We start from the raw sequence: 65,357 nt of genomic DNA, 5'->3' as shown, positions 1-65,357 counted from the left end.
TCCAGTTTACCGTGGGAGTCCAGTTCACCGTGGGAGTCCAGTTTACCGTGGGAGTCCAGTTTACCGTGGGAGGCCAGTTCACCGTGGGAGTTCAGTTTACCGTGGGAGTCCAGTTTACCGTGGGAGTTCAGTTTACCGTGGGAGTTCAGTTTACCGTGGGAGTCCAGTTTACCATAGGCAGGGTTCGGCAACCTGCTGCTCCGAATGCGCATGTAGCTCATTAAGGACTGCTTTGTCACTTAATTTAATAAGGACCGTCTCCTTTTCACGTTGCATTGTGGCTTTTGAAATATTGAGTTTTTTTTTTTACCGAATTGGGAAAAAAATGTCTCGTTGTTTTGATTGCCGATCCCTGAACTGGTGGATATTTGCAGCACAACGGGCAACTTGGAATGTGCATGTCGGCGGTGCCGGGCTCCCACCCGGGACCAGTTGCCCTGGGAAGCTGCGTGGGCTGCGATCGCCCGTCTCTACTGGGGAAAGTGCTGGTGATGAAGCCACTGCCAGCGTGTTCCAGTTTCTCGATGCGAATCTATGGGTCTCTGTGTGAATGTATGGGTTTCTATGTGAAGTCTGTGGATTGTTGTGTAAGTCTATGGGGCCTCTGGGTGACAAACCAGTGCCAGCACATTACATTTCATCAATGATTCCCACCCTGCACGCGTTATCCCTTGACACTGGAACACCTGATTAGCACGGTTGGCTACGTACGGTGCGAAAGAAGTCCAACATACATAGAAAATAACACGGAGGCGGATCGTGTTACCTCCTCAACATGGAGCCGCAGACCGCTCGTGGGTCTGCCAAACAACTCCTGCTGGGCTGCCTGATCATGTGGGATGGAGCTCCGTGCGTGTCCTCTGCAGGGCGGTTCAGCGCAGCTCATTGACGCGCAGCCTGGTGCGTACCCCTCTTACCGTAGCTCGGTGTGAAGTCCCCGTGGTCCGTAATGACAAGCGGCGCTCTATTTACTATTTACTCATGGAAGCCTCACTGGAGCCCGACGACTGACTTCATAAAGATTCTGAATTGCCAAATACATTAGTGAGCGGCTTGTGGGAGCAGGAGCACCCGGAGAAAACCCAGGACGCATAGGAGGCTCAGGAGTTTGGGGTGGGTGGTGAGGGGTATAGCACTCGTACTCCGCACAGATGAATACACGAATGCATTACTACACTGCCGTATCGTGAACGGCTCACATCTGGTAGATTACGACAACGCATGCCGTATCCAAACAGCCTCCCGTACCAGTCGCCCATTCACCGGATTCAACCCTGGCTCAGCTTCCGAGTTCCGACCTAGGGGAGGCCCAGAACGGTGATGATGTTCGCGGTTATATTCGGTTGAGCCACACGCACTCCGGTGGCTTCTCACTGAATCCACGCTCACGCGTTACCCCCCCCCCCCCCCACCGAGGGAGTGGAGGCGCTGGTGCGAGTGGCCGTGCCTGCGCAACGCGAGCCGAACGAACAAAACGCGCCGTGACAGAGCAGGCATTGTGCGTCGGGCTCGGCGTTGCGCAGACGCAGAGGAGCGGCCCGGCGACTCGTCGTGGATGCAGCACGCGGAGGAGGCTTTCCCGATTGTGCTCGAACATGGCTCTCCGATGTGGTTTCCGATCGTGGCCGCGCGTGTTCGTTCGGCGCGTTGTCCGACGTTTCGCTCCGCGTGCTGGGAGCTTCCTTCGAGGAACTTGGTTTGAGCCGATCACGTCGGGCGTCACGCAGAGCGCATGGTAGAGCCGCGCAACACTCGGCAACCAGACGACCAGAACACCACGTCCCCGGCGTGAGCAGGACCGCGCCACAACGAATGCGTCTTTACCCCTGTCCTGATGCACTGTGACAGGTATTTTTATTTTCTAAGACGGCATCGACCTAAAAGAGGCCCAGTCAAGGTCCATATATCACGAGTGCCCGGTTCTGATGCACACGGGGCCCAGACGGACGGAAGAATACAAAGACAAAGCACAGATCGCCCGAATAGCCGAAGCAGACTTTTGGGGCAAGTGCTGTTATGAGCACCTATGAAGGCTCGCACGGCACACTCGGGGTTGGGTAACCAGCACCACGCCCGGCCGCCTTTGTCTCCCTAGTGACGACGTTTACACACTGCACCGGGTACTCATTTGAGGCTAAGAACATATACACAGCCACAGGAAGTCACAACAACAAAGATCCCCCAGGTAGCCTTGAACAGACTGTTAGGGCAAGTGCTGTTTAGCGAGCACCTATGGAGGATGGGACGGCACACGAGGGGTGGGTGGCTAACACCACGCCCGACCACCTTTGTATCCCTAGTAGCGATGTTTACACCGCACCAGGTACTTATTTAAGGCCGAGTCGACCTAGGGGAGGCCCAGAACCGGTTCAGATAATTGTTACCGGTATTGGTAGCCGTGAGCGGGAATGGAACTCGGTTCGCTAGGATCGTAACGCAAGGCTCTAACCACTACACGACCGCTCCCCCCCCCCACACACACACACATAGTGACATACAAACACACACAGGTACAGCCGGACATGGACACACAGACACCCAGCTGCGGCCGTGCCGCTGGCGAGGTTGGGGACAGCCCCGCGCTCATCCATCGCTCCCTTCCAGTCGCGAGCATCGCCGACAGGACCGCGCAAGAAGGCAGCCTGAGCGGACGTGAATGCTTCGCACGCGGCTCGGAACGGTCGCTTGGCGACGCCTCTTCGCATCCGGGCGCCTCCGTCGCTTCCCGTGCCCGTGGGACATCGAGTTGCTCCCAAGGGGTGGTGGTGGGGACCTGCAGACAGAGAACACAACACAGCAATCACCATCACCCCACCATCACCATACCCCACCATAACCCCACCATCACCAGACCCCACCATCACCAGACCCAGCCATCACCCACACGCAGGTTGCCGGCCGCCTTTACCTGCACCCAACCAACCTGCGCGCTGCTCCCGCGAGTCGCGGTGTTGTAAGTCGATTCTTATGGCTGTCGTTTGTAAATCTAGGACGAACAAAGGTAACCAGAAATGGAACAAGACTGCGAGACACACACACGCAGAGATATGACGGGCGGATGGTTCCCGTCAATCGCCCTTCGATTCCCACTGCCACTACATCTCTCTTCCCTCGCTCTGCTCCGAAGGGCCATTGGGCCAGACGTCAGCGTACGACCGCATCGACGTTTGTCACTTCTGCATAAGCACCATCCATTCTTAACCCGCTGCTAGATTTAACGCACTGCAATGGCTGACGCCAACAACCTGTTGTTGTTGTTGTGTAGCAGCGATCTATTTGCTACACCTTATCTGGGGAATTCCACCCTTCCCTTTTGGCGATGGCTGAGAGCGCGGCGATGTAAGCCGAGGCGGGGGCAGCCGGCCTCGTCGCTGCGGCGTGCAGTGGGACTGGTGGGGCCGCGGGGTCTTCTCGGCTGGCCTGGGTGTCGCGCTCCGCCCGCTCGCTCGTTCGCTTCTTTCAAAAGGGAACAATAAGCACCGGGCCCCTTTAATAATTCACACCGTGGACCATCTCGCAGTGTCTCCTGCAGCGGCGCCGGAGCCCTTTGAGAAACCGAAGCCCGGCTAACGTTACACCACCTGGCGCTCGACTTACGCTCGAGATGTGGTACGGGAGCTGACTTCACCATCGCGCTATTTCAGGCGTTGCTGTGAGAGCGAAAATAATAAGCGAGCTGAAATTCCAAAATATTAGTCAAAATTTGTAACATTCTGTTAAAAAGTAACTCGAATCGGGCCAACTGGTTTCCCACCGCGACCATCCCCGGCCGCTTTACTCAATGGGGCTCGACCGATGCGAGCGTCAGGCGGAGATCGCGAGAAGGCAGCAGCCCCGCGCTCTTGTGAAGAGCCCCGTGACGGACGCCACAGGGGACGCTCGCCGCTCCCTGTCGCGCACCGCGGCTCCCCGCGCCCAGCGCTCGCTTTTACCCCCAGCAGTGCGCGCTCATTCGCTGCGGGGGGAGCGGCAGGGGTGGGGTGGGGTGGGAAGGGAGGTGGAACCAGGTGTGGGTCTGGGGAAGCATGGGTGGGGTTGGGGATTCGGCCGAGGGGATGAGTGCGCGCGACTCGAGCCCGGCCCCTCCTCGCGGAACACCTGTTCCCCGGTGCGCGTGGCCGCGCGCATCCAAATATTTACTCACATTGATCCTCCGTGTCCTGCTCCCGCGGGCGCTCCACGCGCGTTAAGTCGTTCGCTAAGGGCCCATTAGTGCCGGCCCCCGCTTGCCGTGCAGCGAGGGGCAGCCCCACCGGAATCGACCGGCGCGGTGCCGCTGCAGCGTATCAGTGGCCGCCCCACCTGCATCGGCCTCGCGATGTCACGACCGCGCCGTGCCAGCGCCGTGCCACGGGCACAGTGTTGGTCACCAGTTCCACGCCCGCACCACCATCTCACAGCAGGTGGCAATATCAATGTGGCCGGTGGCTTTAACTGTCGGATGCAGCCTTGAAACTATCCTCCGCTCTCTCAGTGGTCGGATGTGGAAGCCCCCCTAACAAGCAATGGTGTTTGTGTGTGTATATGTTCTCACAGAACATTGAGTTATTGATTGTTGTATTTATGGAATACGACGATGGTACCACGTGCATAAGGTAACGCGAGAGCTTGTGTAACACGTATACCAAAGCTATAAACTAAACTATTTAGTATGTTACCAGGTAAGGCTCACTAAACAATGTAGCTCTTTTTCAGAAGCGCCCTGGCCACAAATGACAGCTCAACGAAATGGCGTATCATCATCACGTGTAAATATATAGCAGCCAAATACAGTACAGTGCTCTAAACGCACGTTTCTAAATGTGGAGGGAAAAAACAGAGGACCAGGAAAAAAATCCACGCGACCACGGGGAGAGAGGGGGACATGCAACCTCCAAATATACAGCAGCAGGCGTCGCCAGGGTCGGGATCGAACCCACGACCTCCTGTACACCAGGCGAGGTAGTGAACATCTCCCCCAACGCGGCGCCCATATACGTTCCCTGGTCCCTTGGGTGGGCTCAGTGCTGCATCTTAGAGATGAAACTCGGAACTGCGGCGTTGTGGGTGGTGCTAAAGCGCGTGGAGGTGGTGGGGTGGGTGCTCGTGGGAGGCGATGGGAATTGAAAGCAACGGCTGACTGTGTGTGGTGGGGTGGAGGGTGTGGGGGGTGCTTGCGGTCTCGTGTCAGCAGGGGGCGTCTTGCGTTTGTCAAATTCAAACAGCAACACGCGGGTATGTCCGTGCGGCACATTTCGTACATGCGGTTAGGTACATATATGCCGGGTTTCCAGAAGTAGGGGGCCGTCCAAAAATGACGTCACGCACCTGGGAGGGGGGGGTCATACATTTGTGACGATGTGTGACAAAGGGGGGAAGGGTTGAGAAATGTGACGTCACATCAAAATGCGTAACTTTAAATTCATATAGACAACACGTTCCAATTAATTAAATAGACTTTTTTTTATAAATGTTTTCTCCTACAACATCAGAGTGCAGCGGTACATTAAATACGCACTACAATGACAATAGTTTAAAGAGATTTGAAGCATGTTTTATTTTTGGGAGGGGGGGGGGCAGAGCTTTGAACGTCATATTTGAGGGGGGGGTCTGACTTTTTGTGACGCCGTGTGACGAGGGGGGGGGGGGGGTCAAAAATCATTATAAAATCGCGTGACGTCATTTATTGACGGCCCCTAGGTCTGGAGGAATAATTCTGCTCATTCACGTGTACGCGAATCATCGGAGTCATTTAAGAGTCTCGGGCACCGAAGCTGAGGATCGCGGGCAGGACAATGAACCCGAGTTCACTAAAGCCAGGCGTGAGCTCGTTGTTAAGTGTCTCTCTTGTCGGGGAGGTCTCAGGGGGCACGCCATGCGACCAACATTCAAAACCCGTGCAGAAGAAGACAGGCGCGTCGTCAAAAATCTACGCAACAAGTACATCAACAACAACATGCTGTTACCCAACAACATTTTTGTTTGCATGTCTGTAAAAACGGCCCGTGGCTATTAAAACAACAATAATTACATTTCATCGAGCGTCGTCCTTCATGCACAATTTCATTTCGCAACGCTGTACGAGAGAGAAAAGTAATAACATAAATAAAACAAATAAGGAATTGTTGCGTCTCGCAGGACACACAGCGCACGTAGATAATGCAAAGGCCGAAATGAGAACAATGTTTGTCAATGAGGCGTATACGCGCGCGCGTAAGTTGGACCTTCGTCGCGCCGTAGGTGGCCAACCGTGCTCATCGGAGGCGCGCAATAGTGGAAGGAACTTCATTTGGCGAAGATGGAGTGGGAGTGCGAATGTCACTGAAGACAAAGCGCAATTGATGGTGGGAGTGGGCGGATGGGTGAGTGGAGGGGTCACAACTGCAGCATTCATCGCAAAGAACAAAAGACCACATTCGGCCAACGTCTCATCTGACCGCACCGAGCCAAGGGCACCATCGCCGCCTGGGCGATTGTCTCTTTGGCGGGGTTGGGGGACCCCCACCCCCCGCCCCCCTCCCCTCTGCACGATTCGAATCGGACGCCACGGAGCCAGCGCAGCAGGTGACTCTGGCTGTGAGAGTTTCGAGTTGCAGTGCGGAAGAAATGTTTATTGTGGCATCTCCTAATAAGAGAGGCAAGTGGATAGGAGGCGACTTCCTGCAGGGCGTGTACTGCAGAGCGCTGGGGTTGTTTTGTTGTTCAAGGCAGATGAGTGCAAACAAGAATGTTTCTTGTTCATGAACACCCCACTGAGTCTCAAGACCTATTCATCAAGAGTAGCCTGCGTCCGGCATGGTTGGACAATCCCAATTGTAAGCGAGAAGGGACACGCAGAGAGAGAGAGGGAGAAAGAGAGACGGCGGTGCCCGTGAATGTCACGTCAGTGGGAGTGCCACGGGGGACAAGGTTACACGGTTTTCTGTTAAGTCGAACGTGCAGTGCTTAACAGTTTGCTACGCTGCTCTAGGCGTCCACGTGGCTATGATATGAAGACCGTCGTGTTGCCGCGGTATCGCTGCCACACCGTGGGCGCATCACGTGGCCTGGGACATCGCCACGCGCATTACGGGCTTCCGAGATGATGCAGTGATGGGAGACGCGTCTACGTTGAACTTCTTTCGCACAGTGCGTAGCCAATCGTGCTCGTGGGAGGTGCGTGGGGAAAGGCCAACACACTCAACACAAAAAGCGCTTCTAGAGAAATGAGATGGTCTCCGAATGGATGACTCCAGCCCTATTGGACACACGGACCACGACATTCTCCCGTGTAACCGTGTAGATTCCGGTGGTCAACAGCTGTTTGGGGGTTATCAAGGCGCACGAAGTTGGTGGCGTGCTCAGGATCACGCCTCATCGCTTCGGTAACCACAGCAGCGACGTGTACGCACCGCTGCAGGCACTCATTTATGGCCGAGTCGACCTAGGAGAGGGTCAGCACATGTTCAAACAGAATGTGTCACTGATGTTATCCGTGGCCAGGATTCAAGAATCAGATGAAGAATCCGTCATGCAATTCTCGGACCATTGTACCACTGCTTCCAAAACCCACACAGACCTCCGATTATTCTGCAAGGGCAAGTGATAATTTGTGGCTAATTAATGACTCGTTTATGCATGACTGGTCAATGCCGCTCAATGCACTCCTCCCTGAGTTTCAGGGCTCTTCTCAAGATCACTCTGCATTTTGATGTTTGGCAAATCACATTTTCTCAGAGTGTTTCTCACGTGGGAGAAAACCTGGGACTTCGCGGAACAAAAAAAAACCCCATATCACTTCGCTGTATCGCCCTGCCATGTCCTGACCACTTGGCAGCCTCGGGTATACGGGAAGACTGCTTCCAGAACACGAACTCTCAAGTCCAGCCCCGTTCGAGAACCGTGCTTGCACGGTTCGCAGTGGCTGTGGAAACGTGACATGGGTGCGACCATCGAGACTGCCGCGTAAGACTGGGCATGAGGCGTGTGGCTGGTCTCGTCCTGTCCCTCGCACCCATTCACGCACAGACAAATACAAAGATTCCCCATACAGCCTTTGACAGACTGTTAGGGAAAGTGCTGTTAGCGAACACCTAAGAAGGTCGGAACGGCACACGAGTGCCCGACAACACGCCCGGCCACCTTTGTCTCCCCGGTGACAATGTTTACACACCGCACCGGGTACTCATTTGAGGCGGAGTAGACCTTAGAGAGACCCAGAACCAGTTCAAGTAATCGTCGCTGGTGTTGGCGGGAATCGATCTCGGGTGGTTCGGGTTCGTAGCGCAAGCCCGTTGAACCGCTCCACGACCGCCCCCCCCCCACATTCACCACACGCAGGGCCACATCGCCGCCTGCCGTCAGGATAACGAAGCTGCACTGGGCTCAAGGCGAAGCCTTTCCGGGGGGTACCCAGGGGAGGTGTGGACGTGGCTCATTCCGAGTGGGGAGAGTCCGTGCAGCGTCTTGGGTGCCTCATGCGCACGCGGTGCGCGTCTCGCGATGTCTAAATACACCGAGACGGCCCTGCTGTGATGTTTTTATTAATTCCACTGTAGCCCTGCGAAAATGTGTCGTTCAAGTGTACCCCGTGAATTTGGGGTTCAGACGTGAGCACAGCGGATTTGTGTTCACGCGAGCCCCGTGGGCTCCGTGTCCACGTGTGAGTCACGTGGCATTATTTTTTTTGTTCTTGTGAGCGCTGCAGATCGGCATCCGCGAGCCGTGTCCAGGGAGTGATCACCTAAGGTTACTACGCCACTGCCAGCAGTGACCAGAATCTCAATGAGTCACGACGGAGTGGTCGGAAGAGGAATGAGGATGCTCACGTGGATCCTAGTGGCCCCCAGTGCCCAAGTGAGTCGGCAGAAGGAGGAATCTCGCGCCGACGGTGGCTGCCTGTGAAGTGTGATGAGCACTAGCCGGTTGCATGTTTATTTAAATGAACAAAACAACTATGGAGGCATTTTCAGTTTCAGCCGCGGCGGAGCTGTTCCTACACGCGAGTGTGGCTCAGCTTTGACGGAGTGGCTCAGGAGGGGGTCCCCGCGCCCTCGCGCCCCCGTCTCGCCTCCTGCCCCATCCCCTTCCCCCATCCCCTTCCCCCCATCCCCTTCCCCCCATCCCCTTCCCCCCATCCCCTTCCCCCACAAGTCGGGGTATGCTTCGAGCCCTCCACCCGTCGCGTTTTCATCTCGGTCACGTCCCGGCACTCGCCGATACCCAGCTCTGCGCGAGTGTTGGCGCTCGCGTGCCGCTGTGCGGGTTTGGCCGCTGCATTCACTCCTCCCCCAGCCCATCCATCGCCTCCTCGCCAGAGGCCCCGGGAGTGGTGGGGGGAAGTTTGTTTTATATATATATAAATCTGAATAAATTATGGAATAATTAATGAAAGACGGCGTTTCCGCGGATGAGTGAGCGTCTTCCATCGCGTCCACTTAGTGCCATCATTGCGCGCCGGGCGCGATCGGCCCGGTGGTCGCGCGTGTCTCCGTGACCGTGGCATGTTTGCGCATTCTCGCGCGACACGGCGTAGCGCGGCTGACGGGACGTCGATGCTGAGAAACGACGACTCCGAGGCAGCACAGAGAGCGCGTGCTGATGTATTTCGAATCTTGATCGATCGTCCTCATCAACTCTTATCATAATCATCTTGATTATCGCCGTCTCGTGCGTAAGCCTGCATGCATGTGTGTTCAACTTCTTTCGCGCCATACGTGGCGTAGGTCGCCAACCGTGCTAATCGGAGGTGCGTGTTCCATCTGTCGCCGCACCTCCGCGCACGAAGTTCCACGCATCATCACAATAATCATCATCATCATCACCACCACCACCACGTGTCGCACATTCAGACGCGCCTCCAATTCGGTTTCCGCGAATTTAGAAAGAAACGCATCTGCCGCACGTGCGCTTTGCCGAATGTACGGCTTAAGTGCCTTGGCAAAGGAAGCTTGTATCATTCTTACCACTACCGCGACAAACACACACACACGGGGAGAATGAGGTTCATTCAAAATGCATTTATTGAAAATTAAGATGTGTTTTCTGCATCTGTAGTAATGACGAAGGCGGCTTCATTGATTTATTGGCATCGCCGTTAAAAAGAAGAGGCTGTCCCCACGTGACCGACTGTACCTACGAAATTGCCTCCCCCCCGCCGCCCGGGGGGGCGTGGAGCGCCTCACCCCCTCCCCGCCACCCCCCGGAGCTCACCTGACGGTCACCCCCCGCCCCCATCCGCGCCCACGGCTGCCGGCACGGAGCCGCTACACGGGCATCTCAGAGCAGGGCCGAAGTCGCCGTCGTTGCGAAGAGCCTTCCGCGGTGAGCGTGGAACGCGCGAGCGCAGCGGTGTTCTTTCGCGAGCGCGTTCGTGCCAGCAGCGGCGAGGCGCGTGTTGCGAGGGTGGTAGGAGGGGAGGGACTGGAAGGGGAGGGAGGTGGTGGGGAAAGGTCGCGGCGTCGACAAGAGGAGGGCGGGCATCTGGGGTCTGCATGAAGCCCGGGCGAAGCGGGGAGCGAACCATTGCACATTCCCTCCCGACTCGCGCGCATTGCGTCTCGATTACGCAAGGTGCGAGCAGCCCGACCGGCGGACGGTGTAGTCGGGTGTGCGGCATCCCCCGTGCGTGCGCTTTTGTACGCGCGCGTGTGTGTGTGTGAGTGCGTGTGGGTGTGTGTGTACGTGTGTGTGTGTGTGAGCGGGTGTGTGTGCGTTTGTGCGTGTGTGTGTGTGTGTGAGTGCGTGTGTGCGTGCGTGTGTGAGCGTGTGTGCGTGTATGCGAGTGTGTGTGTGTGCGAGTGTGTGTGCGTGCGTGTGAGTGCGTGTGTGAACGTGTGTGAGTGCGTGTGTGTGTGTGTGCGTGTGTGTGTGTGCGAGTGCGTGTATGCGTGTGTCAACGTGCGCGCCTCGCCGTGCCGCTCAGGCAGGAAGAAGGAGCGCAGAGGCGGGGCGGCCCGTGGGAGGCGACTCTCCTCCTCCTCCTCCTCCACCCTCCTGCAGCCGGCGGGCCGGCCACTCGCCTGGTATGTCCAGGATGTACGTTCGGCGCAGAGTCCTCGAAGCTGACAGAAACGGCGGCGATCCTAGGGTCGCCGGCAAAAGGAGCTAGGCGAGGCCGTCCGCCGCCGTCACCGCATTCTCATCGGGAGCGCGCGGCGCTCGCACGGCGCTCGCCCCCGCACAGAGCGCGCCGGGCTATGGGTGCGCACGGCGCGACCGGGACGCCTCGCCCCCCGTGGCCGCTGCTCGTGTGGCTGCTGTGGCTGGCTGCGGGGCCGCCGGGAGCCCGAGGGGAAACCGCGGAACGCACCGAGCTGGCGGTCATGGGCCTCATGCCCCTGGGCGTGACGGCGGAGACGGGCGACGACATCGGGCAGGTGGTGCTGCCCGCCGTCACGCTCGCCGTGCGCCACGTGAACCAGGACGCGTTCCTGCTGCCCGGCTACCGCCTCGGCCTCAAGTGGTACGATACAGAGGTATTCTCTTCGGTCCATTGCCGGTACTTTTTTTATTCTCGCACTACTTGGTCCTCGCGTACTCGCCCCGTGCTCGCAGATCACGGCGATAGTCGTCGATTGTCTCGGGCATGGTTTCACGTCGCCGTGCTCTGTGCGCTCTCTGAGTGTGCGTGCGTGCGTCGATCCTCATATGCGGCATATTTTACGTATGTGCGCGCGATTTATGTACGCTTCGTACCCTGAGTAGGGTCGCCCCCGCAACATCAACGCAGCGCACGATATGCGCACCTTGCGTCGGAGTTGGACAATGCTCGACATTGAATCAGAGCGCATTTAAACCCGGAGGGTCCGAGCCCGCGGACGAGTCACTGAATAATAAAGGAAGACGCGGGCGGTGGATGGAGGAGGGGGGGGGGGGGCGCTGCAGGTGAGTAGTGGGCATGGGACGAACCCTGCTGGGAGCCGCTGCCTCCTCGAACTCGTGAGAACGGGGACCGAGGCCCCCGCTTGCCCGAGCCGCCTCCCCTCGTTTCGTACCGCTCCGCGCGCCCTCCCAGCAACTCCCCCGACGTGTCCGTCCCATCCACGTGTCGCGCGCATCGACAACTTCTTTCAGAACAATCCCCTCCTCGATCATAGGGGCCCGTCTCCACGGGGAAGGGGATCCACACGGGTTTGGGGGATCCGCATCTCGAAACGCTCTACAAAATAGTGGCGGCCGTCCATCACGGGAGGGTGTGTGTGTGTGTGATACATTACATAAGACGAATAGATAGCGAGTGTTGCAAAGAGACATAGACTGTCGTAGGCGAAGAGAAAGGCAGCGAGTCTTAGTCTCGGGACAGGGTCCGTGATGCGCGCGCGTCTGACACCGAACGCGTGAGCACGACGAGAGGCTGCGGACCAAGGGACCCCCCCCCCACCCGAGCGATAGCGGCGCCAAGGAGCCTCAGGGCTGTGGAGCCGCAGGGCTCCTTAGCGCCGGTGACTGGTGGAGGGGGCGATCGTGAGTAGGCAATGACGATTGGCTGACTGATTGATTGATTGACTGACTGATTGATTGACTGATTGATTACTTCTCTCCTGCCTCCGCGCTCGCCTCTTGGCCTCGCCTCGCCGTAGCTATTAAGGGATTTGGCTGGGATCGATTAATTTGTTCCAGCTGGTGAAATAATAATAATAATAATTGTTGTATGTACGTCGCTTTTGCCGTGGGGCGGGGATTCGGGCACAGGGCAAAAGGTGGAGTGGGATGGAGCCGACTCGAGAAGGTGCGTGCGGTCCGAGGTGGCCTGCTTATCAGCGCGCGCCGGTCTCTTCTCCACCACCACCCCCCCGGGCAGTCCAATTAACTTTAGTTAATGCGAGGCTGTGGGGGGAGGGGTGATGAGGGAGGGGTGGTGGTGGGGTGGTAGTGGGGGGGTGACGCGGAACGCCGAGTCGTGCGCGCCCCTCTCTCAGGACGAGGCTTCAAAGCCGCTCGTGCTCAGCCTCCATCTGTGCTTTGTCAATTTTTGTTTTGGGGTTCGCCTTTCATCTGGTGCTATATTATGACTGTTATCATCCTCGCCATAGTTAATATGCATTTCATTTGTCCGTGCGTGACACTCGTGTCGGGGCCCAGTGTAGCCGCCTCGATGCTCAGGCGAGAGCTCGGGGAGCGATGGCGCAGTGAATGGAGCACCTCCTGCACTGTGCATCCGGCGACCTAAGTTCGATTCGGGTCCTGAGCATCCCCACCCCCTCCGCTGCCCCGCCGCTCCCCGTTCACCCGGACTCACCAGCGTGGTGAAGTATGGTCAAGAAATCTCCATGGCCGATATTCCACAAGGCGGCCTTCATCCATCAGTGAATTGATAAATCACTCAATTGTCATTATCATTAATTACCATTATAATGAATTATCATTATCATTTAACATTATAATAACCTAGTGATACCAGAAGTGTGTTTGTCAAGGAGACCTGGTTAACAATAAATCCAGGGTGATGATGCCTGCATAAGGGATCACTGGTCCACGCTATTCCGGGGCCAGGCGCCTCTAAGGGGCCATGTCCCTGACACTCGCGGGTGTCGGCAGTGGGTTGTGGGAGGCTCGAGGGGTCACAGCGAGAAAACGACTAAAACGGGCGCCTCGGGGGAGAGCCGCCGGGGAAGCGGTGACACTCGATGACTCCAAATCACAGCTGCAGCATGACGAGGTGTCATTCATTCGTGGTACAACGCGCCAGGCGACGCGACACCTGGCGACACCGCCTGTGAGCTGACACGCGGGGACCTGGGGAATGAGGAACCGTGGCAGCGCACAGAGCACCCAATACCCCCCTCCCACCCCCCGCGTCTCCCCGACTCCAACAGGGGGCGTGTGGCGGTATCCACTGCCCGAGTCTTTCACCTGAGCGCGCTCCCCCTCCCGCTCAACCACTAGCACCAACCACAACAACTACAACAACAAGGCACCAAGAATACACACATCCTGTCCCCTATTCCCCAGCCCGGACGCAAGCAGGCTATGACCTGCCCCATCTGCCAACGGCGCCTCTGCCGGGACGGCGAGACCGAGCACCAGGGGACATCACGCGGCCCGTATGATTCACCTTTGCCAAAGCAACATCGTATTCCAATTACCACTGCACTTGCACCTGCGTAGTAGCAATGGTTCACGTGGATGCATCTGCTGGAGATTAGCGGGGCCACGTTACAATATTGCAAGCATTCATGTGAAGTTCCTTCCCAGCTGGCTGCACATCAAGGATCACTCTGACCCTTGACCTTGGGTCTCTGAAGCTTGACTGATTTTAATTATTTGGAGATGCCCGTGTTATTGGAGGTCCTGCGAAAGTAACGATTCCATGTTTCATGATAGCATCCAATAAGCAGTCATGAAAAATTACACAATCGTGCCATGGCCTCGCTCGCGTGTTCTCGCTCTGACCTCATCTCCCCTCACCCTTCTCTGAGCGTGCTATGCCCGTGGAGCCATTAGTTAGTCTGCAGATGTTCAGGGCGCCACGGTGGCGAGATGTTGGATACCTCGCCTGGTGTACAGACACACTCCGGTCATCCTCGCAGCAGCTTTAAGCTAACCAACGGTCACTGCATCGCACGCTTTCAGATGCACTTCTGCGGCCGTCTGGAACGCTCTTCCTTCCGATATTATGAAGCCACTTAAGCGATACACTTTTAAATCTAGATTGAGAAACTAATGTCTTTACAACTGCTTTTTGTGTTTAGTTGGTCCTACCCCCGCAACTGATTAGCACGGTAGGCGACGTATGGTGTGAAAGAAGTAAAACACGCAGTACATACATACATACAGATCGCGGATTCGATCCCGACCCTGACGCCTGTATATTTGGAGTTTGCACCTTCCTATTCCCGGGGTCGCATGGATTTTTCTCCAGATCCTCCGGTTTTTCCCTCCACGTTTATAAACACGCGTTTAGAGAATGTGGCTGCTTTTCATTTCTACATGATAAGCCACATCGTTGACCTGTCATTTGTGGCCAGATCGCTTCTGAAAAGAGCTATATAGCTCAGTGGGCCTTACCTGGTAAAATAAAAAAAAATGTAAGTGTATTTTAGTTTATTAGTGGTTGCTGATCCACAACCACCGCCACCACCAACACGGAGAAGAGCAATGGCTTTACTGTCAGCCTGTCACCACCCCCACTGCTTAAATCCTGACTTAAGACCTCCTCCTCCTCACTTGCATTTGATTGATTTTTGTTTTCGTCCCCTCTGCCTGCCTCCTCGTTCTATATTTTATTTGCACATCGTGCGCGTAACGTGCTCGCTCGCACGCTTCCCCTCGTGCCTATCGCCGCGCCGTCAAACGCACACTCCTCCTCCGCTTCTTCTTCTGCTGCCACAGTTTGCGTGCGTCTCGAAGCACTTCTTGTTCGAAGATATTTAAAGCCGCAAGGGGTACAACGACTAATACAGCAAGCGTATCAATAATGCAGTCGGTTATTCGAGCTATTGGTGAAACTCTGCGCTTTGGGGCTGGGGGGATGGGGGCTTCATGAGGCGATGGAATTGACTGGCGATATTTGCAAGAATCCAGGAACGTGAAGAAGGCGGGTCGCGGCCAACCAAGGATGCGCTGGGCGTGTGCGTGCCCATGAGACACGAGTTTCGCGGCAGGAATCGAGAGGAGGAGCGATTCTAACCCACGCTCTTAGCGCCAACCCAAGGCCAGTCATAACCCTGACCCTGACCGTGACCCCTTTCGTGGGTGTGAGAATGGGTTTCAGACGAAGATTGCAGCACGGGTTTGAGACACGCGCGGCGCTTTAGGGAATCGGCGCTTTCCATTGGTTGTTAATCTCCCGCCATTGGTTGCCATTCTCTAAATGTGCCCCGTGCACGCATTCACGCATGATGCGTCCATAAGTTGATGGGCTCGTTTCTGCCACACGCAGCCGCGCCGGGGCGGTTGTGAACGCGCGCGGCAGAACTGAGCGCGATTCGGGTTAAACTGCGTCTGCGGTCAGAGAGTGCTGGATCCTGCCTTCAAGCAGGCGCTCTCCTCAATAGGCCAGATGGTGCCGAGCTTAATTGATGGAGGCCTCGCTGCCCGGAGTCAATTACATCCCAGCAATTACCTGCTGTCCCTATTGGGCTTCCTGGGAAATTAAACGTGTACGCGGCATGCGGAGAGCGGCGACACACCGCACGTTGCGTATGTAAAGCGAGCCGAGCTCCGTCACGTGTCACAAAATTGGACAATCATCGCTTCTTATTCTTTTGTACGGATGATGGAGATGCAGAGCAGCGACTTACAATGTCACATTCAGGTGGTCAAGCCCAGGTAACCGCGTCACGAGTAGTCGAGTCGTGTATCGTCGCCGTGATGCCTCCTTCGTATCTGTGGACCGGGCATTGCGTCATTGTACGTTGTACGGTCTGTTCTGGGTGACCACAGTCGCCACTGGAGAGTTTTTGAGTGTAGACTCGTGCATCAGGTGTCCGCATCTGCCACGGCTTGTGCAGTGGATGCGGGTTCGAGTGTTGTCCCATCAGCTGCGTGGGCAGATCGAACCCAGGGCTCGCCGACCCGAGACAAGGGGCTTGCGTGCAGAGCGCGCCACGGCTACGGCCGGAGGAGCGCCTTCCTCTCCACGTGTCCTGCCCCTCATCCCGTGCGACGTTCAATCCCCGCGCTCTGCGTGGATCATTAGCGGCGGCGGCGGCCTCGTGTCCGGCATCCGAGAGGCGTTGGGGCGGTTGTTATAAACCGGGCACGGGGCGCCCCACAGCGCTCGTGGTGTTGTCGGAGGCTCGAACTTTGTTGCTGTCGTCTCAGCGCAGCCCCTGGGAGTCTGGAGCTAGGCGCGCCTTCTGAAAGTGGCTTTGTTTTTCTACAGCCAACTCCCTCGCACTCCTTCCACCCGCCCTCCGCCCCCCGCCATTTCCCGCTGCATTCACTTTCAAAGGATCGCGGCGTGACCTCTGACTTTAGTTCTTTGGGAGACCTTTCGGGAGGGCACCTTTTTGTGAGTGTCCCCGCGGCAGGCGGTGGAAATGAGGCTGTTGAGTAATTAGTAATTAGCGCCGAACGGGAGCGGAGCTCCTCGCGGAGGCTGCGATTGTGCGGGTGCCGTTTCGCGTGAACTCGCTCAGAAAGCGGCGGGCGGGGGAGCAGCGATGGCGCGTTGGGGCATCGTTAATAATGCGCGATGCAGAGGTCTGGGGTGGGAATGCCTATAAAAACCAGTGGCTAGACTGACCTCAAAAGCAATCTCCCTGCATTAATCATCTCAAAAACACTCTCGCCGCAGTCGTACGACTGCGCTTAAAATATTCACGTGCCATGCGAAACAAAGGCTTATTTTCTCCAGCTGGGGAGATGGGCACCCACGATCTGCGCTTCTTTATTCATGCCAGGGAGCTTGCTTTAGAGTGCGCGTACAACTGAGCGCGGGTTTTGACAGTCCGGATTTGCCGTGCTCGCGTCTGCGAGGAGAGCGGCGTGCGGATGTCACAATACGCATGCTTTGTGTTGGATCGGGGCATCTTTCGAGAGTGCAAGATGAGCTCGTGCGAGACGACCGAGGACTCTCTCGGAGGGTGGCACCGAGCTGGGGATACCAGATTGTCCGCAACGGCCGTCGGCTCAGTCGTCAAATGAAGTGTCCACTAAACATGCATTTGGCACGGTGTTCAATGTGAAGTGTGACATCGTGAGTCGGAGGAGTTGGACAAACAGCATCGCGTGATTGCTCTGTGAACGTTAGTGACGGCGGTTTCGGTTGGCACCGAAAATAACATTTCGCCGTTTTTGTGTAACCTTTGCAAAATAAATAAACTATGCCTCTACATCGTAGTGGCTTTTCGTTCTTGTTCATAGAGCCAAATTCTCGCTAAAGCGAAACGGCGCAGCGTGGAGCACTCTGTAACGCTGCAACGCAAGCGACGTGAGGACTGGCTTGGGTGGGCAGCGCGCCGCACCCTGCGACTCGCTGGCTCGGTTTCTGAGCTCGAGGCTCCTCTCTCTGCCAGGGATGCGACCAGAGCAGTGCCAGTGGCGCGTCGATCCCGCCTGAGTGTGGCGTCGGTGAGAACAGGAAGCGCCCTCCTCTCACTTACCTCCCGTGCCCGCATCATCATCATCATCATCATCCCATGGCCGCTCTCCAACCCCAGTCCCAACAAAACCACCCTTCCTCTCTCCTCTCAGCTGGGTAGTCCTCTCAGCTGTCGCTTGCCCCGGCAGGCGCGGGGGAGGGTCAGCTTGGCAGCGTGGCATTGGCACTTCCCAGAATCCATAATTTATTTACCTCCCTCCTAAAAATAACATTTACATAGACGCCTTGTTGCAAGTGTCTCCATTGTGTACGCTGTGACTCCAGACTCGGTTTCAGTTCAACGAAACAAAAAAAAACAAAGCGACAAACAAAACCAGAGTGCTCAGCTCAGCACTTGTCTTGGGGAAACTGAAACGTGCTGACCCGCGCTGCGCCCAGCTGAATATCAAGTCGCTGAAGCGTGAATCAAAACAAACGTGTTCTATTTTGCCCTCTGGAGCAATGTCGGAGTGACTGCCCTACGAGGTGTTTGACCCCCCCCTCCACCTACCCCACTGCTACTCGGCAGGTTGTTTGGTCTCGGAGGCGCACTGCGCTTTTGTTTTTTAGTTTCGTGTTTTATATTTCATGTCGGGATTTCCCAACACATTTTCAAGCTCCCCCGGAATTTCAGGAATTTGTTGTGGACTTGCGCCTCCTGTATGGCTTACGGATCCCACAGTTAGGCAACCTTAATCGCCCCCAACCGAGCGGTAATGGCCAGGGCCAGGGTGCTTAACATTTTATTGCATCTTTATCTGTCTCACACCGTGTCTTCTGCCTTTCTGGCATCTTTCCACGACGTGTTCTCTGGTAGTCAGCGGGGGCTCTGCGGATGGAGACCGGCAATCTCCATTGTAATTCTGCGGCACGCCCGTTGGAGCAGCCCCTGGATCCGCCGTTAAGAGCCGTGCTGGCACATTAACATGCCTCCTATTGCCACGGCCGTGTGCTGACGTGTACAGTGTGCACCTCACGCTTCCCCACATTACTGCCAAACGCAAAACAATTGAGGCCGCTTCGTGTCTCAAGGCCGAACCCCACGCCGGACTCTGTCGCCAAGCTGTAGGGACTGACAATAATGACAAACCCCCTTTGTGGAACGTGCGACTTGAAAGCGTGTCGTGCAGTCAACTCTTACGGCGCAGTTTGTGGCTTTCGGCTTTGTCGCAGACGGTCACTTCGTACCACCATTGTCCCCTGTGTTTCTGCACCCCCCCACACCCTGCCCCCACCCCTGCCCAAAGTGTGACAATGCCAAGGGGCTCAAGGCATTTTTTGATGCCATCAAGAAGGGGCCCACGCACCTCATGATTTTCGGGGGCGTCTGTCCCTCCGTGACCTCTACGATCGCCGAGGCCCTGCAGGGATGGAACCTGGTGCAGGTAAGAGTGAGCTCCATCCCCACCGCTCCGCACGTGGGCCCCTCTGATGGCGGGCAGCCCTCGGCACACGGTGTCGTGCGGTCACGTGTGCCCCTCCGGCGGCAGCGTCTTGAGCAGACGGAGGCGCCACGAGCAATGTCCTTGCGCTGTATTTGGTTGGTTTGATGCGTCCACGCTGTTCGGACGTGAGGGACGTGATGGAATCTTTTTGCTTTGCTTCAAATGGGATATTAAATGTCTGGCTGGGTTTGTTGTTGGTGCTCTTTATCTAGGACCGCCGTTTGATATTGGTGCACTGATCTGTAATCGAACGCGTGGATCCGGGCTAGATTTAGGAACGAGGTTGCAATTAGTTTTACATTTAAAACTTTCGGTTTATTCTGTTAATTGCACAAAAGTTTTGTTTTGCAAGACATTAAGTGAAATGCAAATCGAGTGTTCTAATTAAAACAAAACAACCTGGTCCTGAGTGTGAACAATACACGTAATTTGAAACGGTTTCATTTTTTAGATAGGTTTTTTATGCAGATATTTCACCAATAGGCGTGCATGCGTGTGCACGTCCTCAAGTAATGGCTGGGCTCAAACGAGCATCTACATGCAGCAGAACATGTTCCCTGGGCTGGCTCGGGGCACCTCCGTCTGTCTTGGCATGTCCCTGACGCGTGGGCGGCTCCTGCCGCCGGCGTATTGATTGGTTAAGCGTTGCCGCTGATAATTTGTTATTTTTTAAATTCGACTGTTGTGCCGCCTTGGACGATCGTGTCCCACTCGTCGGGCCAATCTCGCTTCTGTGCCCGGTGCCACCCCCGAACGGCTGCAGCAAATTGATCGCCGCTAAATTCGAATACCGGCCGCCTTTGCAGAGAAGTGTGGCGTTCTCCGAGCTCAGGAATCGTGAGCTCGGAGCTGGGCACACAACGTGACACTACGGAACCACGCTTAATCAGCGTGAATTGCCTCTGATGCTAACAGACGCGGCGCCTCGTAATTAATGGGCTTAATGAGTGAATGTGCTGGTCTTAGCTTATTCAGTCGCAGGGAGAGAGAGAGAGCCCCGTGATTGTGAGGGTGTGGATTATTTATTTCAATTGTGCTTGTCTTGATATCTCATGAGGGGCAGTGAATTAATGTTGAATGCAGCCCAGTGGGGGTTGATTTGAACACACAGGCTCACAGGAAGGGTTTGCTGCTTGCACCGATAGCGCGTGTGGCGGTGGCAGAGCTTGCGCTCGAACTTTCGGCTCCCCCTTTTGTGCATCGCTTCTCGAACCCAGCAGATGATCAATGGCCACGCTGTGTAATTTTCCACGCAGGTTAATTAAAACGTTAATGTGTGATGCTGCTTCGGCTTTGCAAATTGTTTAAAATGTTGTTGAAATTATATTAAAAAATGCCATGAAGAATGTAGGGCCTCACGTCAATCCCCTGTTAGATGAAGGTATTCTCACCACATGTTTTAATCGTGATGGTTTTTTCACCATACTTCACCATCCTGGTCAATGCATATCGGTAAAAGGGAGAGGGGGTGGGGAATTATATCTTTTCTGATATTGATTGTTTGCGTGCCGAGTGGTTGTCTTTACCATTGGGCTATCATAGATGGATTTCAAACAATCCAAAATCCTGCATGTCCACTTTCACACAACCCTCACTCACTTCCTCGCTTTCTCCACCACCCCAACCGCCCCTACCCTCTGTCACCCCACCCCCATCACCCTCACGATGCTGCCACAGCTCTCGTTCGCGGCCACGACGCCCGTGCTGGCGGACAAAAAGAAGTACCCGTACTTCTTCAGGACGGTGCCCTCGGATAACGCCGTCAACCCGGCCATCGTTCGCTTCCTTCACCTCATCAAGTGGACGCGTGTAGGGACCCTGGCACAGGACGTGCAGCGCTTCTCTGAGGTTTGCGGAATCAGCAGGGGACAGCACCAGGGATACCAGTAGTGACAACCATAGACATCACCGGGAACAGCACCAGGAGTAGCACCACGGACAGCACCTGGGGTAGCACCACGGACAGCAGTAAGGGCAATAGGAGGGGCAGTCTCCGGGGCAGCGGTGGTAGGGGGCAGGGTGTGATGTTCTCGGTATACTACATGCCGTGTGATGTTGAGGTGGGGCACAGGTGCAGGAGCTCAAGAGGGAGAGGTGGGTCATGAGTGACGCACACATTGAAGGAAGGCGACAGATGTTCCGGACATTATAGAAGGAAACACGATGATGATGCAGCACATGTGGCACCAAAGTAAAGATCTATAGCCATCTTCATTGCCGCATATGACGGGACAGATGTGTTCCAGTGAAAGATTTCTTGGCAATTGCCCCCAAGGGTGCTGTTAATTGGCTTGCATCGCTTTCCCTTCGGTTGTCTGAGAATCTTTAATTTGCGAACCCGATAGCAACATGGCAATTTGTTTAAGATAGTGGTGCAATGGCCACCACACGTGTATTTTTGGAGAGGGAAATAAAAATATCCCTGGGAAAATTGCCCAAGTGCAGAAAAACATAATAATTACGGTGAATGGAGGCAGTGAAATGCGAAGGCTTTGACGTGGAGAAGGCTGAGTTCACTGCCCACACAGGTCCACAATGACCTGACCAAGGAGCTGGAGAAGATGGACATCGAGGTGGCCGACACGCAGAGCTTTTCCAACGACCCCTGTGCCAACGTACGCAAGCTCAAGGTACTACGGCATGCTCACAGGTGCCTCTCACTTGTCTGCACACAGCACCAATTGCTGACTCGTCCATACAAGGACGGTCGTGGCTGTTTGCTTTCCTTGAGCTGCACGAATGTTGTCGGTTGGTCAAAATAATGGCGAAGCGGTTTCAGGAGTGGAGGCTTTGGAGAGTGGAGGGGTTGACAAGTGGAATCCGATGGGGATTATCGCTTGGGTCATTACTTAGTAATGACGAGCGGGTCTGAATTTGATTGTATGTTAGATGAGTCTAAACTCGAGTGTGGGGAATGTTCCTGAAGCAATTAAATATAGTACAGACTGAAGAGGCGGAATGAAAGTTATTGGTATGGCAGACTGATGCTGGATTCTTGGGATGCATTTTTTCTTGCTCAAGATGTGAAGACAGTGACACTCCGAGGGAGAAAGAATGCTCAGTCAGTCTTTGGGTTGCACTGATTAATGTTGTGCGTGGCAATCCGCTGCTCGATGAAGGCCACACTATTTCCATGCATCATGGTCCCGCGATATCGAAATCAATCCTCACCCTTCACACGGGCTGATGCACACGCACACACCGACCTTTCATCAGCCACACACTCCTCATCAGCCGCCTCACCTTAAGCTCCCACTCGCCTCGAACCTGGCCGTGCCTGAGCTGCAATCCAGCACCGGTTGCTCGTCGCACGCCGTATTGGCCGTGTTGACCCACATGCGGCGTAGGCGGTGGCGGTAGTACCAACGTGGATAAATCGGGGCAGCGGGAGACCCCTGTTTTAATTTCTCTGCACCGAAGCCCACGGGTACCACCACGCTATGCCACTAAGCTCTGACATGCCTCGTCAAAGAATGGGCCACAGATGCACAGAGGTGCGGCGGCCAGAGCTCTTCCACTGCCATAGAGAAGAGTTTAAGAAATCTCCCCACCAACCTCCCCACCGCTGCCACGTTTCATTTTTCAACATCGCCAAAAAAAGGGACAAAAACAACCAACGTTACAATAATTGGGCTCGCGAAGCGGAACATTTCCTGGAATCAAATGGATCTGCGTGAAATATTAATACGGAAAAAAAAACAACCCCCAGACTCGTGTGCTGACCTACTTCTTATCTTCCGTTCCAAGGACGCGGACGTGAGGATTATTCTGGGACAATTCGACGAGGAAATGGCCACCAAGGTGTTCTGCTGCGTAAGTCACCGTCGGGTTTAATTCGAGGGTGAGATGCGTGCGATCTGCCGTGAACTCCTCTCCTCCCGCAGCCCCTCGGCCACGCCGCGTCAGTCGACAAGCACGGCAGGGTGTTTATGAATGCGCAGGGCCGGCGCGTGTTCGGCATGTTTGATGTGCGGCCGTGCGATGACCGTAAACAGCAGCGACAGGGGCTTATTCAAAGCAGCGGCACGGCCGCGAGATCCCTGCTCGCACACTTGCGGCGCGCCAAGCACACCGAGACAATGTTCTGACCTTTCGGGGGCAAAAAATCATTCCTCCTTTTGAGAGCCGCAACGAGCTCTGGTATTGGGATTTTGATCGAAAGAATGTTTTGTTTAATGCTCGAAGGATTAGGGAAGCGCAGGGTGCAGGCTGATGAGTCGGCAGGTTTTGTGAAGCGTCTATTCGCTGCCGGCCGTGCGCTCTCGCCCATCCACCGCCCCCCCCCCTCTTCCCCCCCGGCAGGCCTACCAGGAGTCTATGTACGGCAGCAAGTACCAGTGGGTGATCCCGGGCTGGTACAGGGAGCGGTGGTGGGAGCGCACCCGGCCACCTGAGTGTCCCGAGCGCGGCCTCTATGAAGCCATCCAGGGAAACATCGCCGTTGACTTCATGCCTCTCAGCACCCGGCCCATCCAGACCATCTCTGGGCAGGTGCGCGTGTGTGCACGTGTGTGCATGTGTGTGCGCGCGTGTGTGTGTGTGTGTGCAAAAACAACCCCCTATCTCCTCATTGGTGCCGGACGGCAACGCTGTGGTGTGAAATGCCGAGGGGGGAAGGCCAATTTAGATTGCCTATTCCCTTCATGGCGTTTGTAACCACCACAGCGGCCAAATGGGGGCTTTAGACGCGTGCGAGGGGCTGGTAACCCCTCCACCTTCAATTAATTACCACGAAATCACGATTATTATTTTTTTATTAAGCTTGTGGCGGAGGCCCCGGGGGGACAAGCATCTATGACGTCTCCTGGCCAATCCCCATTTGGCGGAGCCAGGAGACTGAATCCTTACTCTCGGGACTCTTCCAGAAACAACAAAAAACCACTACGGGTGGCCACATGGAATGTTCGAACGCTCACTGTGGAGGAGATGCTGCCACTCCTCTGTCGGGAACTGGACCGGTACTGCCTGGATCTCTGTGGTATTCAGGAGGTCCGGTGGACCGGCTCTGGCTCCTGCCACCATGAGGGGTGGACAGTCCTCTACTCGAGACAGGAGACTGCCAAACAACAGGGAGTGGCTCTTCTTCTGAACAAAATAATGAAGGGGGCGTGGGAGCGTGGCGGTGAGGTGTGGGAAGCTGTAAGCCCCAGGCTACTTTGGGCTCGCCTTCCCATCAACTAGAGGCGAGGAATGGTGGTTGTGGTTACTTATGCGCCCACATAAGACGAACATCCGTGGAGGGATGCAAGCAAGGCCGATGAGTCAGATGCCATCGATGACTTCTTGTCACAAGTGCTAGCTAAAGTGGCACCTCAGGATAGAGTCATCTTGTTGGGTGACTTCAATGCCCGAGTTGGTCATGATGCTGGCACCTGGGCTGGAGTGATTGGAAGGCATGGGCCAGATCAGCTCAATAACAACGGTAGGAGGCTGCTAGATTTTTGTGCAGCTCATGGGCTTGTAATTACCAACACGCTGTTTCGGCATCAGGGCATCCACACAACATCATGGATACATGCCGGGTCCAAGCAAGAACATCTGCTGGACTACATAGTGATGGAACAGCGGATGCGAGCCCATGTCCTTGACACCAGGACCTACCGTGGAGCTGATCTGCCCACTGACCATCGACTTGTCATCTGTAAGATGCGCCTACTATTTTTCCACTCCGGTGGTGGGTGTACACCCAGGAGCCCATTCAACCCCATTGTGGCATGGTCTCAGCTAGCTGATGAAAGTTGCAAGCAAGAATTTTATCATCGCTTGCGGCTGGGGTTGGCATCGTCCCCCACTCCTCCTGATGTCGAGGGGAAATGGGCGAGGTTTAAGACTGTGGCTCATGCAGCTGCAATGGCTGCTTTGGGTACACGGTCCAGACCTCCCCAGAGACCCTGGCTGACAAAGGAAGTATTCAGGCTGGCTGAGAAAAAGCGACAGGCCCACTCTCATCGTCTACAACATCCCACGTCAAAGAATGAGGAGGCTTACTGCAGTCTTCGCTCGGAGGTTCGGAGAGCCGTGAGGCACTGCAAGGATGGGTGGTGGTCGCGGGTTGCTGAGGAGATGGAGTCTGCCTCAATGGCCCGCGATCACAAATCGGTCTTTAACTCCATCAAAAAAGTAACCTGCAGCGTCACACCTATTACCATAATTTGTGGAAATAACGGTTAATTTGCTGAGCATTTCTGTGAGCTTCTGGAAAAGGGGAAATCCATCAGCCTGGAAAACACCATGGGACAGTGGGAATGACCCTGCTGAGGCTGCGATGCCTCATATTGGAAGAAGAAGTCACCCCCTGTGAGTGGCTGGCTGAGGTGTCATCTGTTGAGGAAATACTGAAGGCGATCCAGAGTCTGAGACCAGGAAAGGCACCGGGCAGAGATGATCTCCTGAGCGAAATGCTTAGGGAGGCTGGCTTTTGTGCACAGACTGTCCTACATGACATCATAACAACAGTCTGGACCACTGGACAGGTTCCACAGGATTGGAAGGATGTCCTGGTGGTCCCCCTCTTTAAGAAGGGGGACCTCACAGACTGTAACAACTACAGGGGCATCTCACTCCTCAGTGTGCCGGAATGGTCAAGCCTTTCCTCAGCATCGCCTTGCCAGGCATTACTAGGCCTAGACTCTGGGTTGTTCTTCGTGTTTTCAGAGTCCCTGATCCTCTGCTCACGATCATTAAGGACCTTCATTATGGTGAGCGGGCCCGGGTAAAACTACGTGGCCGGGAGTCGGAGCCATTCCCTGTTCACCTTGGGGTGCGACAGCGATGTCCTCTGGCTCCCACATTATTTAACATCTATTTTGACCACGTAGTTCATGAAGCCTTCAATAGCTGTACTGGAGGAATTTCCATCTGGTACAAATACAATGGGAGGCTGATCGATGCCCGGGTGCGGTCAAGGGATAGGTCCCTATTGCTTAACCATGTTATGTATGCCGATTATCTGGTAATTGCTGCTCACTCAGAGGTGGAGTTGGAGGCGCGGCTGCTTAACCTGGAGAGGTGGGGCCTTACCATCAGCCCCACCAAAACGAAGCACCTCCCTGGGTATTTTGTACCATCGGAAACTCCACTCCCACAACTCCCAATTGGTGATGGGGCAGTTGTGGAGAGAGTGGAGAGGTTCCCATACCTGGGCAGTGTACTCCCAAGAGTGTATAAAATGCTGTTCATGGCATATGTCTTGTGTGCGATGCTGGGGCGACTACCGTCATCGACATTCCAAATGTTATTGCTCGTGCATCTGCATTGTGCGAGTGTGTGAGTTGTACGCTTGTCTGCGGGCCTACATGTCTTCGTGTCTTTCGATGTTTAAATGTCAACGCATCCTGCCAGATTGACATCTCAGACAAAGTGCCGTGACGCCTCGGTGATTTAAACCGTCGCTCGTGACGGACACACCGGGACAAATTTAGTCAAAAACCCCGATGAAAATAAACATTCGCGGACAAGCGGGATTTGACCCATGATGTAAACGAATTATCCCATAATTGTCGTTAAAATCTGTGAGACGCGTTGTGCTGCTGCTGCTCTATTAACTAATCGGGCCACAATTTTGAGTATTTTGAATCAGCGGTCTAAACAAGGCCGTGCGAATGACACACGCGGCGCGGCGATGTCGCACGATACACTGGCTTGTGCGTATATTATTTATCACTCTGGTGGGTGGCTTTCACATCACTCGCGAAAGAGAGCGATAGACTCGGCTTAACTACCACCGGTGTCCCTGCGCGTGCAACGTCCGATTTGGCCCGACCCCGACCCGCCGTCACGGCTGCAGACCCCGCAGCAGTACGAGCACGAGTACAAGCGGCTGCGGCGGGAGTTGGGCGGCGCCGACGCGGCCACGGCCGGCGCGTCGCCCCACAGCAAGTTCCACGGCTACGCGTACGACGGCGTGTGGGTGATGGCCCAGGCGCTCCACCGCTCGATCGGCCTGCAGCGCGCATCCAGGGAGCCCAACGCCTCCATCGAGGCCTTCGGCTACGACAACGCGCACCTGGGCCGCACCATCCTGCGCGCCATGAACGAGACCAACTTCCAGGGTGTAACTGTGAGGACGCGTAGCCCACATTCTTGGCGAGCGCTTTAAGAAAAAAAAACACACAAAATCGTTTCTACCAATTTGATCCTGATTGTGCTATTGACATCACGTCACGAGACGAAGCGGCCGTGCGGATTTTTCGCAGTGCAGTCCTCCCAGGACAAGCTCCGAGCATTGCGGGCTGCCCCGTGCGGTGTTTGTGTGCAGTGCCATCTCACGGATGTTGCCATTGCCGGGTTCCCATTCTTTTGGCTTTTTAGTCAGCTTTAATCCGATTGTGCTATCGTCATCGCGGCACGAGACGAAGTCGCAATTTGGATGTCCAGCAGAGCAATGCAACCCGCTTCGCGTTAGCGAACGGCCCACAGAAGCATAATTCGTAGAGTTACCCCTGAGAACCCGTGCTCTGTAACAAAAAACGAAACACGTTCATCAGTAACACTGCCTTCACATAGTAGGAAGCGTGCACTTTTCCACCCACTCTGCCACTGAGAGTTATGCTAGTCGTGTACAATTTCAACCAAAATATGTTTTACTTCTCAGTAGGTGCAGGCCCAAATGTAACGCGGTGGCATGTTCGTGCAGTTATTGGTGATTGGGCAGAGACTTTCAACTCGTATCCCACCAATATCCTGGTGCTAGCGATAAAATAAAACGGCTTTGCGGGCCGAATGCCTTACTTGTACTCGGAGGTGGGCTGTATGGTCCACAGAGCGCATGAGGGGTCATCACATTGGCTTTGACTCTGGCGAAGGAGCCCACAATGACCTCCCCGGGCGTCTGGACGGAACGCCGCCGCCATAATGATCGCAGCTGTGACGCGGCGGGGGGACGCCGATCGTGTGCCGCACGTCACGGGGTGTCGAGTAACTCATTCGCAGAGGGGGTTGGGGCGAGGAGGGCAGGCGCCGCACGGGCAGTTTGGGCCAGCAGAGCGCAGAGGGGGTGCGGTGTGCATTCTGTGCCTGGCTCGGTACCACTGCGGGTGTTCACGAGCGAAGGAAATTAATGTGCGAATGCTGCAGTGACCGTGCAGAGTGGCTCTCTCGTTCTCTCTCTCGTTCTCTCTCTCTCTCCGCCGCATAATGTAGTTAGATTCATCTGTGAAAATGCAGACGCTCCGTTAAGAAGAAGAAGAAAAAAAAACAACTTGCAGCATTTGCAGTTAAAACCTTCGACGGCATTAATGAAATGGGAGTGAAAGCACTCGCGCAGCCGCCGGCACATTAGTAGCCGCGTTCCTCCACGCCGCGCGGAGCGACAAGCTGCTCGATAATGGTCGGGGTCCGGACGGCAAATTCGCTGGCGCACATCACCGACACCGGCATTTACTGGAGATGCTGATGCAAGCACGGGCGGGCGCGCGCACAGGCTGCTGTCTGGAGATGCTTCCCCCGACACGCTTGTTTCTGTTTGGAACGTCGCTCCCACCGCGATAGATCGTCGCGTGACACGGCAGCTGTAACACAAAACAGGCAGCACGAAAGGCCTGCGAGCGGCGGACACGGCACGCGCCCTCTGTGCCTCCAGCGGCGACGCCGAGACCGCCGCTTGGCCTATGCGGTCCACTTCCTTGAGCGGAGTCGCCACCTCTCCTCGCTGCTTTCCCCGAGGATTTTCCTCTCGATTTCAAGGTAGCTGGGACATCTGCGAGTCTGCGCGGGACATTAAAAAGTCACGGGGTTTTGTCGGCGCTCGAGACGGTGCTCTTTCATGCAGGGTCTCCTCTTTCTTCTCCAAACGATTCGTCTCGGTAGAAAAAAATCATTTGCGCCTTAGAGTGTGAGTGGTTTTGCTGCTCAAATGAGCCTTGAGGACACCACTTGGTTCCCTCTTCACAGCCACGAACCAGGGGTGGACATTACACGATCCTCTGGTGGTGGCGATGTGTGCAGGTGAAGTCAACTCACCGTTGACTTCACCTGCACACAACGCAGTATACTCGTTGCAATGTCCCTGAATGAACGGCGCGAGGGGGGGGCGTGTCAACCCCCAACCGGGATTTGAACTCGCGAAGCTTTTCCCATCGCGAGCCGCTCGCCCGACCGCTCGGCAAACCCCGGCGGGTTCAAGAGGCGGCGGGGGACGCGAATATCGCGTCGCCGTCGCTGCTTCCATTTCGGGGCAGGTTCCCCTCGTCCTCTCCAGCCCATCTCCGTTCGCCTGGCCGGGGGATGTGGAGAGCAAACTCTGGTGGGGGGGAGGGGGGGGCGGCCTTTGTTCTCCGGTGTGGGGGGGGGCGGCAGCTGATTAGGGTCCGGCATTCTGCGTTGAGGCGGAGATGCGGCGCGTTCGCAGCGCTTGCGATGGGAAAACTGCTACTTGGCAATGGACGCAGGTGAACACGGCGGTGAAACGAGAGGATAGGGAAGAGGAGGAGAGAGGGAGCGAGAGGGAGTGCGACAGGGAACGCGACAGGGAGCGCAGGGTGCAGGGAAGTGGAACGCCTCTGGCGAGCGGAGAGACGTTGCCCCCTTTGCGATCGCTGAAATGTGACACGGCCCGACAGCTCCATAAATATGAAGCGTGGCCGGGGGCCGAGGCGGCAGGCGGGCTCGGCGTGCGTCAAACGACCTGCAAGAGTTGAAGGGTCGGGCGAGATGCAAATCTCCGGAGGAGAGAGGTCGATTTGGGCGAGGGAAGAAGAAACCGCGGCGAGAGGAGCAATATCCCGCGAGGCGCGTGCTGCTGGCAGCCGTCAACTGGCGCGATCAACACGGAAAGCGCCTCCGTCTGGCAGGGGAATGCCCCGGCAGCATTTATGCTGAGAAAATGCACGCTGCCTACGAAACGAGGCCCTCTCTCTCACCAGTCGCTCAAATCGCATTGCATAATGACGTCACCAATGTGCACCCGAGGGACGTGCAACGTGTGATTACGAGTGTGTCTGTGCACGTGTCCGTGTGTCTGTGCACGTGTCCGCGTGTCTGTGCACGTGTCCGTGTGTCTGTGTATATGGGGAGCGATAGTGCAGCGGTCAGCGCACTGCGCTACGAACCTGACGACGCGGGTTCGAATCACGCTCACGGCCAACACCAGTGACGATTATCTGAACAGGATCTGGGCCTTTCCTAGGTAGACTCAGCCTCAAATGAGTACCTGGTGTGGTGTGTAAACATCGCCACTAGGGAGACAAAGGCGGCCGCGCGTGGTGCTGGCCACCCACCCCCTCGTGTGCCGTGCCTGCTTTCATAGGTGCTACTCGCTAATACCACTTCAGTCTGTGAAGGCCATATGGGAAACATTTGTTTATGTGCATCATGAGTATGAGGAATGGTGGCACAGTGATTGATTCCTGCTCCTGACTAACATCGGTGACGAATTTCTAAACTGGTATTGGGCCTCCTCCGCGTTGACTCGGCCTCAAATGAGTACCTGGTGTGTGTTGCTTACATATCAGTACTGGGAAGACAAATACGGGTGGGCGTGGTGCTGACCACCCACCCGCTCGCATGTCGCATGGGTCTTCATAGGTGCTCGCTAACAGCACTCGCCCCAACGTCTGTTGAGGCTACATGGGGGGTCTTTGCATACACAAATCCGTGAGTGCTTATGCACGCACTCGCGTCATGTGCGTGTCACCGCTCGCAAACCATGCGCCCGTTCCCCACGGATCTTCCTCGGCTGCGCCGGTGGCGCAGTGTCAGCACTGCCCTGGCTGGCGATAGTGACGAGACGGACACTCACTCCGCTTGCATCCGTCGTGGACCCAGAACCACGACTGCCTTGGCTGAGTGCCTTTTCTCCGTAGCTGCACCAAGCCGTTTGAAGCTCTCTCCCACTGCACTAACGCAAATTCAAGCAGATCGAGGCTCTCATAAATTCAGGCTATCACCAGCCCAGACTCTCTCACCACTCCAGACTCTCTCACCAGTCCAGGCCTACACATGAGGAACTTTGAGCGCTAGCTGCATGTCACAAGTGTTCTCGATCGAACATTTCAACCGATTCGCTCAGCGTGTGTGTTTATGTTATAAATTGTGTTTATTGTTGTTTTATGATTGTAGGGGCAGGTTATCTTCAGGAACGGTGAGAGGCTCGGCACGATCGAGTTCACCCAGTTTCAAAGTGAGTGCTCCACTCTCTCGCGTGAAACATTTCCCAGTTGTCAATGGGGGTGGGGGGAATAATCAGCTCTACAGCAATATCGAAGCCTGCACTGTAGCAATCCATTATTTGTGCTAAAATGCTAGACGGTAAATATTTCATGACTGCTGCCAGACATTGACAAAATCATTAATTCATCCAGAAAAGCCTCAAGATATATATATATTTTTCGAGCAACATTGAGAAATGTGGCCATTTCTGGTTCATAAAGAAATAGACATCTAAGAGGAAAGTGGTTACCTAGAGGAAGCCCACCCATTATGAGGAGATGACAATCAAACATTTGCACCGATGAGCTCATGATTCACTGGCCTTACCACCATCTTCTGGCCTCGTCAAAACCAAAGAGGATCGTGACCCTCACAATTCTGCATGATCCACCCAACCTTGGCTTCGAATGAGCTGGCATGTAAGTGCGCCACCATCACCAACACCACCACCACCACCACCACGGCCAAATGGAGTCACGTGATTGCACTGTGGTGTCAATCGCGAGTTCACGTGACCACGTGCGCCTGTGTCCGCTGCACTGCGTGACGAACCCCGGCGATCCCATCCGAGTTCGATTCCCGCTCACTACCAACATCGGTGACCAGTTATCCGAACCAGTCCTGGGTCTCTGCTAGACCAGCTCAGCCTTGAATGGGTACCTGGTGCGATGTGTTAACATTGCCACTGGGGAGACGAAGGTGGGCTGGGTGCTGGCCACCTATTTCCTCGTGTGCCATGCTCTTCTGACAGCACTTACCCCTACAGTCTGAGGCTTTAAGGGGGCGGGGGGGATCTTTGTCTTTGTTTCCGCGTGCGCCCCCCGGCCAGATGGGCAAAGAGTGAAGGTGGGCGAGTACAACGCCGTCGCCGACCAACTGGAGCTCAACAGAACGATCCTCTTCCAAGGTGAGCCACGCGAACGGCCCAGGCGGCGAGCACTGCCGGGCTGCCTGCGTGCGTGCGGGCGTGTGTGGGGGAGCGGATAGCGATTGTAGTTATTTCACGCCAGATCGTCTCTGGCTTAGGGCGCATGTACGAGTGTGTGGCATGTGTGCCCTACTCTGACCTGCGAGTTCCAAGCCTGGAGCTCGCAGCTCGGAGCGGAGTTTGCAGGTCGGAGCAGATTTTGGAGTTGCAGGGTCGAAGTGGCCGGGCCTCACGCGTGACCCCCCACCCCCACCCCCACTTGCGCAGGTGCGACGCCACCGCGGGACCACACCTTCGTGGTGAGCAGGCGGCGCGAGGTCTCCCTGCTGCTCTACAGCATCCTGGCGATGCTCACCTGCCTCGGCATGCTCATGGCCTCCACCTTCCTCTTCTTCAACATCAAGAACCGCAACCACAAGTCAGGCCTCCTCCCCTCAGCCACCGCTCGCCACACGCACAGCAGCACCGCACCGCGCACCGAGCTGCTCCCCGCAGAATCGTTCGGTGACAGCCGGACTTAACCTCGGAACCTCGGTGGCGGTGCCATCCCCTGGGCCCGTTACGGGAAAATCTCGCGCGAGAATGAAAGGAAGCAGACAATGAAACGAGCGCAGTTTAATGACACAGTGTTTGCCTCGTTGGTATCCACCGCTCTGTTGTTCAGTTGTTGTTTGTGTGTGTTTCATTATGTGTGTGTTTGTGTTTTATTATGTGTGTTCTATTATGTATGTGTGTGTTTTATTATGTGTGTGTGTTCCCAGGCTCATTAAGATGTCGAGCCCCTACATGAACAACCTGATCATCCTGGGGGGCATGTTCTCCTACATGACCATCTTCCTCTTCGGCCTGGACGGGGCCCTCGTGTCCCCGGGCACCTTCGAGAGAGTGTGCACCGTGAGTGGCGTGCGCGGGGGGGGGGGGGGGTGGTTGGGGGAGGGCACGGGCCGGAGGTGCCCCCATACCTGTCAACCCCTTGTCAGTGCCATACCTTATTACAGACCAAATCAGATCTTATTGGTCACCTCCTGCACTTGTAAATTTCAACGTTCATCCTACAAAGTCCCATCACAAGGGAGAAACACCAACGAGTAGACAACACTTTTTTTGCCCGTATTGAAACGCCTCTACGCCGTATGGACCTGAAAACTCAAGTTCCCTGCACAAGATTACGGGGTAAACCGTGTGGGTTGACAGGTATGTGCCCCCCCCCCCCAGGTGTGCTGTCACACCACAAAATCGGACACCCAACGAAGTCACCGATCAGAGTTGGTGCACACTGTTTTGGCAAGTGGACGTGGTGTGGATCTTGAATCGAGGTTACATTAGTATCGATTTTGCAGACGCTCAAGATTGATCGGGCAGACAATCTTGAAAAATGCCATTGGGTTCATTGGCAAGCGATACTTGGATTGAGCAGTTGTGTGGCACACCCCCCTTTATTTGAGTGGCTAAAATCAGCAAGATCGGTGACTCCGCCGCTACGAGGCGAAGATTCCCCGCAGTGAGCTAACCGCTACACTACCGGCTCCTACACACACACACAGAGACCGCTACACTACCGGCTCCTACCTACACACACACACAGACTGCTACACTACCGGCTCCTACACACACACACACAGACTGCTACACTACCGGCTCCTACACACACACACAGAGACCGCTACACTACCGGCTCCTACACACACACACAGAGACCGCTACACTACCGGCTCCTACACACCCACACAGACCTCTACACTACCGGCTCCTACACACACACACAGACCGCTACACTACCGGCTCCTACACACACACACACACAGACCGCTACACTACCGGCTCCTACACACACACACACACACAGAGCGCTACACACACACAGACCGCTACACTACCGGCTCCTACACACACACACAGAGACCGCTACACTACCGGCTCTTACACACACACACAGAGACCGCTACACTACCGGCTCCTACCTACACACACACACAGACCGCTACACTACCGGCTCCTACACACACACACAGACCGCTACACTACCGGCTCCTACACACACACACACAGACCGTTACACTACCGGCTCCTACACACACACACACAGACCGTTACACTACCGGCTCCTACACACACACACAGACCGCTACACTACCGGCTCCTACCTACACACACACACAGACCGCTACACTACCGGCTCCTACACACACACACAGACCGCTACACTACCGGCTCCTACACACACACACAGACCGCTACACTACCGGCTCCTACCTACACACACACACACAGAGAGACCGCTACACTACCGGCTCCTACACACACACACAGACCGCTACACTACCGGCTCCTACACACACACACAGACCGCTACACTACCGGCTCCTACCTACACACACACACAGAGCACTACACACACACAGATCGCTACACTACCGGCTCCTACACACACACACAGACCGCTATACTACCGGCTCCTACACACACACACAGACCGCTACACTACCGGCTCCTACACACACACACAGACCGCTACACTACCGGCTCCTACACACACACACAGACTGCTACACTACCGGCTCCTACACACACACACAGACCGCTACACTACCGGCTCCTACACACACACACAGACCGCTACACTACCGGCTCCTACCTACACACACACACAGAGCACTACACACACACAGATCGCTACACTACCGGCTCCTACACACACACACAGACCGCTATACTACCGGCTCCTACACACACACACAGACCGCTACACTACCGGCTCCTACACACACACACAGACCGCTACACTACCGGCTCCTACACACACACACAGACTGCTACACTACCGGCTCCTACACACACACACAGACCGCTACACTACCGGCTCCTACACACACACACAGACCGCTACACTACCGGCTCCTACACACACACACAGACCGCTACACTACCGGCTCCTACACACACACACACAGACCGCTACACTACCGGCTCCTACACACACACACAGACTGCTACACTACCGGCTCCTACACACACACACAGACCGCTACACTACCGGCTCCTACACACACACACAGACCGCTACACTACCGGCTCCTACACACACACACACAGACCGCTACACTACCGGCTCCTACACACACACAGACCGCTACACTACCGGCTCCTACCTACACACACACACAGAGCACTACACACACACAGATCGCTACACTACCGGCTCCTACACACACACACAGACCGCTATACTACCGGCTCCTACACACACACACAGACCGCTACACTACCGGCTCCTACACACACACACAGACCGCTACACTACCGGCTCCTACACACACACACAGACCGCTACACTACCGGCTCCTACACACACACACACAGACCGCTACACTACCGGCTCCTACACACACACACAGACTGCTACACTACCGGCTCCTACACACACACACAGACCGCTACACTACCGGCTCCTACACACACACACAGACCGCTACACTACCGGCTCCTACACACACACACACAGACCGCTACACTACCGGCTCCTACCTACACACACACACAGACCGCTACACTACCGGCTCCTACCTACACACACAGACAGACCGCTACACTACCGGCTCCTACACACACACACAGACCGCTACACTACCGGCTCCTGCACACACACAGAGAGACCGCTACACTACCGGCTCCTACACACACACACACAGACACGGTTGTCTGTGTGTGTGTGTGTAGTGGTTAGCGCGCTGCGCTACGAACTCGGCGAGCCGAGTTCAATTCCCGCTCACGGCCAACACCAGTGACAATTATTTGAGCCGGTTCTGGCCACCCACCCTCTCGTGCGCCGTGCCGGCCTTCATAGGTGCTCGCTAACAGCACTTGCCCCAACAGTTTGTTGCAGGCTATATGGGGAATATTTGGCATATTTATGTGATAACACAAAACAGGGTTGTATTATTTAATCGACCTCTGTTTAATTGGGGTCATCACGACGACTGCCAGTCACAAGCAGAATGTTTTTGTATTTTACCCAGGCCTAACTTGTGTGTTTTTTTCAGTGTAAAAAACACACAATGCGACATCACAGTTTAATTGTGTAACTTTTAGCTATAATAGACAGACATGTCGTACGCAGTGCACGTTGCTCGTATGCATGGCATTGTCACAACACACATACAAAGATCCCCCGTACAACCTTAACAGACTATTGGGGCAAATGCTGTTAGCGAGCACCTATGAAGGTCGGCACGGCGCACGAGGGGGTGTTTGGCCAACACCACGCCCGACCGCCTTTGTCTCCCCAGTGGCGATGTTTACACATCGTACCAGGTACTCATTTGAGGCTGAGTCGACCTAGGTGAGGCCCAGAACCGTTTCAAATAATCGTCACTCATGTTGTGCGTGGTTCATAGCGCAGTGCGCTCACCGCTACCCTACCACATTGTCACATCGCACCCACACACACTCACGTGCGCGTACACATGAGTCATGGTCTCATTAAATCAACTGAGCAGGTATTGTGAGTGTCCCCCCCCCCCCCGCTTCAAGTCATTATTTAAAGTCGTTTAGAGGATAATTAAGTCGTTTGTTGTTGCCCCAGAGATTGCCCCCGGAATTCGGCCGCTGTTCTCGTCAACAGCATTGACAGTCGTTGCTTGAGCGCAAGGGGCGAGCAGCCGAGCGCTGCCACACGCAGAGTCGCCGAATTTCGCTCCGTCAAACGCCGGCTCCGTCGCTGGCATCACCGACCCGGCCTCTGCCACTCCACGCTACCTTTGCTTCAATCGCACCCTGGCCCCGTCGCGCCCCTCCGACCGTGGTTTCTCGTCGTTGTCGCCATCACCTCCGCTCGCTCCTCGGTTGTGCTCCATCCCCCATCTCCCCCCCCCCCCCCACCTTGGCACCAGGGTCGTGACAGTGGTGCACGAGGGGAACAAAATAATTTCAACGGCGAACGTTTCAGGCTCTTTAGTCTCGAGACACGGCAGAGAGATTGAGCGATGTTCACCTTTAACACCTGCAGGCTCTCGCAGCCAATATGAGTCATTATTGATTTGTGGGTCGGGCCACGTGCGAGCGATTTTTCTTTTTGCACCCTCCTCCACCCAACAGCCAATTGGAGAAAGAAAAATACAAGTTGTGGATCGCTCTCCAACACCACTCCAGTAGTGCTGCTGAAGCAGTCATCAATCGGCACGTTTGTTCACGTGACAACATTATTAAGTGGCTGCGTCAGGTGGAGGAGGGTGTATGACACACATTTGTCTCGCGCGAACTGACCCGAAACAAATGTACGAGTTTCGCCCCTCGGCTCTTCGCAAATCACAATGTCCCTTCGACGTTTTTTAAGGCGCCGCAGCCGAACGTGCGATCTCCCACCACGAATCGGCCAACCTCTCTTCCCTCTCTCCACCCTGCAAAAGGACCATCGTCTGAAACATCAGCTGACTAATAAAGCCGACGATGGAGAATGAGGAGGGTGGTGACCCACTCCAACCCCCCCACCCATCTCTCTCTCTCCCGACGCAGGTCCGCACGTGGTTCCTCACCGTGGGCTACACCACGGCCTTCGGGGCGATGTTCGCTAAGACGTGGCGCGTCCACGCCATCTTCAAGAACGTTAAGATGAAGAAGAAGGTGAGAACCCTGCCGCATTCGCCTTGCGGAGGAAAGGAGGGGGCGGGGGGCAGCTCTAATAGCACAATAGGAGGACGATGCCGAAATGTGTTAAACTGGGTAAGAATCACTTTAACTCGGAGCGGGGCTTTCCCGACCAATATTATTCACAAAGGTTTTTGGGTTTGATCGCGTAAGTATAAATGTTTCGTCTCCCTCCACCACCCGACACAGCCAATTAAGAAGAGATATGTCACTTAAACAAAACGCCAATTAGTTTCCACTTCAGCCCACCGGTGTGTTGGAGAGTAAATCCGCAACAAGGTCGCGTAGACACGAGCGTGAGTCGAGCTCGGCGTGCGTCTGGACAACATTGCAAGGCAGCCACCGGTCCTTAACATTCCGTTCTCGCGCACGATGGCAGCGGCAACATGTCCAGGGGCTCAACAGCGACGTCGAGGTCTGCAAGCCGCGAGGAGAGGGCTTCAGGAGAGAGTTCGTGTCGTTTCCTCCTCCGACGATGGAGTGCAGGCTGCGGTGGTTCACTCTCTGTGTGCCATAGTTAGGTTGCATGGCCTCGATCCAAAGTACGGCAGTGATGCCACACGAAAAGTGCCGTAGCAGCTTCACCTTTATGATGAATCGTGATTACATTCGAGCCCTCTAGAGAATGTTGACTTTGGCAAAAATCTTTTGGGCAGATGGTGGTTACCTGCGCATAGTGGCAAAATTGTTTTCGCCATCGGCTGCATATTCTATGGCAGGAGGCTATCATTGTCGTAGACGCCACCACGTCTGACCTCAAATAGAAACGCCGGGTCTTTGCAAGGACAGCGCTGGTAAAAGCGCACGCAAAATGACAAATCGCCGGCACCGTCGTTATTCACAAGAACTGCCTCGCGAACTGAAAAATGTGTAATCAACCGAGGCTTAGGACAACACGCCTTCCTCAAAGCAGAAAAAAACGGGAGCAGATACGGCAAATTGTGATTTATACTGCGGGGAAAATGCATTCGAGTCACAATATCGTGGAGCACATTCGTATAAATCATCACTTGTAAATTCATTCCGCGTTTGCTCCTCTGAAAAATTACCGCAGCCTGAAAACGTTACCCGATTGGCCGTGCTTTTAAGTTTGCGGCGTATGCACGGTTAAACGTGTGGGATAGGAAAGGTTTATTTTGTTTTATTATAATAATCATGTCATCTTGCACCCACCCACGTGCGGTGTCTTGATCACTGCGATGTCTCCAACGCACGCGGATTGCTCACGCGAATTGTGCTGCGGTCACCGGGTTTGATCGCGGGCTCGGGCAGGCGGGCGGGCGGGTGGACGGGTGCGTGGGCTGCCGGGCCGGACCTGCGCTCGCGCGCAATCAAAATAGCGCCGTCGGCAAAGAGAGACGCGGCGATAACTCACCCCGGTTACACGCGGGAGCGGGGACCGGCGGCTCACCAAACCCCCACGCTCGCCGTGGGGGTGTGACGACTACGCGCGTACACGACGCGTGCGCGCGCTCGCGCAAACTGACACCATCCATTACCTGCGTCTCCCTCGCTCCACCGTGGCACACAGCGCCCCGGCTCGGGTTCGGCTCGGACGGGAAGGCATCCCCGGTGTCGTTCGTTTTCTTTCCCCTCGTGTGGTGCCGTGCTTATTGACTGCCTCGGCGCAGCTTCACAGCAGCGCTGCGGAGTGATGACGCTGCAGAATTGGACGGGCCACTCTGCAGGCGTGCCGGCCAGCGCCTGTTGTATCGCAGGAACATTCCACACGCACACACACATGTTGTGCACAGCATATATCGCTGAGACCGAAACAAGCAAAATAAAAAGATCTCCCATATAAGCCTGCAGGGACTGTTGGGGCAAGTGCTGTTAGCGAGCGCTCATTAGGCCTGGCACAGCTCACAGGCATCGTGCATGGCTGCCGTCGTATCGCCAGTGCTGATATTTACACGCTGATGTTAAACCACGGCTAGGAATCGAACCCAGGTGGGTGGGTTCGTAGCACAGCGCGTTCCCCACGACACCCACTGCTCCGTGGGACCGTACGCGTGCAGAGAGCCTCGTGTAGCCCCACTCAGAGCCACGCATCCTCCGATCCGATCGGCCTGCGCAACCGAGATGATCGCGCTGAGTGGACGCCTTCCACTGCCCCCTGCCTTGAATCAATCCCGTGGCTTCTGATAATTCCGGGATTCTTTCGTTCACTTCTGCCTTCACTGCGTCTCTGCATCACATCCTGCGCCGTACCACTTTCCGTATTCCCTGGTCGTACCTTTGCAGTGCTAAACCTCGCATTCTGTCCAGTTTCATTTTCATTATCCAAACCATCATCTTCTCTGTCAGCGGCGTTTTCCGTCCAAGTCTTCCTCCTATTTGTGTTTGTTCGTTATCACTCTTGTTGTATGCCCACCACTCTTTTTCACGAGGGTCCGGATCATTTTGTAGTAGGCGGCAATGGTTGAGTCATCTCAAGGTACATTTTCAGCATTGGGATGTTTGGCCAATGTAGCTATCAGTGGAAATCGATTAAGCCTGAGGAAACCCGTGCAGGACAGGGGGAGAACATACACACTCCACACAGAAAGGTGGCCGAGTCCGGAATCCAACCCAGGAGCTTCTTGCTGAGGTACAAGCGTTACAACCGCGCCACCCATAGGCACACACAGCCACGTACAATGCAGCTGGGTGAAACAAAGACAAAGATTTCCCTCCTGTAGCCTTCACAGACTGTTGAGGCAAGTGCTGTTAACGGGGTGAAACGCCCACACTGACGGGCACACATGCACAAACGCACACGCACACACACGCACACACGCACACACGCGCACACGCACACACGCGCACACGCACACACACACGCACACACACACACACCCGGGCGGGTAGCGCTGCACTCGGCCGCTCGTCCCCTCGGAGGTTTTGCTGCCTCGCTACTCGGGGAAACGGCAACAACATTTGTACCGACGAGGAAAAAAACACCATCCTGTCACATTTATGTTGCCGTAAAATGGTCCCATTCAAAAGCAGGAAGCAGTTGTAGCTGTGAAAGAGTCTGAATGGCCAAACATTCTAAAGGCCCTTTCGGAGTGACCTCCATTCAGCTTGAGAGGCATGAACGTTTTCGAAGATTATGATAATGGTAACGTTGATAGGGCAATGCTACCGGTAACAACGGTGCTGCTACGTGCAGCGGTGACACTGTATAGCTATCGTGCTTGATGTGAGACAGATTGGCGTACACTTTAGGCGTGCCAGCCACCACGTTTATGGAACAGTAGAGTCAGACGCCTGATGCATAATTCATCTTGCTGCATTTTAAATGTTTGATTGAGGAAAGTAATTCAATCACAACTTGGCTGAGTGAAAAAAAAATAATTCTCGAGACTTGTCGTCGCTTTTCCTGCTAATCGACTCCGATGGCCTGAGAGGTAGATTTTAGCGAATGCTCTTTTTTGCCCTGTAATTAATTCCCAGCACTGCACTTCCTCTGTACATTCTTAATGTGTATGAATGAACTTATGTACACGGGAGTGCTCTGGCTTTCCGAACGCGCAAACCACCGTGCGATGGGGTGGAGCGGGGTGGGGGCGAGGTCTGTCATCATCCCCAGTGCCGACCCAGGACCTCTGCTCACGCGAGAGAGTCAATCTCAAAATGAAACTCAATTTCCTCTGTCGTCTAATATTCGTAATAAGTGCTCAAGGCTCAAACAGCCACACGTGGTTGGGGTTGATGTGTACGACCGCCAGGCTAGCGATTGTGCCACGCGGTCCAAATTGTACAACTCTGTCCACACCTGGGACCACGCATGCTGATGAGCAGACAAGCACACGCGGCACATTCACACGTGCACAGACAGCAGCGGGCGTTTGCTCCCGCCGATCTGGTGAGCCGGGACGCCAAACGCTCATGCAACCACTGGCCACGGATCTGGTTTTCTAGCAACATCCCGAACGTGCGGCACATTGCGACATCGCTCTCAGCACCGATGGGTGAGAAGCTGGTGCTTCCTGTGACGAGGAGACAGTCACACAGGCTAAGTCTGGGAGTCCCACAGGTTGCGTCGTCAGTTGCCCTTGGCTTCACTATGCTCGGTGCACTCACCGCTCTCCCAATTCCTCAAAAGCGAATGACCTGCCCACCCACTCTGACCCCTAATCCTAAATTCCACCTCTTCACGAAGTCGACTTTGCACTGCCTGCGCACACGACACGACATATACATCAGCGTTCGGCTTTGGTGTAATTTTCGTTTTTCCTCCCCACGCAGATCATCAAAGACCAAAAGCTGTTTGGGATCGTGGGCGGCATGCTGCTCATTGACCTGGTCATCCTCATCTCCTGGCAAGTGCTGGACCCCCTGAAGCGCATTGTGAATGACTACCCCAGGGAGGTGGGTTTGGCCTGCGTCGTGTGAGATGTATGTATACACGTTGAGCTTTCACACCGTACGCAGCCAACCGCGCTAATCGGATCGACTCGGTCTATGCAGAGCACGGTGCAGACTGCACTGTGTGATGAGAATAATAAGTGGTGGTGGTGGGACATAGAACAAGGGAGCTGCTACGGTGGTGTCACGGTTAGCACACTGGACCTGCAAGCCAGAGGTCGCTGGTTCGATTCCATCTTCCAGCGTGCCAGTTGATCCAATGGGGCGAGTTTATTAAATCCCCCCCCCCCCTCTACCGCCTTTGTCCACCCAGCGGCAGTATGAATGGATGCATCACAGGGAAGTCGATCGACAGCGCGCCATAGTAGCCGGATGTTAACTACCTCGCCTGGTTTTCAGGAGATCGTGGTTTCAATCCCTATCCCGACCCCTGTATATCTCGAGTTTGCATGTCCTCCCCGTGGTCGCGTAGATTTTTCTCCGGCTCCTCCTGTTTTTCCCTCCTCATTTAGAATCAACGTGCGTTTGGAGTATGTGGCTGCTTTAAATGTCCCCACAATAAGCCACTTAGTTGAGCTATTACTCGTGGTCAGGTCATTTCTGAAAGATAACTGCATAGCTCAGTGGACCTTACCTGGTAGAACAAAAATAGCTAGGCATGGCGTGGCGGGGTCAAGTGTGGGTATGCGCTCACCTTATTCAACACGCATGGAAGAATAGACCAAATACCACCTCGAGTTCGCTCCAAAGGGAAGGCCATTCTGCCAGCGGCGGCGTGAGCCAGCAAGTGCGGGGTTGCACCTTTACCTTCTCTTTCATCTCGAATACTGCTTCCCAAACGCCGCTTCTCGCGACCCACCGTACTGCCAACGCTGCTCAGAGTTTCGTCCATTTTACCTTACCCTTCAAATGCAAATTAAGCCACTGCACACTGCACGCGCCTGATGATTGGTAAACACGTGCGCTGTCGGCAATTTTTTTTTCTGGCGGAGCACGAGCGGCCGCTTGGGGGTGGAGGGGGGAGGCATAAACATGGAGTGTGTTCGACTGTGAAACCGTAGATTAGAGAAGGAGTTTGCTGACAGTTTGATAGCGGTGAGCTCGGGGTTCATTGTCAGTCGGAGTGCCACCTCTCCTGACGAAACAACCCAATCTCTGCGCGGCAGCGAAGCCCTGTTCTGTAATTCTCTCTCTCTCTCTCGCGGCGGCTGCGTCGTCGTTGTCGAAAGACGCCGGCGGGCTCGTAACGGTGCAAAGCGCTCCGGCTGGTGTGGGGGAGCAAAAGGGTCAAGGCGAGCATGCACTGGGGGACGGCAGCCAGAGGCTCGCAGGTGGCCGCGCGTCGGCAGCCTCGCGGCAGCAGCAGACGCAGCAGCAGACACAGCAACAGCAGACACAGCAACAGCAGACACAGCAGCAGCAGACACAGCAGCAGCAAACACAGCAGCAGCAGACACAGCAACAGCAGACACAGCAGCAGGCACAGCAAACACAGCAACAGCAGACACAGCAGCAGCAAACAAAGCAACAGCAGCAAACACAGCAGCAGACAGCAATAGCAAACGCAGCAACAGCAGACGCAGCAACAGCAGACGCAGCAGCAGACACAGCAAACGCAGCAACAGCAGACGCAGCAGCAGCAAACATAGCAGCAGCAGACGCAGCAACAGACGCAGCAGACAGCAGCAGCAGTAGACGCAGCAACAGACACAGCAGCAGCAAACGCGGGTTCGGTAAATGAATTCCGAGCCGAGATGTAGTCCTGGTCGCTCTGTGTCCACGCAGCGACACGCGTGTCCTCTTCCTCCTCCTGCTCCTTGTTGACAGGGTTGGAGTCGAGCAGGTAACACGATGCCGTTTGACGTGCGGTGGCCGTCAAGTTCAACGGAGGTGAAGTGATGGGGGCAAAAATCAATTGCGGCACAGGTGCTAAATGATTGTAATCGGCCTGTAATGTGCTGCTGAATAATGGAGGATGATTAATTTTGCATGGGTCGCTAATTGTGCCCATGAGGAACGGCAAACACAGCTGACCCCGCGACACCGTGACACGCAGGATTATAAAATCAATGCTCATTAATGGGCCTAGGCACGGTTGACCCCGGCGCTATTTATAGCTCAGTTTTGCGCTCTTTAACGCTCCCAGAATGTTAATTCGGCAGCACTGTGGGGTGCGAATGCGTGTGCGCGCACGCGTCCGCACGCGCGCGCAGCCTCGCCGACCTCGCCGTCTCGTGCCCGCGGCAGTGACGCGGGGTCCTCGTTCGCGGTGGTCGCCCACGCCGGTTGCTCGGACCCCGCGCCCGTCATCAGCCAGCGCCGGGAGGCTTTCCCCGCGTGCTCGGCGGCAGGCACTGGGGCCGCGTGCGGACGTTGGCGCACTCCCAGCGTGAAGCAGCCGCGACGGGCCTCCATTTCATTGATGAACAGCGAAGCGAGCTTCACGCATTTCATTTGGACGTCGTCGGCAATTGTTCTCTGCACGACGTGGCGATATGTGAATGACCTCGTCTGGTATACAGGAGGTTGTGTATAGTTGGAGTTTGCATCTTGTCCCTGTGATTGCGTGGATTTTTCGCCAGGTCCTCCGGTGTTTCCCGTCACATTTTAGAATCAATGCACGTTTACAGTATTTGGCTGCTATAAAGTTGTACATAAGCCACTTCGTTGAGCAATTATATGCGGCCAGGTTGTCTGTAAAAAAGATCTATATAGCTCAGTGGGACTTATCTGGTAATATAAAAAATACAGGTAGTTTAATAGTTTAGTTTACTAGTAATTTAAAGTGGCAAGCGCACGGTTGTATATCGCTCGCGAGGCATTCTCTGAATGGGCCCGATCTTGCTTTGAGCCTGACTCGTACTCGGATGGGGGACTGCTTGGGAATAACGAGAGATGTGGACTTGGGATGCGACTTGGCCAGGAAGTGGCCGTGCAGCAGTGGATTCCTTCATCTATCCAAGTTTATTTGCTTTTACCTCACATGCTTGGGGTCTCTTGAAAGGTGCATTGGCTTCGTCCAATGTACCAAACGCCAAACATCCCAATGCAGTGAGGCAATGCTTTTATTTTATTAGCTATAGATCTCTTTTTCAGAAGCGACCTCGCCACAAATGATTGCTCAACGAAGTGGCTTATTATCTTGCAATTTAGAGCAGCCAAATGCTCTAAACGCATGTTTCTAAATGTGGAAGGAAAACCCAGAGGACATGCAAACATTCAAACTCCAAATATACAGGCATCAGGGTCGGGATCGAACCCACAACCTCCTGTAATGTAGGCGAGGTAGTTAACATCTCTCCACAGTGGAGAGATGTTATCCTGCACTCTCATTATCTGCCATGGTCTATTCACTGCTGGATGAAGGCCTCCCCAAGCCGCCACCAGCTATGGTGATTCTGCAATGTAATGCAAGTACCTAGCACCTGCATACGAGTCGGTTTTATCGCTCCACTTCCTTCATCAGCATTCCCATTGAGTTACGTTTGACATCATTCTATCTGGGATGTCGGTGGGAATCGCGACAGGGATTGCTGCAAAAGCGGTGCGATGCGGTATAGGGGGGCGACGTTGTCTGGAATGCCTCGTGTGTGCGAAGGGCTCACAGTTCCCGAAATGTCTGGGACGAGTGCCTCTGATCGGTCCCACGGTGGGTGCCGGAACGTCACTCTGCCTGCAAGGGTAAAGATTGCGCAATGAAATTGATTCATTTCTCGTTGACTGCGTCCATGCTGCCACCTCGGAGAGGGGGAAAGAGCCATCAGTCTTGATCTAGATAACAGTAATGATGGCAGCGGGCGGTCGAGCGCTGAGCGTGGAGGGGGCTGCGAACCCGGAACCGCATCCAGGAGGCGATGTGCCGACCACCCGGCTGTTTGTCGCCTTCGCCGCGTCAGTGCTCTTCGATGCTCATGCCGGCGCTCGAATGAAATCAGATTATTTTTCTTATTCTCGTTTTTTTCCTTCCAAACTCGTTCCGCTTTCACGAAGACGCATCGGACGCCCTGTAAACATCGTCGAGACGAATGGAATTCATTTGCAGGCTCGCCGAGAACGGAGGAAGCGCCTCAATTATGGCGTCATTACGGTGCCTTGGAGTGCCCGGCACGCGGGGATTGCAGGGCCGTGGGGCAAGTTTTAAAGCCGCTTGACCTCCCAGATAGCAGAACACTGCCCCGTGTCGTCACCTCAAACGCGTTGGGATTTTTAGAACGTCAAATATGAACGTCACACTCACAACCGTGGCATTCCGATGGACAAATCCCGTTCACGTGAGAGCGGTCGCTGTGTTTGTGCCGTCTCAGAAGGGGCACTCGGCAGGACAAAGCTGCGGCGCCGCAGCCGCTTCTGTAAAACGGCTCCCGCGGCACGGGACGGCTATAGAATGTCAATCGCCGCACGCCACGCAAAGAGAATGACCGACTTGGTGCCCCGCGCGCAATCGGACGCGGCGGGCATGAGCGATGCGCGTCGTGCCCTGGAGACGCGAGCGCCTCGCGGTGTTAACCGGCAGCGGTCGTGGGGAGGGGATGAGAGCGAACGCGTTGCTGCAACCGAGACGAGCCCCCCCCCCCCCCACTGATCCCCTCCCCGTCACGTCGCCTCACAGGCACGCGCCTTGGCTCAACACCGCCCTTTGGCAGCCGAGTCCAAACAGCACGCGCGTGGCCACGGTCTGAAATCTCCCCTCCCCCTCCCAAAAAATACAATACAAAATAAAATTACGACTGTTTATTCCTATTAACGTTTTAATGTGAACAATATTCACAAGACTGTACTGACAAATCGCTGTTTTATTAGGTTGTATAAATTTTATCCCCCATCTAACATGGATCGTGCTCGGGCTGGAATGACTCACTCGACACCCCCCCCCCCCCCACTACGATTGAACTTGCGAGCCAATTGACGCAACCGCATGGGGAAAGCGGGTGGAGTCGGACAGAGTCGAATCTTTTTTGCTCCGGTGTCCCAGGCCATGGATACCGAAACTGGGCCCCACGCGCCCCGTGTTCCACGCGCCCCGTGTCCCACGCGCCCCGTGTCCCACGCGCCCCGTGTGCCAGATTCCGTGCGCACTGTCGGGAGTTGTCGCTGGCGCCAGGCCCGTCACGCCAGGATCTGTGTGGGACCAAGCCTCGGCGCTGTCGTACCACGCGCGTGTGTGTGTATGGGCGTGTGTCTGTGTGTATGGGCGCGAATGTGTGTGCGCGTGTGTGTGTATGGGCGTGTGTCTGTGTGTATGGGCGCGAATGTGTGTGCGCGTGTGTGTGCACGTGCGTGTGCGCGTGTGTGTGTGTATGTATGGGCGTGTGTGTGTGCACTGCTGTGGTCGTGGGGAGCGGTAGTGTAGCGATTACCGCTACGCTGCGCTACGAACCGGACGACCCGAGTTCGATTCCCACTCACGGCCAACACCAGTGACGATTATCTGAACCGGTCCTGGACCTCCCCTAGGTCGACTCAGCCTCAAATGAGTAAATGAGTGTAATCATCGCCACTGGTGACACTAAGGCGGTCGGTCGTGGTGCTGGCCACCCACCCCGTCGTGTGCCGATCCGGCCTTCATAGGTGTTCTCTGACAGCACTTGACCCAACAGTTTGTTAAGGCTGTACGGTGGATCTTTGTCTTTGCACCGATGCAATGAGCGAGAGAGAGTGGTGGTGGTGGTGGTGGCGGAGCCGCGTCTGTAGCCGCCACCTTAACGCTGTCGCCGCACCGAGGCCGCACCACCCCCGGCGCCGCGCGTCCCGTGAGCCACCGCCATCGCCTCGAGCAAGGAGACATTTCTGACAGGGCTGGAATTGATCTGTAATGGAGTTGTTGTTCGGGTCCAGGGTTCACCGCTGATGCAATCCACAGCGCGGCAGGCAGGCCAGACCAACGGTCAGGGCAATGCCTGGTTATTTTTTGCGCTGAATGACCATATTCAAAGGTGGGAGTCGCGGGGGTTTATACGTCGCAATGAGGCTCCACGCCCGTCCTGTGCTGCTGCACCGGATTAAAATGTGTCGCGAGGTACAAAGGTTGGGGGAGCGGGGGGTCGTGAAAGGAGGGGGGGGCGAGATGGTGGGAGTGGGGGGGGGGGGGGGCGCCGTCATTAAAACGCAAACACGGGCCTAGGAGCACACATCGTGCGGCGAACATTTCACAGGGAAATGTTGAAGCGACATGCACATTGTGTACGCACGCACGCACGCAACGGTTTGGGCAGCGTGCAGGCGTCCGGACGGCAGCGGGTGCCGCTCACGGGGACCGCTCGCGTCCATCGCGCACCGCGGCGCGCGCTCGGCTCCTTTCATTTCGCATTTCGACCTTGGGCTTGGCAAATACAGTTTCGATTTACGTCCGAATGCGAGCAGGAAGACCGTCACGATGTAAATAAAGACGAGGGCAGGATTTGAGTGAACGCCACGCATATGCTCGAGGGCAGGCTCCCAGTGGGAGTTGAGGTTGTCTTGGAACGGAAGGTATATTTTACTCTTCTTTCTCTCAAATGCGTGGTGGTAATGTGGGGGGCGTAGGGGGTGGTGGCGGGTTCTTACCTCACGGCGTGTTGTTACCTTAGTTCAATTCTGCTGTGGCTAGGGTTGCCACCTTACATTGCACTGTGACACTTCACAGGAAGAGGAAAATTACATCACCACAATACCAGCAGAGGAGAGAACTGCATGCGAATGTATTTTCTTGAGTGGTGTTCTGTTAATTGTTTTTTTACCCTTCTATCTGGCAACACAACTGACACCTTTTTACAAGGAGTCATGTTTGCATAGACCGCTATACCTGCAATCATAATACAAACAAAAGACATAACTCTGACAATGTGCACGGTCCTTGAAGTTGATTGGTCCACACCCGAGACAGCTTTCCTTAGAGCCTAGTCTCACATGGGTTGGACCAGATGACGCCAAAAGGCGCACAACTCAAGGACAATGCACCATCAGAGTATGATAGCTCGGGGCAAGCATCTACACTATGGGAACCTCATTTGCCAGTAATATGACTGCAGGTATTGCGGTCTATGCAAACATGACTCCTTGTAAAAAGGTGTCAGTTTTGTTGCCAGATAGAAGGGTAAAAAACCAATTATAATATTTTTACTGGCAAATGAGGTTCCCATAGTGTAGATGCTTTCCCCGAGCTCTCATACTCTGATGATGCATTGTCCTTGAGTTGTGCGCCTTTTGGCGTCATCTGGTCCAACCCATGTGAGACTAGGCTCTAAGGAAAGCTGTCTCGGGTGTGGACCAATCAACTTCAAGGACCGTGCACATTGTCAGAGTTATGTCTTTTGTTTGTATTATGACTGCAGGTATTGTGGTCTATGCAAACATGACTCCTTGTAAAAAGGTGTCAGTTTTGTTGCCAGATAAAAAGGTCAAAAATCAATTATCATATTTTTACTGGCAAATGAGGTTCCCATAGTGGTGTTCTGTTGTTGTTATTATCATGCAACTAACAAAAAATGTATTTGAACGTAGTGCGGTACGCCAGCATAAACAAAGCACAATTTTTTCGCAATATATATTACATTTATTTTATTTCCCCCCGATTTTTAACCCCGGGCAGACAATCTTGGGGTGCTGCGTCAACATCGGTTCCCGTGATGTCGAGGCAGTCGTAAGACGATCGTTCTGAGCAGCTGAACACGAAGAAGCGCCACAGTCTGTTGCCGTTTAGCAGCACCCAGCCTGATGGCGACTGGCTCTTCCGTATTTTGACTTCTCGTGCCCTGGACAGATTTAACTCATGCCCCTAGACTTGGTCGGACGGTTATGGAAACCTTGTCCTTAAATAGCATTTGCTTGTTCACAAGAAGATATATATTTTGACCTCATTTATTGTTGCCATTACAATAACCCTAAACCTAACCCGAACGATCCCAATGCTTGACTTGCCGTACTATCCATCGGTGGTTCAAGACGACAACGATCATGCTGATGCTCCAGTCCCACCTCAGGCTCGCAACGCAAGAAAGCTGCTGCTGCTGCTGCTCCAGGCACTCGCCCTCCTGATCGGCCAAATCAACGGTCAATATTGACATTTTCTTTTGCAATTCTCAGGAGACTGAGTAAACATTCGAATCGCGTCAAACTCGGCTACAGGGTCAGTTAAAGACTGATAAATAAACAGATTTGCTGGTTCAAATTTAGATTTCAGACTGTTTTATCAGGACCGGTGTGTTATGCAGCACTGGTGTACCGCCAATTGGCCTATATTTTTTTGTACGTCCTAGGGGAGACTTAGATTTCAAAATCAAACAGCTTCCTCAAAAAGAGGACATTCTGGGAAAACCAGAACCCTTCAGTGAGTGGTTCAATTCCAGCAGTACTCGCAGGAGAAGGGACGTCGTAAGCAGCCTTGCTCTCCGCCTCTCCCTCCACCGCATTTGGAAGCAGAGCTAATGCGTCTGACTAACGACCCAGGAGGGGTTTAGGCCTTTGCAGCTGGTCGGCAATAAAGTCAGCGCTCACCCCCGCCACCCCCACCAGGCCGTCGGAGGGAGACGGCGGTGCGTGGTGCGTGTAGCAAGCGCAGTAAATCTCACGGCTTTTGTGATTCAAGTGCAAAATGAACCCATTAATCTGCAACACACGCTCCCCGGCTGCGCCCGCTCCTCTGAAATATGCGAGCTGTTAGGATAGTGTGATGTGACGGTGCTGGCTCTGAGCTAATGAAGTCCACATTTTTCTGCCCTTCGGCATAACAGAGGACACGTTTCTAATATCGGGCTACGTGTAACACATTATATGTATATGGTTTATTCTGTGACAGGTTTTTTTTTTCTAAAAGGTCTCATGTCTTTCGAAATGCGGTAATAACGTGTTTTAAAAGCAGCATTTTAAACAAACCAAAACAGTTAAACAATGACGTACACATATTATTCTGTGTTTGTTTTATTTTATGGATGACATTCTCATGAAGAGTGACATTTTGGAAAACGTAATTCCATCACCACCACGATTCCACAGGTGGTCACGTGATGGTGTGGCTGCTGCGACGGTATCGCTACCCATCCTTTAGCTGAGCACTTCCCTTCCCGCCATTAAAATTGCTTCCCAAAGTCCCCTTTCCCCCAGTAATTTAGTAAATCATTATAATTATACACCACTGTCAATCCGCTTCGACACAAAAGCCGTGCCAATCACGGGGGTTGTTTGACCATACCTCACCACGCTGGTCATTGCAGGTTGGTGAAGCTGTGGGGTGTGAGCAGTTAATTTATCACTGGCCACTGATGTTAGCCGTGGCTGAGGAATCGAACAGAGGTCGCCGCGGTTTTGTAGCAACGCAACGCGCTAACTGCTGCGGCAGCGCTCTACTCCCTGCCCAGGAAATTGCACGGCCCCTCTTCCCTATCAACTGTGGTGCATCCACACGCTGCCGCCGCGCAGCAGCGCCCTACCTGCGGGGTTTACTTTCATGACTGTCGCTTATTTTAGATGCATTCTCTCTGCGATTGTGAATTCATCCAAGTGCGGTTGCGCCCGTCACGGCTCAAGGTCATCGCTCTGCTCGCACAAACACATCCGCCGCCTCCTCCTCCGCCGCCTCCTCCTCCGCCGCTATCTCCCGCACAGATCCCATCCCCCTGCCCCCCCCCGCCCCCCCTGGCGCCTGTTCCCGAGCGCCGCGTCGCCCCCCGTGGCCGCTGCTGCCCTCGCCACCCTCGGCCATCGCTCCGCGCTCGACACAGCTGCTTCCGAATGTCAGAATATCGACACCGCGGAGGTCATCTCATCACCATCGTCATCATCTGATCACCACCATCATCTGATCACCACCATCATCTCATCACCACCATCATCTCATCACCACCATCATCTCATCACCACCATCATCTCATCACCACCATCATCTCATCACCACCATCATCTCATCACCATCATCATCTCATCACCACCATAATCGCATCACCACCATCTCATCACCATCATCATCTCATCACCACCATCATCATCTTATCACCACCATCATCATCTCATCACCACCATCATCATCATCTCATCACCACCATCATCATCTCATCACCACCATCATCATCTCATCACCACCATCATCATCTCATCACCACCATCATCTCATCGTCGCCGATCTTTCCCGACGTTGCCTGTGGCGCCGCTCTCGACCTTGACGCCGTTAGTTTGCGCTCGCCGCGCCCCCCCCCCCCGTCCCCCAGTTCGGTGTTTGATTCGCAAGTAAAAAAAATGTGTCTCGTAAAACCCCTCCTCCATCCGACACGGCCAATCTAATAAAGTTGTCACGTGAAGGGAACGTGCCGATTTGTGACTGCTGCTGCAGCACGCCGCGGAGGTCAATCACATCCAGTCGCCGATGAGCACGGGTGGCTACGTACGGTGTGAAAGAAGTTCAACATACAGTACACACCTTGGTGACTTGCTAGAGAGCGATCCGCACACTGTCAACAATTGGCTCGTCTGACCTTTCCGTGGTAGTTACGGCGAGAAATCTGAAAATTTACCAAATTGTTAGATGTGTGTGGATCGCTCTCTAACTACACTCCGAGTGGTGCTGCTGAAGTAGTGATGCGTGTGTGTTACTGTATGCTGAACTTCTTTCGCACCGTACGTAGCCAACCGCGGCGCTAATCGGAGGTGCGAAAAACACCGTTACGTCTGTTCACGTGACAACTTTGTTAATCGGCTGCGTCGGGTGGAGGAGGGGTGTCCGACAACATATGTTATTCACGCAATCTCGGCCGAAAACATGTATTGTGAAGACAGATTGGTCATGAGAGCCTACGCATTAAAATCCCAGGAAGCGTACTACTAAGTCATACATATCACAATTATAATTCCTTATAGAGGAAACACATACTAATTAACTGATTACTAATCTAGTATAAAATTACACCACCCCCTTTTCCTCCGCCACTGATCTCCGCACCTGATGGGTTCAGCGATGACGTCGTACTGCTGCTGCTGCTCTGTTTAACACCGACACAGGAGGAGGATTTCTCCACCATTCTGGCAAATTTCCCGATGATGCTGGTTGTAATTACCAGCATCATTAACGACAAATTGTAAATGTTGTAGATTTACTCTCCGACACACCGGTGGGCTGAAGTGGTAACTATTTGGCGCTTTGTTTTCGTGACAAATCCCTTACTGATTGGCTCTGTCGGGTGGTGGAGGGGTTCGACACATTCATACTCACGCGATATAACCCAAAAAAACCTTTATTATGAACATCCCTTCCTTGTCACTCGGATGTGTTTTGTTGTTGTTGTTGTTGTTGTTGTTCAGCGTTCAAGCAACGGCACGTGGTGCGAAACGTCGGGCAACAACAACTTGTGGCGCAACACGATAGTAACGCGTCGGGAGGGCCATGCAGCAGAACCAAACACACAACTGGCACAATCGCGAAAATCCCTACGCCGGCGGTGTGTGCTGTGTTTCTTTGCTGTTGATTTGTTTTTGTGATTCAGGTCTCCCTCGAAAAGCAACGACAAAGGTGTAGCCCTCGAAGCGCCCTCGCCCCGTGTGAATATATATTTGTCGACGTCGCGTAATTTGCTCTTCTGACGCTACCGTGTCGCCCCTGCTGCTGCAGCATCCCGAGGGCGGGGAAGACTTCACGATCGTTCCCCAGCTGGAGCACTGCGAGAGCACTCACATGACCATCTGGCTCAGCATCGTCTACGCCTACAAGGGCCTGCTCATGGTCTGTATGGCAAGACCTCTCTTACACTCGTGCGCCTGCGAGCGTGTCTGTGCGAGGCCAGCTCCTGTGTGTGTGGATGTGTCATGGGAGCGGTAGTGTAGCGGTTAGCGCTACGCTGCGCTATGAACCTGGCGACCCGGGTTCGATTCCCGCTCACTGCCAATGACAATTATTTGAACCGGTCCTGGGCCTCCCCTAGGTCAACTAAACCTCAAATGAGTACCTGTTGCGGTGTGTAAACATCGCCACTGGGGAGACAAATGCAGCAACCGGTCGTGGTGCTGACCACCCTACCCCCTCGTGTCCCGTGCCTCGTATCCCGTGCCGGGATTCACAAGTGCTACTCACTAACAGCACTTGCCCCTACAGTTAAGGCCATCTGGGGGATCTTTGTGCCTGTGTGTGTGCCCGCCGTGAGGCCGAGTCGGCTGAGGGTGCGCGTGACCGCGCGTGCCACGTGCTCTCGAGGGAGCACGCCGGGCGCGCGTTCAATAATTTATGGGCGCATTCGGCATCTTAAATGATTTAAGGACGAATACTTTCGTGCATTTCTGATTATGCGACATTTTAATACAGTAGCTAAATTTAATATTTGTTTAAAGTTTGTAGCAATGTATACTCAAGTTGTGATTATTTGGTGTAATTCCATGTGCAAGATTTTTGGTAGTTTGCGACTGTTGAGTGTTAGTCGCTTTGATATTAATGCTGAAATCTTCTGTAAATGGACCCTCCAAATTTTTCCCAAGAGCACTGCGTTCTGCTGTGGCTGATGGCCCATAGGTGCCAGGTTTCCAGGCGATGAAAGCCATAAACAATGGATTGTAAATCAATCTGTGCAGAACTTTGTGCCACTCTGGTTTCCTCACGCATGAAACGAACCACTCACTCATGAAATTGACGGCAACATCCCAAAATGAATCTTGAAATTATTACGAAATTGCCACCCGTTCACTTTGTCAGCATTTATCCTGTGCAATGTGCACCCCTACACTGAGTGATCTGAACGTCGCGAACGAGCGACGGCTGCCCTGCAGTGGCTTTCGGGCACGCGGGCGGTGAAACTGCGTAGGGGCTCACGGCACCAAAAACGAACCCAGGAACCGGGCTAAGACTGGTACGGCTGGGGGCTGCGAATTTGACAGAGGGCCGTGCCACCCCCGCCACCCCACCCCACTGCTTCTCTGCCCGTCCCACGCAGGTGTTCGGCTGCTTCCTGGCATGGGAGACACGGAACGTATCGATCCCGGCGCTCAACGACAGCAAGTACATCGGCATGAGCGTCTACAACGTGGGCATCATGTGCATCATCGGGGCGGCCGTCTCCTTCCTGACGCGCGACCAGCCCAACGTGCAGTACTGCACCGTCGCCCTCGTCACCATCTTCTCCTCCACCATCACCCTCTGCCTCGTTTTCATGCCCAAGGTGAGCGGCGCGGAGGTGGTGCTCGTGGTGGAAGGTAGGGTGTTTGCCGTGTGGATATTATTCGTCATGATAGTTCGCGAATCGGACGCGTTGTTTGATCGAGAACTCGGAGGCACGGATCAAGACCTGTAAGTCAATCGTACGACGGCCTGAACATGTGAGAGCATGGACATATGATAGCATGAACATGGGCGAGTCTGGGCAGGTGAGTATGAACATGTGACAACCTAAACAGGTGATGGCATGAACATGTGAGAGCCTGGACAGGTGAGAGCCAGAACAAGTGAGTATGAACAGGCAAGAGCCTGGAAATGTGATATCATGAACACGTGAGAGCCTGAACAGGTGAGCTTGAACATATGAGAACCTTGAGCTGCTACCGGAATGTGATGGTGCTTGGATGCCGCTGCGTCTGTTCAGTGGGAGAGAGTTCCAGATGGCTGCTGATGCAGCTACGGAGGGTGGTAGTTTGTAGGATCCACGAAGCCAGAGCTCCGGGTGTGTTTTGTTTTTAGCGGAGGAGTCACTTGGCACAGCCTAAGCGATAGAGGGAAAAGACCGGAATGAAAAGAGGCATTATCAACACGAGAAACCATGATTACAGATTCACCAGCAACAATGCCTGATGGCGCTTGGCAGGTAAGCCGATCCAGGGGAGAGATTTTAACATTGAATTTAGGATTCCATTGAGAAGCTCGCTCGGGATTTTCGTTGCTGTCCGAGTGGGGGGTACAGAATGAGTCGTGAGAGACGTTTGGAACCCGAGACCAGGCTGGCAGACTGAGCGAAAAAGAGTGTAATGCGTAGGAGGCTTTCACGACCAATGTTATCCATCATCGAGGGTTTTTGGGGTTAGGTCGCGGAAATATGAATGTGTTGTTAAACCCGCCATCAACCCAAAAAGCCAATTAGGAAGGTTTGCCACGTAAACAACACGTGCCAATTTGTTACTGGTTCAGCACACAGGTGTGTTGGAGAGTGAACCCACTACGACATTTACAATTCGAGTAACGTGACGTTTTACCGGTAATTACAACTCAGCCTCATCAGGCGACAGCCAGAATTGTGGAGAAATCCTCCTCCTGTTTCGGTCTTAACTAGATGTCGTCATTCCGAGAAAACAGCCCCCTCTCACCTCTATCATGAGCTCAAAAGAGGTGGTTCTGAGCAACAGTCGACCGCTCTTGGTGGCGAGACGTGGTGTTGTGTGGATTACGCACACACGACGCCTGTGGACAAAGCAGCAGCTATTCCTGCAGTCTTGGGGCGCCCTCCGGATGAGCCTGGGTGGAGCTTTGGATGCGCGACGACGCGCACTCACAGATTGCCATCGGGCTTGCGGTGCAGAGAGCAGTGCAGAGAAATGTGTCGTACTGGACTTCTATGTTTCCACGTTGATGTCTTCAGCAACTTTCGCTGACCAACAGGCTGAAGTATGGTCAACTAACCCCTAACAACCTCCCCTAGGTCAACTCGGCCTTAAATGAGCACCTTGTGCAGCGTGTAAATATCAAACGCAAAGGCGGCCGAGCGCGGCGCCGGCCACAACGCCCCTGCGTACTCAGCGCCGGCCTCAATAGGCGCTCGCCGACGGCGCTCGCCCCCAAAGATCCGTGCGCACTCACACAGGTCGCCTCCTGGCTCTCTGTCCGCGTGCTCCACCAGCTGATCGCCATGCGCACGAACCCGGACGCGGCGACGCGCAACCGGCGCTTCCGCTTCACGCAGGCGCAGAAGCGCGAGGACACGCGCACGCCGCCCTCCGTGTCCAGCGTCAACCACAGCTCCAGCGGCCGCCTCGAGGGGCTGCAGGCCGAGAACCAGCGCCTGCGCATGTACATCACTCAGGTGACCGGCACTGCGGCACGCGCGCATGGCGCTGGCATTGCTGTGTGTTGTGTGTGCGGTGCCCTGACACCGCCAGCGGTAGTGGGGTGGTTAGCGCTTTGCACTACGAGTTCGATTTCCGCTCATGGCCAAAAACAGTGGCGGATATCTGAACCAGTCAGGCCTCCCCTATGTCAATTCAGCCTCAAATGAGTGCGTGGTGCAGTGTGTAGTAAACATCGCCACTGGGGAGACAAAGGCGGTCGAGAGTGGTTCTAGCCAGCCACACCTTCACGTGCCCTGCCGGCCTTCATAGGTGCTCTCGAACAGCACTTTCCCCAACAGTCTGTTAAGGCTATACGGGGGATCTTTGTTTTTGGTGCCCTGACACACGCACATACACACACAGTGGCGTCCTTGCCGTGCTGTGGTGCCAGTGCTTTGGAGGTAAGGCTTGGTGGATCGTTTACACAAATGTGTATATGCTTGTCAACATTGTGGAGGCAATAGGCAGCTTCTAATAACATAATCTGGCCTCTGGGACTGAGATCGTCCCTGCTGAGATGAGTTGTGTGTTTGGCTCACGTTGGCTGGCATGAACACGCAGGCACCCACCGCATCCTGGCCACCACCTCCCGGCTGCCACCACCTCGCTGGGTCGTGACAAGGTGGTCAGGCGATGACAGTGCCGTCTGTTCTAATAAAACGCCGCATGTGTTGCTTTCATAACGCGAATTGGTTACAACGCAATGAATGTATTAGGGAACGCATTTTTCATATCGCGGATGCGAATTGGATATAACGCGATCGGGCGAGGGGAACTGCGTCGCGGCGCGAGGAGGAGGCATACGCGGTCGTGCGGCTGCCTCGGTGTAGCAGCGTCGCGCGAGGCAGCGGGATGCTGCTGGATGCTTCCAGATGCTTCCCACGCGCCTCACTCTCTGTTCAGCCTGCGTGCGCATCTCGACTGTTATCACAGATTGTGCTTTACCCCACATATGTCATTATAGCGCGATTTTTCCATACGCGGTGATCTTCAGGAACGCGACTACCGCCGCGTTATACTGCATTGTGGATTTCTTGAATGGAGGGGGGAGGAGGGGGGTGGTTTTCTCCAGGTTCTCAGGTTTTGCCCCCCACCCCACACACGAAGCCAAACACTTGTCATGCAAATTGGATTCGGTGAGTCAAACACGGTGATGTGGCACGATCCTCCGGAAAACGTCCGGACGCTCAGTGGGGCTTTACCGGATAAAGAAACGACAGTCAAGGTAACCGGGCACTTTCTTGGTAAGCCAGTCATCCAGTTGAGCTGTCTCGCGCACTCCGTGCAACCGAGAACAGCTGACAGCTGAGCGACGTTGATATGTAGCTCACGTCTGACTGTCCGGGTGAATGCCCAATAGCCCAGTCCAAGCCTCGCCACAAGGAGATAGAGGGCACACGAACCGCATTGCGTGTTTTTCAATTTCAATTTTGCTTCCACTATAACTCTCCACTCCCCGACAGAGCCAATCAAATCAAGTTGTCACGTTGGCAAATATGGCAATTGATTTGGTTTGTCAGTAAAAAAAAGTAAATGTTGAAATGTGAGCAAAATTTGACAGTCTTTCTCCAACGTTTCTCTGGAGATGACAACCAGCATCATCAGGTGTTTACACAATTTCTGCTTTCTTAAGCGTGGGGAAATTTTTGTTGGTACATTTTCCCCCACGATTTGCACAGTTGGCTACATAACGGCGCGAAAAAAGTTCAACGTACTTGCGTACATTTCAAAACAACATCAGCAGGCAAATAAGAGCAGGTGACTTTCTGAAACATCAAGATCGGGAGCTCACCGCGGCCGGTGCTGTCGACGCCTCCACACGTCGCTGTAATTGTGTCTCTTTTGTGAGACCTTGCGGTTGTTGCAGTCAGCGGCCAATTATCTGTGATATAATTGCTGAATGTATGAGGAAAGGAAGGACCATCATCATGCCATTTGTACACAATGTAGAACTATATGCTTGTTGAACAATTGATTATGGTGCATGTTCGTGATCTGCCATTCAATATTTCGTATGTCAGTAAATGGCAGTTGTGTGATAATGAATATACCTTGGGGGAATGGTGGTATAATGGTTGGCACCCTCCACTACGAAATCGGCGATCTGGGTTCAATTCCCAGTCAGTCGCAAGATATATCTTAATCAGTCATGAGCCTCCCCAAGATTGACTCAGCCTTAAATAAGTATCTGGTGCAGTGTGTAAATATCAGCACTGGAGTGACAAAGACGGCCAGCCATCGTACTGACCTCGCATCTCGCATGCAATTCCGACATTCGTAGCTGCTCGCTTAACAGCACTTGTCCCCGTAGTCCGCGTAGGGCTATGCAGGGGTGGGTGGGGGGGTAACTCTTTGTCTCTGTACCACTTCCACAGCTGGACTCTGAGCTCGAGCACATCACCATGGAGATGCAGGAGAGCCCGGAGAAAGCACCGGGCACGTGGGGACACGCAAACTACACGAACGCAGCCGCCGGCTACGGGGTCAGCGCTCAGCGACCTCTGCTGCAGGGTGAGGCCCGCTCTGCCAGGTCCATGCCAGGTTTTTTTTTGTTAAACTAATTTCAAACTTAATTTAGAGCTTTCGTGACTGCAGGAATTACTCTTTGGTTCTTTCGGTAAAGTCCCGTATAAAGATAAAATAATAAATTAAACACTAATTTCAGCCGGAGCTGTCCGGGTCGGCATTCCCGGAAACTATTTCTGCACCCAGACACGCCGCATCGAGGCTACGCCCCTCGCTTCGGCTGCGGCTACTCTCTGCGGTCGTACGCACGTTTGTTTCAATATCTCTTGCAGCGTGCGTAGTAGCCAACCGGGCTCATTGCAGGCGCCGAGGGTAAGGGCGGCGAACTAAACACAGAAACAGTTCTAAAGAATTGAGTTTAAAATTTTGATTTAAAAGTGCATTTACTCCAGTGGCCTCCTGCCGCTAGACCTACTACCCCGGTCGAACAGTCACGGAGAGAAAGGTAGCCGCTGCACGCAGTGTGATGCTGCTGTAAATGCGTTGCACGCGAATCGACGCCCGGGTTTTTCGCCGTAGCAGTAAATAGTTGTCCTCGCCACCTGTGCATCCCAGCTGCAGTTGTTGGCATTGGCGACGGTGGTCAGTGCTAAGGCAGAAACAAGTATTGGCTGTCTAATTTCGCCTCCGCGGTTATTGTTGCGTCTCATTTTGCCGGCTGACGTGCGCCGGGATTCACTGAGTGCTCACCGATGTTTTGCGCATTGAACTTCGTAAAATCACAACGCAGCTTGTGTAGCGATTGTGAGAAAATGTTTTCAGCTTTGCGAACAGTAGAAGAAACAGTAGAAACGTGACACATTTTTTACTGTTTGGCCGTGTCGGGTGGTGGAGGGTTACGACACATTTATAAATAACGCGATCTGACTCAAACACCTTTATTAGAGAAGCGTGTTTTGTGTGTGTGTGTACTCGTGTGGGGGTACGTACAGTACGTGCGGTGCCGAGGTTGGCACGCTGCGCTACGAACCCGGCGACACAAGTTTGATTGCCACTCACGGCCAACACGGGTAACGATTATTTGAACTGGTTCTGGGCCTCCCCTAGGTCAACTTGGCCTCAAATGAATACCTGGTGCAGTGTGTAAAAACATCGCCACTGGGGGGCCACGGCCGGCCTGGCGTGGTGTTAGCCACCCACTCACTCGTGTACCATGCCGGCTTCATAGCTGATCACTAACAGCACTTGCCCCAACAGTCTGTTGAGGCTATACTGGGGGTCTTTGTCGTTGTGTGGGGCAGCAGTGTGTGAGCGTGCGTGGGTGTCCACACAGCTGAGGTGGCTCAAATGCATTTGGTCACCGAGGAAGTTTAGGCGCTGCGTTTCAGAGCAGAACGTGCAAGGAAACTGTCTCTGCGTTGCCCCCGGGGCCACAGCGAATGCTCTAAAGTGGGTGCGGCGATGAAGCCGTCATGGGCCAGGATCGAGCGCCTCCGGAGGGAAAAGCTTCCGCGCCTTCGCTTGCCGCAGTCGAGAGGGCAAACGGCGGCGTGCGTGTTTTTTGCTCCGCGCTCCACGGCTATCAATGCCGAAATTTGCTGCGTGTGGACGGTCGCTTTGGGAAAAAAAAACAATCATTTGAATTGCTCACTTACGCACAATGGCACGGTGCTTTCAGATGTACCTGCGGTGTGATGCCGAGAGCTGCGAGTTCGTACGAACGTTCGTTCCGATTGGGATTTTATTTTTTACATTTAATTCAATTATTCCCCCGGGAATATACCCTGCGGGAAGGGGATAGCGCGCTGTGCTATGAACCCAGCGACCCGAGTTTGATTGCTGGCCACGGCTAACGTCAGTGGCCAGCGCTGTCTGAACCTGTGCTGGGACCCCCCCCCCCCCATAACCCTTTCACCAACTCACATTGACCAGCGTGGTGAAGTTTGGCCAAAACAACCTCCATGACCGGCACAGCACGGGAGAAACTCTCACCCATCAGTGGGCTAACAAAGAGACCTCACCTGTGCATATCAACGGCAGCCATGGAACGGAACGCATCCGAGAAGGACGTCCACTGATTTTACGGAGTGGATTATTGGGAAGGCCTTCAATCCAGCAGTGAATTGACTGAGGCTGACGACTGCCACTGTACCTTGGAGTTGAATGGAAACGCGGTCCTTGCCGAGCGCCCTACAGCGCGGTGTCGCACCAGCCAAGGTGAGGGCCAAGAAACAAAACAACCCATCTTGCCGCCTTAGACTATCTCCGTCCCAGGGGCCCATCGAGGATTTTATCAGGGGCTGCCTCCGCACCGTTGAAAAGCAATTTGTCTCGTTCACAATGCTCTCCTCTTTAGATCGCATCCTCCACAGCGCCAAGACAAGCAGCTGCTCTGATAAGCTGGATATATACGGCCGAGTGATGTAGTAAGCGCACCCAGCGTGATGCACATTAAGCCGTGACATGAAGACCCTTGCGGATATTCCAGACCTGCCGTTCAAAACGTCGCGTGTGCAAAAACACATCGTGTTTCTGATTGAGTAAATGCTACATGTGCGCAGTGGCTTTATTTCCAGTGTTGCTGCTGCTGCTTTGGGAAAATTGTAAAGAAAAGCTTTCAGTGCGTTGTCTCACTTTTTCAAGTGACTTTACCGCAGCGCTGATTTGTGATTATACAAATGTAGTTCGTTTTGTTTTCATCCTTTCTATACATTTAATGGGATCACCAAGACGCTGTGTTTCACAGACGGTTATAGTCTACTATGTGGTTTTACCCAATTAAGTAATTTGCGGGTAATTTATTTACTTAAATATGGATCATGACGCAAGCACAGCACTTGAATTATTCTATTTATCGAAAGAAGCTAAAAAGCATCTTCAGCGGCCACTGCCAACCAGTGGTTAATGCACATGCCGTATTCACCGCGTTGAAGCAGTGGCTAATACTGCACGTGTAGCAAGAAGCAGTGCAGCCCGAGGCTCAAACCGCGACGCTCCCCGACGGGTGACGACCCCAGCCATGCGGCCTCTACGCGAGCGTCGGCGGCTTGTTTTGAGGGAAGCGAGGAGTTTGCGAGCGTGGGGAGATGGATGGAGGCTTTGATGTGGTTGGTGACCGCGTTGTGGAGGACCGCGCGCGGGCCTTTGAGCGTGCGCACCGCGGCGTGCTCCCTGCCAAAGCCCGAGATCCTCGTCCCCGGGGACGTTTCATCTCCCTGGGGGAGGGCGAGGGTGGTCGCGGGGCGACGCGGGGGGGGGGGGGGGTGACCTTTTGTTTTTCAAAAGGTCCTCGGTGCCAGCCGGTTATGATGCAAGCCGGACCCCATCCGGGCACCCTGCCCCTCTGAGGTTGCCTCCTTTGATGGAGTGAAGATAACATTTAACGAAGGGGAAGGGCCGGCCTTTCCGCACAAACCCAATGGTGCCATTTTCAGTGGGACATCAATATGCCACCCCCACTGTTCCTCTGCCTCTCTCTCCCCAAGAGTATATTTATGGGATTCATGAAGATCTCGGACTTGATGGGCTGTTCCCATGTTTGAGTAATAATGATCAGATCAAAATGCAGCAGGCTGTTCTCATATTTCACCATTCCCAAGCGAACCCTGCACATGACGAAGATCTGCTATGTTGACAAAATGAGTTTAAAGTTGCGAGTTTATTTCGTGTAACCCGGTGAGAACTCAAAGAAGCCAGGATAGAGTCTGATTTGCTTGAGTGACCTGGGACATTGGTCTGCCAGTTGGGGGCAATGAGTGCTGTATTACGTGTGGTTAGGAGTGCGTTTTATCCCACTTAGAAAGCAAACCCAGAAACATTAGTGGGAATTTGGTTCAAACTATTTCGTCGTGACAATTTTCATGGAGCGCTCACGACGTGACCTCTTACACACCGTGCAGAGGTTTGTGGAGGTCACGTGGTGGCCTAGAAGGTATGCCAGAGCTTGTGGGAATTTGGCACCGTGCGATAGAGTGGCGCAGCTCTGCTCCGGGCCGGAATCGAGACCTGCAGAGGGAGCCGCTGCTTTTGCACCTAAAATGTACAGAGGAGGTTGTGTACGGAGCAACGCTGAGCTGCGGGTGGGGAGACGTGTTTTTCTCTCCATGTTTCACCACCCGAATCTCTCCTTTCTTCGCTGAACTTTGCCCATAATTTCGTCGTGGATGACATCCAAATGTTCTTCTCCTTTTTCCCCCTGACCTCGCTTCCCGCATCTCATCCTGTCTGGTCTCCATCCAATCTCGGATGTCACGTCACTTTCTGTCCATCAACCAAAATTATCGTTTTTCCTGCCTCCCGTTCCCCTGTCACACCATCTCTTTCCCTCCATTTTATATTTCCCCGATTTCCTCACGTTTCCGTCACTTCATACGCTTGCCGGTTTCACTTATTCAACATTCGCAAAATTCGACCGCTTTTTTCAACCTCTGCTGAAAAAACTCCCCATCAATTTCCTTCACCATGATCGTTGTCTAGACCACTGTAACTCTCTCATGCTTGGTCTCCCCGTATATGCCTGTGCCCCCCTTCAACAAATCCAAAACACGTCCCCACGTATCATATTCAACTTTCCATACAATTCTCACAGCTCCACTCGCCTCGCTCGACTGCATTGCCTCCCTGTTTATTACCGGTTCACTACTCAAATCCCTCACCCTGGTCAACATATCTCTGCATGGTCTTACCCCACCCCATCTTGCTACTCTAGTATCCTGCTATGTCCCTTCTCGCTCTCAATCTTTGCTGTCTCCCTCTGTTCCTCCTCCTTGTGCTCGATCCACGCGTTCCCTCTCTCTCGTCTCGCTCCCCTTCGCCCAAACAAACTTCCCCTCCTCGTCAAGCGGGACCACCTTCATTAGTTTCCACTCCTCACTGAAGGCTCACTTTTGCCCCCCTAGCTCACCCCGCTATTCCTAAACCTCCCCCTCATAACCACTACCACCATCCCTGCTCCCTCTTCATAATCTTTCTCCATGGTTACCGCTCATTCCCCATCCATCCAAACCATTCATCATCATTTGCTCTCGTCAATTCTGCTGCTTTTACCTAATTCACGCATCACAGGTTCGCCCATTACTGACGATCATCTATTGTATGCACCTCATCGTGTACCATTCTTAATTATCCGTAAAGAACCGTAATCAAGGCGCATTATACATTACGTGAAGATAGGACGTGTGATGAGGGAGCTTGTCAAGAGGGGTTTACATGCAAGGGGGTCTTTGAAGCGACTGTGCGCAGATTTCGATGGTGAGGAAGTTGTATGGGCTCTGAGGTGTTTATCACAAGGTTGTGTGTGTGTGGGGAGCGACCCAACTTTGATTCACGACCAACACCAGTGACTATCATCTGAATCGGTGCTGGGCCTCCCCTAGGTCGACTAAGCCTCAAATGAGTACCTGGTGAGATG

The 65,357-nt window shown here is 54.2% G+C and overlaps 1 protein-coding gene across 1 annotated transcript; it reads left to right on the top strand.

The window, feature by feature from the left end:
- Nucleotides 1–10,202: 10,202 nt before the first annotated feature.
- Nucleotides 10,203–60,624, top strand: LOC133344719 (gamma-aminobutyric acid type B receptor subunit 2-like). The gene is made up of 18 exons (XM_061554817.1): nt 10,203–10,281; nt 10,883–11,435; nt 19,234–19,371; nt 21,109–21,279; nt 21,960–22,061; nt 23,179–23,244; nt 23,734–23,922; nt 27,218–27,490; nt 31,489–31,549; nt 32,408–32,485; nt 32,774–32,924; nt 33,268–33,400; nt 38,018–38,125; nt 42,383–42,505; nt 54,075–54,185; nt 55,384–55,608; nt 57,274–57,456; nt 59,857–60,624. Exons 2-18 carry the CDS (start codon nt 11,157–11,159, stop codon nt 60,040–60,042), a joined length of 2,577 nt encoding a protein of 858 aa, XP_061410801.1. The 5' UTR covers nt 10,203–10,281; nt 10,883–11,156; the 3' UTR covers nt 60,043–60,624.
- The last annotated feature ends 4,733 nt before the right edge of the window (nt 60,625–65,357 follow it).

The sequence above is a fragment of the Lethenteron reissneri genome, chromosome 20 (assembly GCF_015708825.2).
Source record: "Lethenteron reissneri isolate LAM-NWPU_2019-01 chromosome 20, ASM1570882v1, whole genome shotgun sequence".
Lineage (NCBI taxonomy): Eukaryota > Metazoa > Chordata > Hyperoartia > Petromyzontiformes > Petromyzontidae > Lethenteron > Lethenteron reissneri.
The sequence above is the reverse complement of the archived record's forward strand: the minus strand, read 5'-3'. Positions and strand labels throughout refer to the sequence as shown.

Bases quoted from the DNA above. Each gene is read 5' to 3' on its own strand.
- LOC133344719 (XM_061554817.1), top strand. From the start codon at position 11,157: ATGGGTGCGCACGGCGCGACCGGGACGCCTCGCCCCCCGTGGCCGCTG. The intron at 11,436-19,233 runs GTATTCTCTTCG...CCCTGCCCAAAG, and splicing joins TCAAGTGGTACGATACAGAG to TGTGACAATGCCAAGGGGCT. The intron at 31,550-32,407 runs GTGAGTGCTCCA...CCCCCCGGCCAG, and splicing joins CGAGTTCACCCAGTTTCAAA to ATGGGCAAAGAGTGAAGGTG.